At 34.5% G+C, this 60,948-nt stretch overlaps 7 protein-coding genes across 10 annotated transcripts in view; all 7 read left to right on the top strand.

Annotated features, from left to right (window-relative positions):
• The first annotated feature begins 555 nt into the window (after positions 1-555).
• LOC138306992 (uncharacterized) lies at positions 556-5,814 on the top strand. Its single transcript, XM_069247600.1, has 5 exons — positions 556-773; positions 1,089-1,104; positions 3,689-4,362; positions 4,773-4,884; positions 5,341-5,814. Exons 3-5 carry the CDS (start codon positions 3,763-3,765, stop codon positions 5,544-5,546), a joined length of 918 nt encoding a protein of 305 aa, XP_069103701.1. The 5' UTR covers positions 556-773; positions 1,089-1,104; positions 3,689-3,762; the 3' UTR covers positions 5,547-5,814.
• Positions 5,815-15,627: 9,813 nt separating this feature from the next.
• Positions 15,628-20,829, top strand: LOC138307353 (uncharacterized). Its single transcript, XM_069248050.1, has 4 exons — positions 15,628-16,142; positions 16,573-17,801; positions 18,264-18,366; positions 18,807-20,829. The coding sequence occupies exons 2-4, from the start codon at positions 16,599-16,601 to the stop codon at positions 19,202-19,204; spliced, it is 1,704 nt and encodes a 567-aa protein (XP_069104151.1). The 5' UTR covers positions 15,628-16,142; positions 16,573-16,598; the 3' UTR covers positions 19,205-20,829.
• A 914-nt stretch (positions 20,830-21,743) lies between these two features.
• Positions 21,744-26,221, top strand: LOC138307878 (uncharacterized). 3 transcript variants are annotated; one of them, XM_069248795.1, is made up of 2 exons: positions 21,744-23,568; positions 24,933-26,221. In XM_069248795.1, exon 2 carries the CDS (start codon positions 24,957-24,959, stop codon positions 25,962-25,964), a length of 1,008 nt encoding a protein of 335 aa, XP_069104896.1. In that variant the 5' UTR covers positions 21,744-23,568; positions 24,933-24,956; the 3' UTR covers positions 25,965-26,221. The 3 variants fall into 3 exon arrangements, with proteins under 3 accessions (XP_069104896.1, XP_069104897.1, XP_069104895.1); XM_069248796.1 differs by having other exon boundaries at positions 21,754-21,887; XM_069248794.1 differs by lacking the exon at positions 21,744-23,568 and adding an exon at positions 23,580-24,063.
• Positions 26,222-30,062: 3,841 nt separating this feature from the next.
• On the top strand, positions 30,063-31,793 carry LOC138308288 (uncharacterized). Its single transcript, XM_069249281.1, has 4 exons — positions 30,063-30,379; positions 30,758-30,803; positions 31,096-31,167; positions 31,289-31,793. Exons 1-4 carry the CDS (start codon positions 30,068-30,070, stop codon positions 31,720-31,722), a joined length of 864 nt encoding a protein of 287 aa, XP_069105382.1. The 5' UTR covers positions 30,063-30,067; the 3' UTR covers positions 31,723-31,793.
• A 4,654-nt stretch (positions 31,794-36,447) lies between these two features.
• On the top strand, positions 36,448-40,761 carry LOC138308287 (uncharacterized). 2 transcript variants are annotated; one of them, XM_069249280.1, is made up of 4 exons: positions 36,448-36,845; positions 37,090-37,138; positions 39,080-39,145; positions 39,422-40,761. In XM_069249280.1, exons 1-4 carry the CDS (start codon positions 36,795-36,797, stop codon positions 39,856-39,858), a joined length of 603 nt encoding a protein of 200 aa, XP_069105381.1. In that variant the 5' UTR covers positions 36,448-36,794; the 3' UTR covers positions 39,859-40,761. The 2 variants fall into 2 exon arrangements, with proteins under 2 accessions (XP_069105381.1, XP_069105380.1); XM_069249279.1 differs by having other exon boundaries at positions 36,455-36,943.
• Positions 40,762-52,885: 12,124 nt separating this feature from the next.
• On the top strand, positions 52,886-57,777 carry LOC138307039 (uncharacterized). The gene is made up of 5 exons (XM_069247665.1): positions 52,886-53,291; positions 55,575-55,614; positions 55,971-56,060; positions 56,580-57,012; positions 57,702-57,777. Exons 1-5 carry the CDS (start codon positions 52,968-52,970, stop codon positions 57,775-57,777), a joined length of 963 nt encoding a protein of 320 aa, XP_069103766.1. The 5' UTR covers positions 52,886-52,967.
• The window catches only part of LOC138307038 (uncharacterized), a 3,935-nt gene continuing 457 nt past the window's right edge, over positions 57,471-60,948 (top strand). The window contains exons 1-2 of the mRNA XM_069247664.1: positions 57,471-58,158; positions 59,064-59,103. Coding sequence (XP_069103765.1) covers positions 57,829-58,158; positions 59,064-59,103 — 370 coding nt within the window. The 5' untranslated portion in view covers positions 57,471-57,828. The remainder of the gene's footprint in view (positions 58,159-59,063; positions 59,104-60,948) is intronic.

The following is a 60,948-nucleotide window of genomic DNA, read 5'->3' as shown; positions in this document are numbered from 1 at the left end:
TTTTTCAAAGTTTACCTCGATGTGATTTTGTTGATCTCGCGTTACAATCAGCTGTGCCATTAGAATTATTATCTATTATGTATTGTCGCTTCTTACTTTCCTTTTAGTAATCAATAACTGATGATGTTTATGAATTATACTACATTGGTAACCAAACAGCAGTTAGCCCAGATATTTTAATACACATGTATTATGTTATGTCATTTATTATTTTGTATGGCTTGTATGAAGTATTTTATTTTTACATACAGTAACATTTGTGTCATATTATGATGCTTATTTTAATTTTACTCTGTACTGTTATAGCCACTTGTCGTTTGGAGACCTGCATTTCATATTTATCTTTTTATCTAGCAAAGCTTAAGCTTCTGTTTCTTTAATTTATGTAATACTATATACAGCTTAAAACGATAAAGAACTTAAGTTATCGTTCCGTAGAAAACTACAAAAAAGACCTCGAAATTTGCAACTGTCTATGATCACAATTCTTCGAAATCCTCTATTTATAACCTGTAGTCAGTACTGTACTAAGAAAATACTATTTAAATGTCTTGGTCTACGTACGGAATAATACAAATACTTCGGTACTTCTCTACTTTAACTTATGTTCGAATAAAAAGTTTGTTGTGCAAGTGTAACTTCAATGGTGCATCCGGCCCTTTTGTTAATTACAACTGGTGAATTAAATGTGTATGTGCTAAAACGAAAGTGGATTTTCCATGTGTCACGTGATCATATTGTTTGGGCCGCACATAAACAGAGGACATCAGGTGAGTCTAATAAATGTAGTGTAACACATGGCATTTAATGCAATTTATTTTAACATGTTTACCTTAATCAATTATAATAAATACAAACAGTTAAACGTCGATATTTGAATGGAACATTATACAAGTATACTGTATTAGCCAAATACTATTTCTGTGACCCTGTTTAAACTAACAGTGTGAAGATTAGCGCAAAGTTTGTTAATATGGCATTAAATGATAGCGAATCAAATAGATCTTACTTTTAAATAAGTATAATAATATTTGATATATAATAATGTTTAGAAGTTATATTAAATTAAATTGTGTCACACACACGTGTTTACAAAAGTGCCAGGTATCTATACATTGTATATAACATTTAACCAGTGTTTAGATCTTAACTTACCTGTGTACTATACAATCTTCAACAGTCTATTACTTTGTATGTATGGGATAATATAATAACTACACACTCCGCACAGGTACACTAATAATACAAATTAATATTCTTTTCTAGCTAATACTTTATATTACGGTAATGGTGTACTATTTTCTTTCATAATAAAAATAAACTTGTATTGCCAGCTTGATAGTGAATGATATGTTTTTCGTATGTAGCCTATTACTAAACTGCTTACTTTCTTCGCCCATTCGGCTACAGTAAAACATTTTATATTTAATTACCAAATAATGTGGTTGTCTGGCATATGGCGATGTATGAGTAGCTTAGATACATATATAGCTTACCTTCTCTGACATAACGCCTTGTAATGCTAACAGTAGTGTGTTTCTTCAGAGTAACAAATTTAATGCTCCAAGTGTTAGCTAGATTTCCAGGAAAGTCAACTCTCTTGGATATGACATATTTTAGAGATAGCATGATGACTGATAGTTTGACTGGACTTGAGCTATACCAGAAATAAGTGTATACGAATTTTGTGATGTCTGTGTAATATCTACAGAACGCATTATGACCTAGTAATTAGAAATATTCAAGTTGTAGTAAAACATCACAATTAACAACAAAACATATGATACATTGGTACATTAAACTTTACAATATTTCTATAATGCCAATAACACACATCATGTTTTATACTAAATACGACTTTCTGATTGGCAGAAGTTTTTCTTCATATACTATGAAGAAAAAATCCCAGAATGGCGCGATAACGCGATGTTTTCATGACATCACAATAAAGACGTTGACGTTGCGTATTGACAAAGAAAAAATAATCCTTTGGAAAATCAATGGCATCGTACGTTCAAACGTATTTTTTGTTATCAAGTAGACTGAAAAATTAATTATAAGCAAACGCGGATTCACACAGTATGCAAACAAATTTCTTTCACACACGATGAAGGTTAAAAATAGTCAATGCTTAAAAACTGATGTCTGAATCGTAGGCGACTTCATTTCACGTTCCCATGCCTTACGGTGTTTACGGCGAACAACCAACTAAATTCTTTTACATAGACTACAGTGTTTAAGTTTGTTAAAGTTTTGTAATGTATTATTAAAACAACTGAATATAAGTTAGCTACTGTGTTCTATAATCAAAGTCTAGGTTCTCATACTAGATAGAAAAAAAGTTTGGGTTCTTCAGTTCCAATTCCATCAAAAATCAGGAGCAGTTCGCACTAAAAAATCCTAAAATTTTAACTCTTTTACCTATTCATTATCATAATTGATATCTTGAACCTAAATTTCTATCTGAATTTCCAAATTCATACCATGGTTATCTAGGAATAATTACCTGTCAGAAAATATTTTTACTTTCAAAATTCATATTTAGTCAGCCAATCAGCGGCCGGGTCAAAATTGTATCCTGGACTCAATCAAGGGCCATTTCGAAGGTCTTTTTTCGTTAAGTTGAATGTTCCCTTTAGAAGCTGAGTTGTAATCGTTTCCGCGGTCATAACTGCTCGCGAATTTAAATCGAACTTGAAATGTGGTCACACAAGTTGGTTAACAGTACCGCGTCAGTATTGAACATCATTTGAAGACACGATTAGATCAATCATGGGATTAGGATGGCCATATTGGGCCGCGGTGGATGAGTGATATCTCGACATAATATACCACAAGCCTTCCACCTCGGGGTCGCGAATTCGAATCCCATATGGGACAATTGCCAGGAACTGATCGCTGGTCGATGTTTTTTTTCACCGTGTTCTCCGTGTAATACGAGTTAGGGGCTATCAAATAGATATACTTCGTAAACTTGGCCGTAAGATTTGACGTAAACTAGTGTACATAACCCTGCATGTTGAAAATGGTCAAGATATGAATGGCTTGTGGTGTGTTCAAGATTAGTATACGTACACAATGTATTGGTATTTAACTACAACTTGCTATAAAGAACAGCTCTAAAACACAGACTCAAAATAATATACGAATTTATCAGTTTTAACCACAATGCTGTATTAAAACATAACATACGTCTCTATGTTTGTGATGTATGCGTTGTGAATAAACATTGAGGAAGTGATTCGACACAAGTTACCATGAAATGACATAATGGAGATATTCCTATTTTAGGACATGTATTTGTTGTAATTACTGACCTGGTTTTCGGCTCTATGTATTTATTACATATATATGTATAAATCACATAAATTACGTTACAGTTATAATTGATATTAGATAAGGGTATTTCTCTTTTTAAGAATTGTTTTAATTTTAAAAATTATTACTGTTATAGTGAGTTATTTAGGTGCTTCAGTGTGCCGGATGTGTATATTATTTGTGTATATTTTTATGATTATTTTGAGTTTGTTATCTTATGTGATCGCCTTTATGTTCTTCTTGAATTGATTGCCCACCTTGTCATTTGAATAATATGTGAAATTATCATCAATATCTAAACTTCTTAATTGATTCAGCGTGCAAGAATTTATCATTGTAGTAAACTAGCGTTATTGTTTTGTTTTTGCAGTGCCAAGAACTCAATCGAACTTCGGTTGTTATTCTTATTCTAAATGATAGAAACAATGGATACCACGCAGCATAATGTACGACATAGTTGATGAAGAACACACTGATTTTCCAGACGCACAGTTGCCTCGATCCCATGGTACACAACGTCAGCACCATAGGGACAATACATATCTCCAACCCATTTACACCGAACCACATACGAATATACAACCACCACAAGTTTGTACGAATTTTTCATTAAGTCAACGAGAGACAAACACAACAAATGGTTTATTGGACTCCGGCTTCAATGGATACCTCACACCTACACATAAAAACCGACGACGACGTTGCAATGTAAAGACAAATACTCTTCTTTATAAATTCCTGATATCATTATTGCTAAATGTTGCATTTATAGCTGTTTTTACTACGTCGTTATACGATTTCTTAAATTGTTGCACTGGAAACTCGCCGCCGAATCATCAACCTCATACACAGCTTCCACAAGTTGTGTCTCAAGGATACGATATATGTTTCTTCAACCAGGGTGGGCGATGTACTGGTGAGATTCCCACACAGGGAATGCGGGCCTGGTATGCAAATGGCTACTCAGACATCACACATCAGGACGACCACCCAACATTGTGCTGTTATAAAAAATCAAAGGCTATTAAGCAGCTTACATATCTTGTAAGTATGGCATACAATATGATAATATGAATACATTAATGGTATGAAATATATACGTGTGACAAGTTTTTTCTGTCTGAACTAATAATAATGAATACTTTATAAATGTATAATTTATACATTTTATAGTGTTATTAGTAATCGAAAGTGATTTCTGCTGTTATTTTTCCATCTAAACATACGTAAGGCATAAAGACATCTATTTTGCAGTTCATATTTTTTGTGTTGTAACTCACGAATATAAGGCATCTAAAGTCATTTGAATGATTTTCGTAGCTTAATCCACCAAACTGTATGGTATTCATTAGATTAATGAAGACACAATAATAAGTCAAAATGTTCGCCCAGTTATTTCACATATAACTTTAAATATTTGAATTGAATCAATTGATGGTGATATTGTCTTCCAGATGTTGTTAGTAAAAGCCCACAATCAAGTACGGAGAGTATGTCTGAATTGTTCTACACAACATATCGCCCGATCAAGTGACTTATCTACTGCGTGCAGTATTAAAGCTTCAGGTAATTTATATACTGTGGTACAAAGTCAATCAGCATCACATTTGTATACCTTCGCTTAAATGTTTAGATGTGTTCCTACATACATGTATATAGGTGTTTTTTTCAACCATTATCCCGGAAAGTGTGACACCATGTGCCAGAACAAAATACTGCGGAACTAACAAATGCTTACATATTTCATTTTAATCGTTCTTGTTTTAATTACTTGGTAAATTTCCCACAACACGATTTTCTTTCTTTAGGCTATAAGGGGAAATGTAATTTTCGTTATCCTTGTGTGCCAAATATACTTAAATTTTATTTAGATGAAAATAACAATATCTTATCTAATTTCTAGAATATATATTTACCATAGGAGAGAACTAGCATAAGTTGTCGCTAAATGAAACTTGTGAATGGATTCTTTTTAAGGTATCGAAGATTTGTATATATTACTGTATTGTTTATGTCTCACAGAGGAGAAGTTGAAACTGATCGCTGATGATTATTCTAACAACGTCTGTCATCAAGGGGGCATACGAGTGAAGAGGACACGAGTACATTTCATGTATCTGTATTTGGCGATAAATTGCAGTCTCCATGGAAATAATGTCATCAAAGCCGGGGTTAAAGTTCAGGATCAACTCATTGCAGAGACTGATATGAAATGTGACACAAAGTAGGTGTAATGACAATTTCTTTGTTTTCGTTTCGAAACCTAGAAGAGGAGACAGTACTTGTTCCATACGTATCACATACAAAGTGTGTTCAATCCGATACAAAGAGTAATAGATTCGAAATATTAGCTGTATAGTTGAACCGAGGAACGAAGAATATAATGCTACATTTAATTCAGACACAAAGTACATAAGTAAGACACTATCAGAACAGTCATACTCGATACTCCAGAGTTTACTATTACTATTTAGCCCTGGACTATCTAAAAGTAAAGCTGGATCGGCAATAGAAACAGGACCGGGTGATTTAGTTCTTCGATGTACATCAAAATATTTATATAGCGGCACATCGTATGTGGTTGACTGTGTGGCTTTGATGTTGGACGTCATTTTCTTTTTTTTTTCTTCTGAACTGCTTTCAGTTTCCCTATGATATAGTCCAGGAGTGGACATAACGTCAGTAATAGTAACCCCTGGAGTATCGAGGGTGCAGAACTGTATGCCTTTTTTTAAACCTTCCAATATGGATTGCCGCATATATACAAATGTTTTATGTATGTAACTACGAATCTGGAAAATTTGGTACTACGAGCCACAACAGCAACTTTTACATTAGGTAATTCTAAAGTTCTAAATGCCATTGCATTCATGGTTGTAACGGTACGGGTATTGATATTATTAGATTGACTATGACATGGCTGACATGGCAATAGCGCTCGTGCTCCAGTGTATATAATGTTAATCTAATTATCGGAACCCCGTGAGAAGAGGCAGACTAACTCATTCTTATTCATGCATCTTTTAACATTTATCTGCTTGAAATTGAATGTGCATGCAATACTATGAATGATATATTTTGTTCAATAGTGTTCCTGAATATGATAATGATAATAATAATTTTTATAGACATTTCACCGTTGAAAAGAGGACATGATATGTATACTGTACATGTAGGTCAAACACTTATTCAGTGGCGATTGAGCTCGAAAAGCCTTCCATTGAAGAGCAAATGTAAATATATAATGAATAAAGAACATACCATCAATGGAATTATGAACTACATAAATACAAAATAATAAATGTAAATGTTAATATAAATCCGCCTCCATATATATATATATATCACATATTGTATGGTATTATTTCGTGTGGACTGATAAAAATGGCAGACGTAGACGTTATTAAATTCAGTGCCATATTTTTCTTTACACTTACATTGTACATGTACTGTATTACTAACAAGTAATTTTATATAATGTAAATCATTTTATTCGTGTAAATAAGAACTCGAATGCTTAATCAGATGTTTCGTGAATGTCAGTTATTGCCTCTGATCACGGATAGGCTGACAATAAGGAAGACTTGTATGTATGGATTTAAAACATCCGTTCTGCATACATGTTATTTAATTTCTTTTGCAAAAATGCTCAACAAATATCGATGTTTTACATATCCTACTACTTGTTATACTGTATAACATATCGGTTCAAGTATTGTATTGATATTACCCGATGTACATCTCATTTTACACAGAATAAGGTACTGTAAACGTCCTTGTTTAAGTGGTAGTTTTATTTTAGCGTTCTCGTCCATTACTTCTAATCGCGAAGTCATGTACGTTATGTACACCACTAAATTAAAATGGCTGTTTTCTAATATACATCCGGGCTAATAAAGCATGATTGACGAATTTTCGAATTTGCGCTAAAATTTGACTATGATGACCTAAGTACGTTTACGATGCGTTGAATGATATTTTCTCAAAATTTGTATGTTTTCATATGTTTACCCAAGGAACATGCGAACCTATCTGAAAATGATATTTATCATATTAGAAAAAATATTTCGATTATATCTCCTTTGAAACCTTTATTTAATAAAATGATTTCGTTTAAATTCTTAATTGTTAATCATTTTTTCGTTACTTCGTTTTAAAATGAACGAAGGATCATTATGGTTTATATTTAACAAAAAAATCCTTAACTATTCACTAATTTATTCATTCATTACCAATAAAGACATAAAATTTCACCAAAGCTGACGAGGACATAAACAATAGAATAAGCACCAACAATATCACATTTAACAGATTGTTTTATATAAATTACACATCTCCTAAGAATATAACTAATTTGATTAATTCACATGCACTCAATGATAATATGATTGCAGTATGTACCTGATAACCTTTTGAGTTAGATGTATCTCGTAGACTTGTTACCACATGCCATGTTTCACTCTAGCCGTGACATTTTCTGTTGTGTTGACACCCCAGAGTGATTTACATGTGGAAACACTAACCATCATAGTAGCTCTGTCACAGACGGAATCGTGTCTATTACATTTTCATAGATTTTTTTACATATTCCAGAATACAATTTTTAAACGGATTTATTAAATCATTAATATCAGTAATGTTGTCCAAATAAATTATTAAATACGTGTGTTGTGAGATACATCGTAAATAGCCCAATACATTGTATTTTAATGAGACATGTATTTATTTGCAATCATTTAATTTAAATAAAATACACCGATTGCACAATTACAAGTCATTTTTACTGTATATACATAGTTTTCTTTCTGTACAATGTAATATGAAGATTTGTATTACGAGAACTGCTTATGCAAATATAATGTCATTGAGGATTTTGCTTTGTTATATTTCAAGTGGTCTGTTATTTCCATATTATCTAGACTGTTATATGTAAGAGGTTCTTTCTCCGTCCTAAAGTGACACTTCCGTCAATACTCTTTACGTAGTAAGTGTACTGACACACTTTTCGGTTTTTCTCTATTGCATAACGTTTTCTAGCCTTCTAATATTTCAAATAAGTACACTATTCAACATTCACCAATCAGAATCGGTTTTACATGATATTTTTGGTGTCTAATGCAGGCTATGGTGCTAATGGTACATGCGCACTTATCCTTGCGAGATGTTGGAATTTGAATTTTCAAGACCAGATTTAGAAAACCTCATATGAAATGAACGCATACACATAGTGTTTTTATTACATAACCTCAGTATCTCGCATTCTGATAGATCTCCGTACGGCTTGTTATTGTAATTATTATGATATCACAGTCAGGGAATATCAAATAAAGCCGTCTAGTTAGTAACGTTATTTATGTGAAATACATCTGCGCTTTCTCTAAGTGTGAATGTACACGTACGTGGTAATTTCCCGTGGTTGTAACTGAAGCAGGGTCGTTCCGCGAGAGAGAAAAAATCTTTCAAATCATGGTCTCAGTGACATATTTAATCAAGCTTGCATTGCCGTTTGTGCGTGCGTGTAAAGGATGTACACCTCTGAGAAGTCAAAATTTTCTTGTATTAAACTTTTTTTCTCATATAGATTTTTGGAAATAGGAGTTCATACCATACAAGAAAATGGAAGAAAAAACATATGTCGGTGTGCTTATTTTTGAGCTATCGTCACTCAAAGATACCAAGTTGACAAAATCTTAGATTTTTAGGGATTTCTGCCGTTTTGACCATATACACAAGAGTTTAAAGCCATTATTTCCTAATGAGATGTTTGATATGTATGGAAATTTGAAGAATTTATTTTCCTGTAGTCTTCTATAAAAATATAAATTGATTAATAAGACTCATATTTTTTCTCAGAATAACTACATATACTACCCCTACCCCTTAATTTTGAGCTACAAAATAACCATTTTCAGCCATTTTTGCCAAAGGACCTCTTTCACGAACAATGGAAATTTGCCCTCGAACCAATTTTGTTAATACTAAATGTTACATGTAGCAACATTAAAGCAAACCCTTGAAATACGCTTAAAAAATTCAAAAGGTCCCAGGGGCCTGTGCTGTGGCCAAATTAATGTTGTCCAGTATAGGTGTATGACAGGGTTCCCTTTTTGATCCAAAAAGTTATCAAAATAATGTTTTATGTCATAAAACTGTATTATTTTCTGAAGAGTATAAATAATTACATATTATGATCACAAATATGTAGGCAAAATGGGACAAATAAAATTTTGGCTAAATTTCAAAGATCGAAAATATCGAAATTTTGGGTGTTATTTTCGGCCATGTCAATTATTAACAATGGTGATTCACCAACTTCCAGTTTGAGTGCACCAAAAATATTTTCTAAAAAGTTGGCTCATTACCTGAAGTAAATATTGTGAAATTTTCAGAAAAATTGTGGACCGGTAAATTTGTCGTTTAAAGGTCTTAATGAGGCAAGGTCTATTTTTAGCAGTATTACACCGTGGTTGCACCACGGTCCTTTTCAATCATAAAATTGAGAAAACAAAGAAACTAATTTCTTAATCTTATTTAATACTCATTAGTTACATTAAATTTAAATTAAAATATGATTTTATAACCTATATATTGTAGAATAATCAAAATATTGAATCACAATAACAAAGTATTTCGGAATATTTAGGGCATTATCATTCACTTTTCAAGCTAGATGATGATTGCAACTGCATTCTCAGAAATATTATTTTTATTTACAGCTGAAAGGCATATAAAGTAAAATAATAACAAAATCTAGAAAAAAATGGGTGGGAGTAGATTATTATGTAACAGAATTAAGTTTTTACCAATTTTCACACATCCCGTATATTAGTGCATATATGTATAATGTTGTTGTTTTTCAAAATATTGTGCTTTCAAAGTGTTGGCAATGGCATCAAATCACACCATTACAAGTTTTTGTTTAAAAAAACATAGACAAATTGATATATGATTTTTTTTCGTTCAAAAATGTATTAATTTTACTATATAAGTATTTCTTAGCAGTTTAATATTTAGATTGTTCAGAACATTTTGTGATCAATCAACTGAAGTTTGATTTCGAGTTTTTTTTTAATTTTCTTTAGAATTTTCATGAATTCCATAAAAGTTAACTAAGAATTTTTTTTTCAGTTAAAAAAATAACAGCATCTTTTATGGTTAATGAAACAGTCAAAAGTTTTTGAGGTCCACAGTTTTATTTTTCATAATTAGCTTTGTGTATCGTAAACACATCATACTATCAATCAAAATGGCATAAGGTTTATCATTTCAGGTAAAAAAAATGATTTTATAAGAAATTTGGTTATCACAACATGAATTATACATGTCAGGGGGATCCAAATAAATAAATTTATACGTGACACAAAGCTAAGTAACATAAAGTATATGCAATACACTGCATTTAAATGATTTCCAGTTTGATCAGACACTCTCAATTCCTGTTTGACTGTTTCTCCATTATCTCTGTACGATTAATACCATATCCGCCAATTAAGATTTTTAGAGATGTTTTTGTCCATACGGATTACTTTACAATTACTTATAAAACTCATATAATTCTAAACTCAAAGTCAGTTTATATAGTATTGAATTTACCACGGGGATATACACCATGTTCATGTACTGTGATCGAAGCCTTTCTTTTGTGTCTATTACTCAGTAAAGCTGTTTAATTTTCTAATTATATAATAATACTAACATGGAATTCAAATATGATTATTGACAATAAAGATAAATCAAGTTTTGATGATCTACTTACAGGTAATGTCTATTTTCATTATTAAAACTGCTACATTCAGTTAGTTATTTTGCAAGATTAAAGAAGTATTTGCCATTAATGTATCTAAATCTGAAATGATACATCAATGAGTTTCCCGAAAAAAATAAACTTAAAATCTAAAACGATATGTTAAAGTGATGAGATTTACATTTTTAGCATGAATCAACATAAATGTTAATCAGAAGTGTTAGCCCTGCAAATAATTGAACTACAGTAGGTTTGTAACATGACCCGTGTAACCTGGTAACTCTTCCCTCTCAAACCACACAGTTACAGAATCCCATTTTAATCACTCTCTTCACTGTAAATATGCTCTATAATTAGAAAATAAATCATTAGAACAGGACGTATTAGTGAAGCTACTTCAAATGCAAAACAGCTTATTGTGGTCATAAAACACCCAAATGTTTTGTAATTTTGATTATGTAAAACTTAATTTTTCTACAAAGTATCACTAAATAAATCAATTTGAAATCATATCAAGCGTTACAGATGAGTATTGGATTATACATTAATGTTGACACCGTTAGATTCGTGATAAATGATCCAAAATAAGCATATTCTTAACATTATGTAACGTTACTAAAAATAGACCATGCTATATTATAACCTTTAAACGACAAATTTACCGGTCCACAATTTTTCTGAATTTTTCATAATATTTACTTCAGGTAATGAGCCAACTTTTTAGAAAATATTTTTGGTGCACTCAAACTGGAAGTGGGTGAATCACCATTGTTAATAATTGACATGGCCGAAAATAACACCCAAAATTTCGATATTTTCTGTCTTTAAAATGTAGCCAAAATTTTATTTGTCCCATTTTGCCTACATATTTGTGATCATTATATGTAATTATTTATACTCTTCAGAAAATAATACAGTTTTATGACATAAAACATTATTTTTATACCATTTTGGATCAAAAAGGGAACCCTGTCATACACCTCTACTGGGCAAAATTAATTTGGCCATAGCACAGGCCCCTGGGACCTTTTGAATTTTTTTAACGTATTTCAAGGGTTTGCATTTATATTGCTACATATTACATTTAATTTCAATAAAATTGGTTCGTGGGCAAAATTCCATTGTTCGTGAAAGAGGTCCTTTAACCCTTTATAGAAACAGTTGTGGTATTTAACTTTTGTTAATATTTTGCATATCAATAGGGGATGGGTTGTTCTTTCGAAATTAGGCAGAAAAATGGGGCGTCAGTGTGCTTACTTTTTTGCCTCATTTGAATATGTGTTATTTTTCAGTATTTTAGAGTAAAAAATAAAAGTGCTCAAATTACCATTAAATGTAAAAATAAAGCGTATCACTTCACGCAATAATGCACAATATTTTAATAACCACGAACCTAGTAAAGATTAACAGCAAAAATTAGCTCGATACAGCTAGAAATGGTTGTGTAGTGATGATTTAAGTAAAAACAATTTCAGTAAAAAATGGTTAAACTATGGCTCTACTCAAAGAGGAAAAAGACACAATTTCAAAATGGCCGCCAAATGGGCCATTTCTTAAAATCCCTGTATAAAAAATCAATCGGAATCGGTTTTACATGATATTTTTGGTGTCTAATGCAGGCTATGGTGCTAATGGTACATGCGCACTTATCCTTGCGAGATGTTGGAATTTGAATCTTCAAGGCCAGATTTAGAAAACCTCATATAAAATGAACGCATACATATAGTGGTTTTATTACATAACTTTAGTATCTCGCATTCTGATAGATCTCAGAAGACAAAACAATATATTACTAGTGCGCAGGCAACGCCATTCGCAAATCCGTACGGCTTGTTATTGTAATTATTCTGATATCGCAGTCAATGAATATCAAATACAGTCGTCTAGTAAGTAACGTTATTCATGTGAAATACATCTGCGCTTTCTCTAAGTGTGAATGTACACGTATGGTAATTTCCCGTGGTTGTAACTGAAGCAGGGTCGTTCCGCGAAAGAGAAAAAAATCTTTCAAATCATGGTCTCAGTGACATATTTAATCAAGCTTCCATTGTCGTTTGTGCGTGCGTTTTAAGTCAACAACGATTATGGGAACATATTTGTAGTGGAGAAAACCACATTAGACACATTATATGTAGACAAATTCCTTGATGTGTTCATTTTACATTCTTCTCACATGGCATGCCTTACTTTCATTGCCCATTTGTGTGGATTTATTAGGCTCAAAATTCTAGATATCTAAACCTAATCGAAATATCATTAGCTATTTTTGATGAGATAATTTTTTGCATATAAAGATTCTATCACGTGCGATTTTCGCGGATTTTGCAGTCAACCTAAATTCACCAAAGGTTCTTTTCGCGAATTTATATCTATTTGATTTACTTAAATAAATAGCTTAATCGTGGATATCATTTTTTGTGAAGTTGAGCTATTATGGTGTTAATTGGATTGCCATTTTAACCCATTCAATACTTTGTAAAAATACCCACTATCTGCGCAAACCTTTACCCACACGCATATCTGAGCCAAGATTGTGTTATTAAAATACGTGGATAAATTTGTTTAATAAGGAATTATCATTTCATGATTAAATATGTGTTTTGCTTAGAGTACCCTATGTGAGTTACATCTTTTCCTCGAAACACAAGGCAAATATCACCAAACACATAATGGAAATCACACAACATTCATATTCCGAGGAATAATCCGCAGTATCATATGACGAAAATAAGCTTACATATTGTACATAGACAACAATATCTTAATACATTATCAGGCAGATCATTGTTAAAAAGAATATCCATAACTTACATTACTATTACTACTACCTATCGTCACTTTAAAAACCGGGACCGCATGTACACAATAGGAAATTCGTAAGTCATTAACTCCTTTGTGTCTACCAAGGAAACTCTGTTTCACATTGTATAATCGGCATAAAGACACTGACAACAAACAGTAAAAGTTTTATGTCAGGTATCCGTATCATACTGGACATTGCATGTATCTGATTAGTTCAAAATATAATGACAACGTTTATGAAAATACAACAAACGGATACTGGACGAATTTGCAGTAAAACAGTTTGTTTATATACCTACATTGTATATATAGTATAATCGTTACTAATTTTAATTGCAAAGCACCTCAGGATTTACAAATTTAGTTCATTACGTGCTTTATCAGGAAGTTCTTTAACCACACGATTAACATATATATACCTGTCTACATGATGATATATAATACAGTATCCGGGGTGAATAGTTCCTCGAAAAAAACTTTGTGGTCATGGTCTGTGAGAGCAAACCTGAAACGAACGTGAAGCTTGGACCAATCGTGGAATAGTAGAATGACTCATATGAGCTCAACTAGACAGCTGTACTAAATAATCCCCTTTTTCATTTTCATGTAACATATCTGAAATCTGAGGTAGGTTACTTTTTAACCATTTGGTTTTATTTTGTTGTTGAACAAGCATAAAAATCTTAATCACCATGCCGTGCATTCAATGTTAAATACAGTCCATTACCTGAGTTTTGTTAAAAGAGTCATTACATACTTGAAGAACACTTTTGTACCTTATGTTTGCTATGATAAAGCGTTATATAAATATTGATATACAGGATCTGGGGTAGACTTGAAACACTGAGTCATGCCAGGTAGCTATCACCAGTTGTATGACATGTCTCACTAGCCACACGACTGACACTGTCTATTGATAGAGCGTCTGTCAGTAAATGACTTAACAGTCAGAAAAAAGCAAAACACACAGGCATGATATTTTGGATATACATTTTTTCTGTATATTCTAAAGTAACGAAAATATCAATTAATTATATTGAACTACACCTATGTTTGTAGAATGACTATAAGTAAATAATTCCATACAACATTCAGAGATGTACGTATCATCAATGCCATGTGAATGCCCTTCTGATCGGTTGTATATAAACATTTGCCTGGTTAAAAATATATTTTCTACGCATTCCGTGTCAAACTAGATTATTTATATTTTTTGAAGTTTAGAAAACGTATGCAATCTCAATTGATAATCAAAATTATCAAAAGAATAATAAGGGTAATTTGACAATCGCATTATTCAATTTTACATGCACCTCGCACAACTTCGAGGAAGTTCCATGAGAGTGTAAATACGTATGTAGTGATTCATTCGCTTCACTTAGATATCCGTATGCCTATTATCATAAATAACGCGATCTTCATTTTACCTTGTGTATAATGGAATTATTAATAAAAAAAACCCAAAAAAACGCTATTTCAAATTGGATATAAACAAAATATTCACCGATATAAATGAAATACATCGCCACATAAACGTTACTAAAAATTATGAGAATACGTAATCTGATATTATATCATCTATATTTTATATATAAACATTAATTATCAACAGGTAGAAAACGGTGACAGCTAGGTCATATATCTAACATGTGATTGTATTCAGATACATTTAAAGCGAACTAAGATCTCATGCAGCCATATATTATCCTCATTGATATACACAAGGTATGTATATGGGGTTTACACATGTGATATTATGTGTGTATTTATGCAGGCAAACATACGATGCTTATATATAACAAGTTCAAATTTCACATGTCTACATCGTTATTGTGAGGCTCTGCCTTTAACTGTAAAAGACAGATATAGTAAATGTTACGGTCTAAGGCTTTATGAGTGAAGCACTAAACGCAGTGGATATGAACGTTAGTGTTATGATACAGAACGACCTTGAGCTCGAGGTGGGTAGTCTATTTGTATACACGCTTGTGTTGATAAAGAATTAGGCCACATGCACTGACTGCAGTGGTAAACATTGAACATTATACCAAAACATCGCGCTTGTGGCTTTGTTTGATGGGATGGAATATTGATGACTTGTGGATTTCACGGTGATTTTACACTTTATTCCTAATCTGTACTTACTCGTTGAACAAAGACTGGGGCCAGGATTTCCAGATTTGTTCTGTGACGTCAGATTGTCGGTAGGAATTTAGTTCAGGGGAAGACCGCCACATGAAAGATCGTCGCGAGGCCAATCTGCTACATATATCTGTCTGTGAGTATAAGCAACACTTTTTATTACATCAATTGATTTTTGTTTTAAATTGCCAAATTCGGAGATTTGCAAAAATGATGATATTACGGTGATTTTGATTGTAATAGAATTAACAGACAGCGGGTCTTTACATACATATACATATACATACGTATACAATGCCCGATGCCGAAAACGAAAGTAATATTTTTAAACTACCATTCACGCGATATATGTTAACAATATATAGTAAAGATAAATGTAATGTAATGTTGTATATGTGTACATCTACACATACAACCACATTGCCTTAAACTTACTGTGATTTGATATTCAATTTTCCGAGAATTCAACTTTCATTTTGTCTTCATTAAAACTGAACGTTCTGTTAACATATCTTTTATGAGAAGAAGCGATGCTGTTTATGACTAGGAACTCGTTTCTTTTGTAGAATGTAAAGATGCTAAGGAAAATCCGATGATAGGTGCTACTACAATGACGCATCCACTTCCCAGATATGCTAATGTCGCACCAAAGATACACGGTGAAAGGGAGAGAAAAACATCAGCTTGTGAACAGAAATTTAACCCGTCGACATGTGAAAGGGAGAGAAAAACATCAGCTTGTGAACAGAAATTCAACCCGCCGGCATGTGAAAGAGAGAGAAAAACATCAGCTTGTGAACAGAAATTAAACCTATCGGCGTGCCAAAGTGAGACAGTTCCATCTGTTTGTGATAGTGGCAGCACACCATCGGTTAGTGGATCTTGTAAATGCAACAACTGTCATGATTCTGAATCATGTAGTAGCTGTTCAATTGCAAACGGAGGTTACCTACGAGCAGCCCCCGAGGTTAGACCGCCAGTACCATGCAGACAAAGACGGTTCACGGATGATTTTTCTCCAGAAAAATATTTCAATGAAAGTAATATCATACAACACGATACTAAACGATTAAAAGCGCTTGATATTCCACTTCCGTTGCCATCGGATCTGAACAATGATTCTGTGTTTCTGAACGAGCCATTCCCTAACCGTCACGGCCCTCAGATTGGGCCACCGCCACTACCAATACAACCACATGTTACATCAAGTCATAAAAGGTTTAGAGAGCCTCTCCCCACCCCAGCACCCCCTGCACAACGAGGATTATCCTCAAGTCAGTTTTACAGAAAACCTTCTGATGAGTTACCTGTTCCTAACCGATCACTGTCCACTCAACCTCTCATCCACGATCACTCTATTGAAGTGACAGGGAAACCTAACCTTGAACATAAACTGGACGACCTCTCTCATCTCACTGTAACGTTACCAAAGAAGAAAAGTGATCATAAAAAACTAAACAGACAAAAACATGAACCAAGTAAAAACAATATACTGATTAAAATCGGAACAATTATTTCGTCAGTATTGCTCATAGGGTTAATGTATATGGTCGCAAAAAGTGTCAGGGAAATGTTCTTCGTATCTCGTCATCACATTAGTCGTCCACAACATCTATGGAACTATTCAGAGCCAGCCGATTCGAAGCTCGACACCACTATATGTTTTTCATGTGAAACTATGAAGGAGTTTGAGAGACACCAGAGTCGGTTCGATTTATATGGTTTTAAATCGGGCGATAAAACACGACACTGTTGTGTAGACCAATTAGGTCACTTGAAGTGGTTAGTTAGCATGGTAAGTACAAATGTTTACCTCCGGTTAGTAAAGTAATTAGTTACTTTATTAAAGTCTTTATCATGTTTATAATTAAAATTCTAATAGACGATAGTAACTGAGGTTGTAGATCTGTAATTGTTTTCTCATCTTTTTATTTTTCTTTATTATTATTTTTTCTTTTATTAACGATTGCTTTATATCACCTGTGCTGTTTTTGTGTATGGTGAATATTCATATAGCTTAGATTAAAGGGAGATAATACGTCGGACTAGACATCGTAACAGACAAAACCTATTGTTGGCTAAACAACGTGAATGACACTTGATTTGTAAAGGAATAGTACCCATAGCTAAATATCATTTCGTAATTCGTTACGTTAAAACAAAACTATAATCCAGTTATTGCCTCCCATCTAATGTAACACATGTTTCGCTATCTTTCAAAGACATCTGTTCCAAATATGTTTGATTATTCTTGTAGATGAAAACAAATGAGATTTTGAAACAAAAGGAGGCAAGCAAAAATTCAACTTCAAAGTCAAGTTGCTCAGTAAAAGTTACTATGGTGCAAATCACCAATGATGGTAAGTACAAAGGACTATCATTTCTTATATATTCGAAAGACATTTGATCTTGAAAATAGTACTGATTAATGAATGGGTTATTATTCAAAATGCTTTTTGTAAAACTTTGCTGAAAGCTGTCAAACTCATACACATATTGAATGGTACCATCTAGCCCTTATATTATAGTAAATTCCGATGATTGTGGGTTCCTTCATCTTTTCATGATATTCATTATATGATTACTACATATATCATTGCTTTACATAGTGTCCATTAAGTGAACGTTAATATCTTTCTGGAATACACTTAATTAACAAATGTCTTTTACATTTACATATTGATAATAAGAACGTTTTCTGTTAAGTAGCATACCGGTCCCATTCTTAATGAATATTGTTTGCTTATTTTCTGAGTATCATTATTTTATACATGTATATGTTTTTCCCTTTTTATTTCAGGCAAAACAAGCTTGACATTAAACAACACAAGAATGAAAACGTTTTGTAAAGGTGCTCCAATAAATGTGACAAAGAACTCGTTAATGGTTAAGAAAGAAGGCATGTATATGCTGTATATGACTATGTCGGTAGTCCTTAATCCTGACAAAGTCAACGAGGCTACAGGACATAAGGTACTTAAAGCATACATTTCGTGTAGTAAATCTAAAAAGGGAAAATGCATTGAAGTAGAAACTTTGAATAAAACACAACCATTGGTGGACACACAATACCACGTGTTTAATATTTACACCGTGAAGCAATTCACAAGTGGAGAAAGATTCTACCCTGTGTTGTCAGAGCCAAAATATATCTATCCGTCCGAATTAGGTAATTTTATTGGTGTCGTTGAACTATGACATTAAAGTTAGATTAATAAACTCTGTTATTATCCATTTTTCCATTCAAAAGCTTGGACAAATTCAATATGAGAAAGGTTCAATGGGAACTATGCATTAGTCTTATAAGACATCGGAAAGGAGAAAAAGTACATCTTATGTCGTACTACAAATGTGAGAAAGGTATTTAAAATGTAAGCCGAAAAAGAGAAATACATCATTATTTGATGGCTATACAATGAGAAATATGTTTGTTTTAATACCCATTCATAAATGTACCCATATTGCAGAATATTAGTCAATAATTGAAGTGTTTCTTACAATTAACAAGTGAACTACAACATTGTTGATATTGTGATATATAATACATATGTGCCAATACTGTTTTTCTATTATCGTCAACATTTAATTATGACATGAACTGTATCAAACTGCTTAAATGTAAGTAATTACATTTTGCAATTTCAAATGGTCCCTATGGCTATGCATAGAGTTAAAAATATTTGCGATTCATATGTTACCGTTTGCTAAAGGTTTATAGTCATATTTTAATTCCTTTTGTCAAAAAACAAAAGTGTTATGTACTTTTACCGCATAACAAGAACAGTGACCCCCTCAAGTTATAAAAAATGGCTTATTTACAAAATGTTCGTGTCTTAAATCTGCGTTTGTTTATTGATATAGTGAAAAAAGAGAGTGAATAAATGATGTACTTTATGATTACTTTGTACGTATGTACAGCCACAACTGGTTGCTTCTGTTGCTCAAAAGACCTTCAGATTAGGTGCCATCTACACCTCTACTACAAGAGAAGTGGTTTAGCCAGTGTCACATGTGGCATATTTATGGAATACACTAGTGGTCTTGACAATCAGTGTGATATATAAATATGATACAGATAAAACGCATGTTTTTGTTTATTTTTATACAATGGTTTACTAGTAGAACAATAAGCCAATATTACATGTACATAATTCACACAATAATAGATATTGGTCGAAAATCCTTAATATATTTTTATTGTACGGTATTAAAGAACAAAGTTCTTATATCTCATCTTCATCTCGTTGCTACATCTCATTCATGATAAGTATGAAATACATACATATGTATATATATATATAATATCAAATGCAAATTGCATGCTCTAAATATTAGTTCATTATGTCAATATTTATTTATTTTTATATTTATGTTATATTATGAAAGCAATAACAAAATTGATAATTGACACAATTCTAAATTTTAATAACAATTTATTTTGCTCAATAAAAATATTCTTTCACACACTAAAAATTTCTTACTTTCAACTTCATTCAACTTCATATATCAATGAATTAGTGTATACGTATAATGTGAAGTTCTCACTCAGCAGTGAACCGTCCTAGTCATATGGTTGTGTCCAATCACATTACACACATATATATAGTGCCAACCAGCAGACCGTCTGTTAATAATTAGCCAATCATAATCCACCGTATGTTTTAATTAGTACTGTAAAAAATTCGCTCCACTACATCTACGTTTATACGTGTGCCTGTTAATTGTTTTTTTAGTTAACTCCCTTGTTCATGGCCTACGCCAAACGTTATACATGTAACACATTTGTAAAATACAGTGAATAAAATATCACTTTTCTACTCGTTACGTGTTTGTTTGATTCAATGTTAGTGTGGTATCTGCGTTTTATTTGCATCAATTAAGACCGGTAAAATATGAATCAAGTATTCGATCCTCTTATTACAATCGATAATGTGATATACCAGATAGGTTTAACTAATTAAACTAAAAAGTTCTTTATTTTTAATGTTTAGTAATGCATAAACAAACACAAGGGAAAAAGAACAACTAAAAAATCACACCTCAAAGATCATTTTCTTTTACGACCTTGTAGTTATAGGGTCAAATAAAGGAGCCTTGTTTGAAAAAATCTACCGTACAGCGCACAGGAGACAAGAGACTAGCTCCGTACCTAGCGATATATATATATATATATATATCTATTCTGGGTATACCGTGATCACATGTAGTAGTAAGGGTTAAAGCACAGGTACTCGTTTCTAATATAAGTATAAGTATAATACTGGGTCAAGGTCTATAACTCGGCCGGCCATATAACACTACCCAATTTCAGAAAAAGTATGATTATTAACCAACCGTATAGGATATAATAATAGGAATACTCTCAATCGACAGCCAGATAATTTATCTTTAATTTGGTATATGATACAATATATATCATGCCGTATAAATGTCACTAGGTATCCAGAAACATCGGAAAACAGCCAGATTTACACTGGTCGGACACTGTGGTGTCCTCCGATAAACACGCCAGGGCTCTAATGGGTAGCTCAAAAACCACTGCATGTCAACATTTCAGCTTCATAGGAATTAAAGTTTGGTAAAAAACAAACTTACAGGTATGTTAGTGTTTATCTATATACCATCCATTTCCTCAATACAGCCTTTTGAAATTTCCGATTGAAAAAATGTGTGTCTCTAGCCGTCATGTTGATATGTGTGTAGTACATTTGTTTTCTCGGCGTTGATTGGTCAATTAATTTTCGAAAGCCAATCAACGCCGACAAAACAAATCTACTGCACACATACTTACATGGCGGCTATAGACATAATTTTTCAATCGGAAATTTCAAAGGGCTACGTTTGGCAAATGGATGGTATTTATCCAAGGATTTACTAACCGGTAAGTTTGTTTTCTACCAAACTTTCATTCTTATGACGCTGAAGTGTTGACATGCAGTGGTTTTTGAGCTACCCATTAGAGCCCTGGCGTGTTTATCGGAGGACACCACAGTGTCCGACCAGTGTAAATCTGGCTGTTTTCCGATGTTTCTGGATACCTAGTGACATTTATACGGCATGATATATATTGTATCATATACCAAATTAAAGATAAATTATCTGGCTGTCGATTGAGAGTATTCCTATTATTATATCCTATACGGTTGGTTAATAATCATACTTTTTCTGAAATTGGGTAGTGTTATATGGCCGGCCGAGTTATAGACCTTGACCCAGTATTATACTTATACTTATATTAGAAACGAGTACCTGTGGTTAAAGGGCATATTATAACTCTGCTCACCTCGGTCGGCTGTTGTTGTTCTGAGAAGTTCTAAAACCTGCTTTCACTTTTGTTAGTTACCATGCACTTGATATATGACTGTCGCTGTAGGCGTGATCGTTAAATGAGACCTCCTAATAGCTGAATTTAATCTTGATAAATACTCAGTTTTGTTCGTATCCATTGTTAATTTGTCGTTAAAACATATTACAAAGAATAACAAATATTACTCAATAGCTCATCTGCCTTGCTTATTTAAAAACATCGCCTACAATGGGATACCCGGACAGGAAATATCTCGAGAATCAACAGAGTACATATGAAAGAAAACACATCTTGTGAATATCCAAGTCTTTTCTATACAACATGTATCATATCACCAATAAGTAGGTCAGTTAGTGTTCTAGCACTAGTAAGTGTGTATCAACGACCAATTATGTTTGTGTCTCGGCCACAGGTGTTATGTGACACTTTTTGGAGTATGTCATATCAAAACATTGTGGTACAGTATTCCCGCTTATTTATTAAAAAAATTGGCCGTCTATATTATGGAAACCTATTATACATTCACATTAAGCTCAAGCGGTGTAATAACAAGTTGACCTATTGCTCAGTGCATTTTACTTCAAAAGCTTTATGTATGAAACACTAGCCTCCGTGCTATAGTAATACATTAGTTTGGCTGCGGCTAACCGCAGACACTAAATATAATCAATCTTGTTTCCCGCCTATAGCACTTATAACGCCTAGTGAGCCACAAAACCACAATATTTATCCTTCCTTTGAGCAGGCATCAAATGTGATTATCGGAATAACCACATAGATAGAAGAAAAAAAAAGTTTATTTATGCGGGAATTTTTAAAGAGCTTAATAAAGTAAATAAACAAATAATCACAAAAATGGCAGTGCAGATATATATCCAGATGAAGTATATTACTTATTTGGGATATAATACATGAATATACATTTGTAATATGTCTAAACATGTACCAAAGTGTAACATATGACAGAACCAGCGTCGTAATAGGAACAATTACGTGACGTCAATAATTCACGAATGTGACCAATGTGCTGCTGACCGGTTTTTAGTAAATATATCAATAAGTGTGATCGGGTGGTGTAGTAGTGATGCCGCTCGCTTTTCGCCTAGCTGACCAAGGTTAGATACATATACCCGGCACGGACGTGAAAAGGTTATGAATCACCTGCCCGATCAAGTGGGTTTTCTCCGGACACTCCAGTTTCCTCCCACACTAAGACCCGTCGCGCGATTACATTCAGGCAGTTTGGAAATATGAAGTAAGTGTTGTCCTGTAAGATTAAATGTAGTGGTCGGTCAGTTCTTCGTCGATAACTTGCAGTGGTATCACAAAGTAATATCTCAGGTGTGTGAGTCATACTGTAAAGTTGTTTAGACAAGGTGATTTGACAGGCATATAATATGTGGATATGTATATTTATATATCATTATTTACCTAAATATCCGTATGTTACGCTACATCATAATAGAATAACTTTTTATTAGTATGTATGTAGTAACCCATTGCTATCCTAGAAAGAGAACATGCCACGGAGTTCATCAGTATATGTAATCATATAGTTTCATTATAACTTAAGCGATTTGAAATAAATCGTTTTTTACGGGTATGAATACAGTGCCAGTTATAATCATTTGTATACAAAATGAACTGTGCAAAGGTATGTCTCATATAATCTGGGAATACCATGACGTCAGTAAACCGGCTTCCGGGAGGTGCTAGGACTCTTTGGAGGTTTAAAGCAATGTGAATGCAGGTATGAATACATTTGATTAATTCTGTACAAAAACATCGCTTAAAGGTACGATAGCAGCTTAAGTGAGCCGTTTTGACGCTATGTAGATAGATACACATGTACTTGTTATACAAACATATTTTCATGTTTATATCTCGGGCAGATTGCAGGTATTGTAACGTTAGGTAAAAAGAAAGTAAAACTATGTTGTGATTTACAAGCAAGTGTTTCAAAGTGCTGTATCGTGTTTATTTTTATTGCTATGGCGACAACTTTTATATAATCACATAATTATATGTTGTATGTGTCCGAATTGGCGGAAAACTGACATGTTATTTTGTCAACTGTAATCTATTGAAAACCATGGGGTTTAACGAATGATGTAAACACAAATGATGCCTTATTAACGTTATTAAAAACACAAACATTATGCAATGTAAATTTTTTGTTGTTATGCCAGATGTAGTTTAGATGGAAACATACCTGCAAAAACACTCTACAATTACTAATAACACTGTAAAAATGTTCCATGAAAATGCAGAAAACAGTTTGGCTTCATGGTCTGACCGTATGTACTCATTGTAGTGCACTGTATATGTTATATAATGAATTTGTTAGTTAATCATTTTCTTTGTACTTGTACATTTGTACTTGTAACATAAAAAACTATGCATTGAAAGTATTGTAATTTTCAGAATGTTGTTAACTTTTTGTGGTGAAGAACATATTAAAAACTTTGTAAGTATGCGAAATATGTCACATATAACTTAAACATTTTGAAAGGAGAAGTTAATCAGTGAGTTAATCATTCAATGAAAACATTACGTGAATATTCCTTACACATTAATATTTTTATTGACAGTTTAGTAACTCATTTATTTATTTCACAGAAATCATATATCAGTTTTAAAACGATGATGGCCTATTCTGACGAATGCTATTTGAGTCCGGAGTCATTTGGGGCTGAACGCCAGCATGTATGTAACTGTCCATATTGCCTCGACGAAAGAGGCGAGTCCAGCACTCGCTCCCCTCTAGAACTTCCTCCAGCTGCCTGTCACAGCAGTTCCGACTTCTTTTCACCAGAGGAAAACTTTGTCGATAGAAACATACAACTCACTGCGTCAGAGGTAGAAAGTTGTAAAATGATCGAGCAAGAACCAATTACACCTCGCTCTTGTCGTCCTAATGCATTTCATTCTGAAGATGTCCTAATTGAAAGACATCTTCAAGATATTCAATTGAATCTGGTAAGACATTTTAGTGAAAATGAACAAAATCCGCAACATGTGTCACAACATCATGTACTCCAAGTGTTTGGGACGAATGTCACGATGACAAGAGAACAGACAACACCGATTTGTGACCATAACAACATTTCACGACATAAGAATGTTGCAACACAAACACCGTCATGTCGACTAAATCATATTAATAATTCGAACGTATCGTCTAAATCATTTTATAGACATGTTACAAAGAGTTTCGAGAGACGGTTCGCAAACTTGCGCCCAGCAAGCCGGCATCAGCTGTCGGCAAATGAAGAGGCGTGTGATACATATAGTGAGGCTTCAAATGGGGATTTCTTAACGTGGAGATTGCCTTTTCGAAAATACAACGTCCTTCCACCGTCTCGACATGTTTATGGAGATTGTGTTCGGTGTCAGTCCACTGATGCGCCATCAATAGGTACACAAACAATTCGCTCCTGTCAGTGCTGCCATTGTAGATCATCACGTGGGGGAACATCTAATTCAGGTTCAATGCTTCGGCCTCTGGTGTCTTACCATGACTATGAAGTTAAACGGGGAAGGGCATGTATGACTATGTGGCAAAAGATAGGATTATGTATCCCGATTATAATGATTTTGTGGCTTTTGTTTTTCGTCGCGGAAAATACCTTTAAAAAGTTTTACTCATGATATATCTTTTTTCATTGTAGTAATAGAGTTGGAAAAACATTATTGATTTTTCCCGCATCTTCTTAACTGTTGGCAACAATGATCCTTACCTACGATATCAGGTATATTTTTGAATAAGGACACGTAATTCAGATAAACATAATGGTTATCTAAAACTAGAACTTACAATTCAATTTGTGAAGAAAAGAATGTGATCATTATTTTTATATCGCTGAATATATTTATTTATTTATTTTTATGAAGAATAAAAATGTGCTAACTATTAAGAAAATATGTAAATGTTGTTTTTGTGTCATCATTCAGCATTTCTGTTTGAACTGTTTACATTGACATTCATGTATAAATAACAATATTAATCATATACAATAGCATGAAAATCAAAACGTTTGGTGATCGAGTGGTTTACTAATGGTGAATGCCTTTCACCTAGCCGACCGGGTTCGATTTCCGGTACGAACGCGGAAAGGGCCACCTGCCCGAAACGTGGGCGTTCTCCGGACCATCAAGTTTCCTACCATCGTAAAACCCTTTGCGAGCTTATATCATCGCCAACAAAAAGTTAATGTTTTGTGAAGGTAATTACTTGAATATGTATTTGTCGTTTCTGTTTCCTATCCCGATCCAAAACAAAACATGGCGACAAGATGTCGACATTATTGCAAATATGTTTGTCTTTCGACGCATATGCTGAAAAGCGATCTGTTTTCTCTCAGTGTCTATTACAGTAAAACCATACGGGATACTTGGCTGCAAGACAAATAAACATCACAGCTAATTAATGTCAATTGTGATAATAAAATGATTTATTTGTTCATGCTTCTTCTATTATATTAGAATTGAAGGAATAATGAAAAAATGTCCCTAACTTTATAGTTAAACCTCGATGTTTCGAAGTTCAAAGGACCGACTTTTTTATCGTGATGCAATTCATCGAGTGTCAATTACCTATGGTTCGTAACAATTGCCCCGTAAAGAAACTTCGATTCACATAAACCTTGGATTCATACATTGGTTTGTTAGTAATATTAAGTAGTAAAGAACCTATTCGGAACCAAGCAAAAAGTTCGATACAGCGAGAAATTCAATTCACTGGAGATCGAATCATGGAGGAATGACTGTATATTGAAACATTAAGTATGGCTTCTACTTCAAACCTTTATCAAATATGGTAGAAACACTAAACCTTGAATTACGTAAATTCGTTAAAATGGAGTATTATAATTATTCCGAGTGTTAAAAGCCCTATATCTATAAATGGCATGATAACGTATAGAAGTACAGATATTTTAGACGAAGAAGGAGACAATGATGATGATAATGGTGATGATTATGATGTTGATGTCAATCTTGATTATAACTGAATTTATAATATGTAATAATTAATGTTTATTTGTTTTCATACTAAATCCGACTTTCTGATTGACATATTCTTTTTCGAAAACCTCCGAGACTGGCGCGAAAACACGACGTTATTATGACGTCACAATAGTGACGTCGACGTTGCGTATTGATTCAGAAAAAAAAATCCATTTGAAAATAAATGGAATCGTACGTTTAAACGTATTTCATATTATCAAGTAGTCTGAAAAATCAATTATAAGAATAGATTTAACTATTTTTGACTTCATCGGGTTATGAAATAAATTTTGTTTGCAAATTTTTGTGAGAATCCGCTACTCGGATTCACACAGTTTGCAAACAAAATGTCTTTCATACCCCGATGGAGTTAAAAATGCTTACATCAGTTCTTGAATAAAGATTAAAACAATAAATTGTGACATACCATTTCAGCCTATCACTGCTCTTTAAATGTAGTGTTTGAACTCACAACAATGTACACCAAAATGACCAGTTGACCCCCAATATGAAGGAGATGAAAAGAAGACTTGGTAATAAAATCAACATAATGCTAGGTTTACACTATGTTCTCGGCGATCACGGTAGCCCCGTTTGCCCGAAACGTGGTGCGCCGTGGAATTTTGGCTATTTTTGTCTCTGTATTCAAGTTGAGCTAGGTCTTGTGAAGTTTTGCCACGGTCTTTTACGGATGACGTCATGGACCGTGGATATTCGGGAAAGTGCTGTTCCGGGAGGTTAAAGGTACACTACGGCTTTAGCACGGTCTATCAAGGATACCACTACGTTCTCACTAGGCCTGTTACGATCTGATGAGGTCTGCTACGTTTTACACGTTTTGATCAAGCTCCGATACGTTTTTCACGGTCCGCCAAGGCTTACTAGGGATGAAAGTCTGATACCGGGATTTTTTTGAAGCAAATGAAACAATATTTATTGCCGAAAATGTCATTTCAAACACATTTTAATTAGAAATTAAATTTGGTATGAATATATAAATATTATAGCCAAGTGTTTTTACGCCATTGTTTTCTGTAATGGTTAATCACTTAATCTGTCTTTTGCAATAATAGCTTTTGTATAATTTGATGGTTTTAATGTGTTTGATAATGACTATTTCTGTTTAATAATACAAATCATCCATGAAGTAGCAAATATGTACCAGGCCAGGCAATGATACTTCATCAGATATTGGTTGCAACGTAAAACCGTAATAAGACGTAACACGCCGTATCACGTCGGGCTTTCAATCGCTACAAGCCGTGATGTGCCTTGACAGAACGTATCGAAACGGTTATCATTCACCTTAGCTTGCCGTCAAAACCTTGACAAACCTTGACAAAACGGCACAAAACGTGCAGCCAATCTGCATCAACCGTGATAAAACGTGGAAAAAACGCAACAGAATGTCACAAAACTTGAAATCACCGTTAGATTCCGGGAAACGTGCTTGCTGCCCGTTCCACCACGGACCGTCTGGAAGTTTTGTTACGGCCTCACACGCATTGTTACGTTTTGTTACGTCAATCCCGTTTTATGACGTCCTGTGGCGTTTACCATCTGTACCGTGACTGCCGTGGCAAATTTTTTGACAGTTTAAAAATCTGGCACGGCATCCAAGGTAATCACGACCGCTCCATTTGTCTATCACGTCCTTCTGCGTTGTCTCAAGTTGTCTCGCGGTCACCACGTTTTGTCCACGGTGGCCCGAAACGGGGCTGCCGTGGCCGCCGGGAACATAGTGTAAACCTAGCATAAACATTCCATATCAGTTTAGACACGTATATAGTCGTCAGTCATCTTCAACATAACAGAAACTTCATATAGCAGAACAGCCACTCTCAAATCACACTTTGTTTTATTGTTACAAATGATTAATTGCATTGGTTTAAAACGTTAAATTTGTTTTTAACAATGAAATTACGGTCAAATAGAACAAGCAATATATATATATGTATCTTTCCTGTCAGACGACGGTGAGTCAAACCAAGTACAAGTTCACGTGATTTACCTCCCTTGATAGTCATTATATTAGAACGTCAGGATGTCTAGCAGTAATTTAAATGGAGATACAGTCGATTTTGTGTCATACGTTCTGTTACTGTTTTCCCAGTTTGAAGCCTTTCGAATCATTTGTTTTATTTATTAATTGATGTGTGTAATTTGTTTTACCAGTATCAGGAACAAAATACATTGTTGTAACATATGAAATGAACAGATGTTATATCATAATTTCTAATATTTTTCATTACATTGTAGTATGACTAATTCCAGAAATGACAAAACCATAACATATAGTAATAGTTACACACTTTTAACCCGTTGTATTCACTCAGAACAGAAGCTTATGATACCATTTTAACATAAACATTGCAACCGAAAGATAATGTCTGGAAATATGAGTCCAAATCTCTTCATGTTACAATCTTTATTTGCACAACATCGGACTCAACATTCTTGTGTAATAAACAAACAGACGTTGTATAATTTCGATAATCTTTATATTTTACCCTTATTATCTACAGACAATGCTTAAGTACCCCGACAGGTCATTGTCATGACGTCGACAAAATGACATCATACACACTTGTGTATTATTTTTATAATATTATCATTCCCGGAATTACATAATGACCTCGTTTCCCGGTATTTTTAGCAGCCTTATACTTAAAATGCTTGCACCATACCTCACTGAGCAGAACAATTATACACAGAGAGAAACATTTTCCTGGTTGATATCATGAACCATGTCCAAAGTGGTACAGAGTCGTTTAACTCGCGTCTTTCATGTTAGTGTTTTAACAAAGTTCGTGTTACTAGCTGCATTAGTTGTACTATATATAGTGTGTCAGACAGTCAGCAATCGGTCGCCACCGGACGCAACAGCGGCGCCGGAAATTGGCGCCCAAACAGAAATTGCGGGGCAAATATGTCTGCCGTGTGACTTCCGGGGAAAGGAGACAGTTGCTACGCTGTATGAGTTTGTACTGAAGACTGAAGACAATGATACCCTTTGTTGTTTACAGTCTGACGACCGTCTCCAGGAAGTTATCCTACAGGTGAGTGGATCAGGAGGATATAAAACATTACCCTAACAACTCAAAACATGTATCGAGGATAATTGTATACATTGCTGATACATTTAATAAAGAGATTGTCGACATTTAAAATGTTTCTGAAAATAGTCATCAGATTTAAAATAAATTATGAGTTTCTTATAGTCTACATGTAAATTAAACTATGTTGATATGCTCACCATTAAGCCTTGATACAGTATAACCGCTTATGTCTTACCTAGATCCCAGTCAATTTCGGCATAAAGGTATGGTATTTTACTTCTTGTACAAATTCAACATTTTTTTTAATAATTTAAATTTTATTTTATTTACACTAAACGTTTTGTTTAGTTTACGCTCTATGTGTTTGCACTTGTATAGCTAGAAGATCGCAACAGATACGGACGGCGTCCTAATCAAGACGAGCGTAAGTTTCCATTTTATTCACATGTCTTGATCTTTTGTATTTCTATATCATGAATTTCAAACTAAACTTTCTTATAGCTAAAATTGAAGTACACATCTTACCTTATATTTCCTGCATCACAGCATGCATTTCAACGTCTGGCAAAAATATTTGATATGACCAGCTACTAAGATTGATCTACTATAGTTATTATTTCCTTATTTTTTTTTTTTTTTTTTTACTTTATTTCTAAATATTGCTTTGATATTTGTGGATGGATTTAAAATCATCAAAACGCTGTCTTTAATTCCAGGGCCACTCCACTGGTGGACGGGGAGAAATTTCGCCGCACATCTTTACGCTAATGATATCCACCCTGGTCAAAGTAAGTACATTGTAGATCTCTCTCTAGGTCTCACTTCAGTTTATCCCTGATTATGCTAATAGCATGTTGATACGAAATTAAAAACAAATATATTTTGTAATGATTACTGTTATTTCCATAGATGTATCATGGAGCCTGCGGGACAGCAGTACCTCGTTCCTACGGAACCTGACATTGAGTACTGACGGGAGGAAGCTCTCTGTTCCTGCCATGGCAGGTGCAGGAATGTACTTCGTCTATGCTCTGTATACATTTGACTTCAGGACCGCCGCCACCACCGTTCCAGCCCCAACAGGTGTCCACAACATCTACAAGGATCGTCCCAGTATCATCAACAGTGAGAGGAAGAGGCTCTGGACCGCCAAGTTCGGAGGAGATACCACAGAGAGACGTCAGACAAGCTTCCTCTGTGGAATTATCCACCTGAACATGTATGATACCATAGAAACCGAGGCCATCTCATTCGTACCTGGACAAGATTGTACAACTAAATATATCGACAGATCGCCGTATTCTAACTATTTTGGAATGTTTAAACTATTAGATTTGTCATGACTCTCAAAATTGATGTTATTTTTTGTTTCCTTTGTATTGAAAAATCTGAATTCATTAAAAATAGTATATTCCGAATTTAGTTTTTCTTGTCTAAAACAGCTATATTTTAGAACTGGATATTTTCTTTTTCTTTAAATCATTCAACTAATTTTAGTTAACATTCTAAAATTGCATCAAATAAATGAGCAAAAGCGATAATGAATGCAGGTTTTTACTTTTACAAGACTTCTGCATTTTTCATTAAAGCAACATACATAGAAAATAAGAAATCAATCATATTGGATATTTCATGCACTCACCTACATAGCACCGAGTAATTGCAAATATTGAGACTACAGAAGTCGCCAACGTAATACAATTTATACTTTAAAACACAAATGGAAATAACTGTATATGATTTTCGTTGATATCTTCTTTAAAATTTTCACATCTCTCAAGTTCACAAAATTAAAAATCAACATGCATGAAGATTTTAACGTCCACAATTCATTATTATCAATTCAACATCACAAAGTACGGTGAGGGTGTTCCTCAGTCGACTGTACATTAAAACTGCCTCTTTCAAATTTTGTTTTAAAAGATTTGCTCTTATAATGTAAACTGTTAGTGATAATGATTGTCCTATTTAAAATATCCGTTGCAAATCTGAAAAAAAAGAACAAATGTAAGCAAAAAAAATAAATTATAGAAATGAATACGAATGGAGATTACAATAGGTCAGGTGAAAATTCTAAGTCCTGATCTCACATATCATTCGTGTTTCAGAATTGACAATATAAATTCATGTTCAGATACATAATCTATTTTCAATGTTGTGGAATATTTACATTTTTTACTCATTATGCGTAATTTAATAAATAAATACTTGCATACGGTAGTAATACAAACTATGCAACTTATAATGTATTTCAATATTTCTTCTTTGTCGTTTACACAATTTTACAAAATTCTCATAATATCATAATTAGACTAACTAAGTGACAGAACTTATCATTGATTGGTGGAAATGTTTAGGAATTGATATATTAATGAATTCAAGACAAAAACAGTGAATGATTTATATACTAAACTGACCATATACAATAAGTTTGAACCGAGTTCATAAAAACATGTTTTTGTTGCGGGTAGTATTAAAATGTTTTGATATCTTGTATGTATAATTATTTCTGGCATGAAGCAATGCATTGGTGCGTTATTGTTACGCATTGCACATTTAATGTATCGCTTATTCTAACATTAGTCAAATGGATCTAGCATTGTTATAAATAAAACCACGTAATGATTACATTACATGTCATTGTTGTCTACATCGTATACATAGACATAACGTGTTAGCATGATGTGTTACTTTTCGCCGTAAAGATATTTTTAGAACATGATTCGTGGAAATGCATTATCTAAATGAGATAAAAAGTCCCAATGTTTAGTAGTTCATTTATTATCTCTAGACTCCGTAGGAACATATTGTTTACCTTGATTAGTGTGAATCCATTTCACAAGCGTATAGATCTGTTAGCGCACATCCTTGATATAACAGATTTTTGAAGTGTCGTTTTAACAGTGTTTTCAATATGATGCTGGTTTCACTTTTACCAGTGATAAGTCTGTATAAAGTTTGTATATTTAAATTTTGGTTACAACGAAAAACATGCTCTATTTTAAAAATTTGATTTATATCCAAGACAAGCTTTACCTTTTTGGAGGGTAGGGGGTGGGATGATTGTTTTGGGGTAGCCTAATGATTTGTGAAATATTGATATATCATGTGCATTGGGATCGCACCAAATCAGTATCAGTGAGATACTCCATCCTACTATAAAAATGACATTCATACAGCAGTGAACAACAGACAATAACATGTATGTCTTATAGTTACATGTCAACAGGTGTTCCATAACAAAAATGTTAATATATGTTTTGATATATTATATTATTGATCTGACGCTATACGTAGATTTCGCGAGAGAAAGTAAGTTAACTTTCTGGGTGCAACTAAAAAGAATTATACAATGACGTCGTGTTTTTATCCGGTTTCTATGAGATAGTTCAAACATTTATATCTAAATTATATATTCATTACTAATGGATCTGTAGGAATGAGTTAGTTCTCAAAATTTGAAATTATGGCATAAAAGGAATGTAATCGGGTGATCGGGCGGTGTAGTGATTAAGCCACTCGTCTTTCACCTAGCCGGCCGGGGTTCGATCCCCGGCACGGACGTGAAAAGGTTAGGGGTAACCTGCCCGATCACGTGGGTTTTCTCTTCTCCGTGCACTCCGATTTCCTCCCACACTAAGATCCCTCGCGCGCTTACATCCGGGCCATCGAGAGCGATTTGCATAAATTGTATGACTTGTTTCGTAATTGATGTAAAATAAAAAAAGTTTAATAAGGCATGTATCTGTAATGTTATTCCATGGATCCTCTATCGCACAATCAATGTACTCATACGCGTCGAAGGGACGTTCCTGCGGAATTGAACGTCGTTCACTGTAGGTAATGACATAGCGAACACACAACTGCGATGTAAACATAGATACTTATCGACACACACTTATAAGTAGTGTAGTTGTAGAGATCTTAAAGTTGACAAAGGTACTTGTCGGAGCACATATAATTCACAAGGTAAAACATTGGCATTGTGCGTAATGCAATGATTAGAGTATCTTCAGAAATAATTTATGTTAAAATATTTTATCTAGCAAAGTGTTTTGTCACCAAATGATCCGTAGTACAGTACATTGAAGTGAGCTCATTCAAACGAGGTACGATCTTATTATATCTATCAACCACCATATAGATCCTACTTTACAACGCCATATTAAATGTCTTGCAACATAACCCTCCCATTAATACTTGTAAAATAACCAAACATGTAAATACTATATAATTACGTATACCATGTCAACATTGAAGAAATGGAGGATTTACTCAGCCATTACATAAAGACCAGTACCATTGTCCTCTCTCTACCGTTTTGTTTAAATCGGAAACGGGTTCTACAATGTATCATATATACATTTATAATAAATAATTGTAATATGTCCTAGTGATGCAACAAAGTATGACAAAAAATATTAAAACAAATCTGCCTTCCCTAGCGCTTTCGCAGCTATCGATACTCTTCAGTGGATGTTTATTATGTTATTATTTTCATAGATATTAAGATATAGATATATTATCTGCTATCGGCTGTGTACTTGACTTTTTTATTGGCGGGAATTTTAAATTTGTTACGTAAGGACGCCAAATTGCTGGCACATATTGTTCAATGTCGAGTCAGGAAGTATAAAATAGTGGGAGACGATATCCTGCACATCATAAACTGCTAATATGGCCGTTCCAGTTCCTCGGGATGAATGCAATCAATCAAATGGCATACTCGCATCTTTTAGACGACAAACGTTTATTGCTTCTTTGATATTACTCTGGTGTCCCTTGTGTATGGCATTGGCTACTCTAATATTAGTAAATAACTCTCTTTCATATTGTTCATGGGAAATAACAGAAATAACAGATCTTAGAAAGGTAAGTTTCACATTATTTTCACCTCAAATATTGACCATATAGTTTTGAGACGGCACGGCAAATAGTGTGTAAAGAAGATGTCAATGCAATCAGGTCTAAAGAAGTTGATATTTCCCCGAGATGTATGCCTGTGTTCGTTCGTACATCTATCTAAAACAGACGAACAACATTACTGTATACATTTATTGCCCTGACGGTAGGGAGACATGATGCTTTGATTACTCAATAAACTAAGCGTCATGTCTCCCTACCGCCAGGGCAATAAATTGTTTATTATACATAACAAATAAAGTTTTTTTTCGCGCTAGAATACAAGTCTAACGTAATGGCTAACGTTAGACTTAAAGTTGTTTGTCCGATACAGATATTGTTAAATCAGAAGTTGGACCTACCGTATCTTTCAGCCCAAATCAACTCCCTTTAGCATGTTACATCATATAAACATTACATGGAGTGTAATTGTGTTATCTGTATCCTTTATCATAAAAATATTAATACATTTCCTCGGACGGAAGCGTCGTCTGCCATCCATTTTGTTTGTTTTCGGAATACCTCGGAGAGTTCCGTTACACGAACGATAACTCTTGCTAAACGTACGAGGGCTCCGCATGGGGGAAACATGATTTTTGAACATGACGTTCAGCGGGATACACGATGTTTTGTCGCCCTCACACGTGACGTCTCTCGACCAATCAGCGACTGTGACTCATCGGTGAGGTATAATAATAGCGTTTGTATATCTATATAGGGGCCGCAGTGGTCGAATGGTTAAGATGTCCCGACATATTACCACAAGCCCACCACTTTTGGATCGCGAGTTCGAATCCCATTTAGACTCAACGACGTTTCATCTTTGGTGGGAAAGTGTTACAAAATATATTTGAAGTATCAATATTAATAATCTATGTATAAAATAATGCCACTGAATATAACCATATAATTCATGAAGGGTTTTGAAAATACGATGATGGTAGATGCGTTTACTGCAGTAGATCAACTATTCATGTATATCACCAAAGAGACAGCAAGTTACTACAGATATCAGTGAAGCTCAAGTTTCTAAGTTTTAGTGAGTTAAACTTTCTCTTTGGTCGTATATTTGCCAGTATTAATATGATTAAACAATGTTCGCCTACAGTGCGGTGTTATTTTCATTTGAAATTCTCAGAATGGTCTATAAATAGATGATTGTGTCAGCTCACAATCCGGGTGTACCTGTACAGGTATATCGGGTAGTACGACTTACCAACTGCCTGCTGGTCTATACTAAAATGTTATCTTCAGTGATATAGGAGTATTAGTTTACTACAGGATTTAAGCACAGCTTGTTATGTTGTAATACGACTGTTTCCCATCAACATGGATAGAAAAGAGCATAGAAAAACTCAAAAATGCTTAAAACGTGCCTTCCATATCACTGTACTTGTCAATATTGTGCTACTACTTGCGTTAGTAGCCCTCTTTATTGTTCGTCAGACACACCGCAACCAAGACACCACGGACAACATTGTCCCGACAATAGAGACAGCGCCTTTGTCAGATTATGGTGGACCGATTTGTCTTCCGTGTGATGAACGGGAAACCATTGATGCACGTACGTTTTACGAGTTCCATCTAACGATAGACGAGGACAACCGTCTGTGTTGTCTACATCCGGACAACGACACCGCTATCCACGACACAGTCCTAGAAGTATGAAGATTTTATAGAATGGCAGGAAATGTCACCTTCGTGTGTGTTATATGTATCTGTTCTATTTTATTATTATTTCATTCTAATGGTTTTCTGTGTATATTCACTGCACGAGTAATTACAGCCATGCCATTTTAATTTTGTAGCTACTGAACTTGCAGCGTCGGCAGCTCTTGAATACAGATGGAGGACACGGTAAGTTCATATTTTTACCTGTTCAAAACGAAAATATAAGTCCTAGTCGCTCAGGTATGTTAAAATGATGACGGAAGTTAAGATATTCCTAACAATTGTGAATAGAATAGAGCTTTTTATCATGTATGTTAATAATCATTTACTAGTAATAAAATAATATAAAATTTACAAAATAAACGGACTAGCTAAAAGATATAACCTGGTTAGCGTATCATGATTATACAGGAAAGGGATACGATTTTAGTAGAATATTTCCTTATTTAGAATAAATGAGAGAGTAATAAAGAAACTTTTAAGTCGTTATCAAATTTATTTCTACATAGAAGGGAGGGGTGTGTGGGCCCTCTGGCGGCCATGGCCGATTCTATAAGCATTATTGTTTTTGTTTATCGATACAGTGTACCAGCGGGTTAGGACATCATGATACATTTACAGGGGCGTAGGAAGCGGGGGGGGGGGGGGGGGGGCAGGGGGGGGGCAACTGCCCCCCCCCCCGTTCCCCAGGACGGGGGGGGGGGGCAAACATGTCTTTTTGCCCCCCCATTTTCGCCGACTGAAATTTTCTAAAAATGTTTATTTGAAAAAAAAATTGCCTTCCTGCACATTTTTCGTACTTCATTCTAAAAAAATTTCCGCTGCGCGGCGTATTTCCAAAACGTTCAAGCACATCATGTCAAACCTTAAATAGGCCTAGTCAAAATTCAATACACAGGATTTTATGTACTTCCTAAACAAATTCTCTTAAAAGATCAATTTGTTTATGTCTTAGCGAGACAATATTAATTCATTTTGTATGTTACACAACCATGTGCCGATGGTGTGAAGCCGGTGTATTCAGATCGAGTAGGGTTGCATAATGTTTTGACGACACAATTATCATTTCTAAAATGCAAGCAGCTTTAAATAGGAAAATTACCACCTTAAGAACGCTTTATAATCATTAAAATACATCGTAAAACTCATCTCAGCCATTCTAAACCGTAATTTTTTTTTCCGGGGTAGACACCCGGACCCCCCAAACACCAAAATCTCGCGCTTTCGGGCGCTCGCATATTCATCAAAACTCATTTAAGCTATTCTTAATCGTAATATTTTTCCTAGAGGAGGCCCCGGACCCCCCAAACACCAAAATCCCGCGCTTTCGGGCGCTCGCAAAATCATCAAAATACATTGTAAAACTCATCTCAGCCATTCTAAATTACTATATTTTTTCCGGGGGTCACCCTCAGACACCTAAAACACTAAAATCTCGCGCCTTCGGCGCTCACACGCTAATCTGGCCAATTTGCGTATCCGTTAATATCCTTTTATAGCGACCCCACTGTCTATAAATGTGTACAAGGATTAAATTTACTGATATATGAAAAATGTACATAAAACATATATGGTTGGGAGTTGAATTAATCTCCTCCTGTAGGTGCGGCGGGGGGGGGGGGGGGTTAAAAAATGGGGGGTTACAAAATATTGAGGACCTTTGCCCCCCCCCATTACGTTTCATCTTCCTACGCCACTGGTTTATGATATATGATTAAGGAGTTACATTATATGGGGGTTAGTATACAGGATGGTCTTTGTTTTGTTTTGTTTTGTCCAGTTTTGCTGGAGCCAAATAATACTTTTTAATATTTGTTCATGAACTATAATGTATTTTTATGTTTGAATTATATTATATATTGGAAAGTATAACTTAGCGTCAAAAAGGTCACAGTTTGTAAAATGTCAATCATCTGGTGCCATAATATACCAGAAATAAATATTAGATATCATATCAGATTGCATTGATCAATATATTTGTATGTTATAAATTATTTTGTCCTTATAATACAAAAAGACGTTAAAATAAGCACACGCAAATATGCTTTGACGTTTTTGCGTCTTGAATTCAGAAGACAGATTTAACTGAATTGATAAAGCTGTTTCTCATTTTCTTGTTGGAACCAGAGGCTTTGCATTGGTGGCGAGAGCGAAATCATGCTGCCCATCTATACGCCAAATTCACTAGTAAAGGTATTAAAATTAATCATAATTAATACTAGATTAATACACACAGATATGTTATGTATCATTTTTGAAAATATCAATGTTAGCTTCATGTAGCTAATATGAATTAAGGATTCTGTCTAATATAACGGTATATTCATATATTAATATGGCTTTGCCCCAAAAAAAAAAACATGCTATCAGCAATGAAATAAAGTTTTTGGGGAAAAAATCTTATTAGTTTGATAAATTGAAGTAAATATGACCTTATATGTATATAATCCATGTTCTATTTAACTTAAGGGATTTCCTGGACGGAGAAGGCCCATTCAACTGCATTCTTACGAAATCTTACATTGTCCGACGATGGACGTCATCTGCAAATGGACTCCGCCTCCACCGGAGCCGGGATGTACTTGATATATTCCTTCTATACATTTGACTTCCGCGCCGCGGCCGGTGACAAACCAACAGGGTCACACAATCTATACAAATACAGATCATCTATCCTGGGTGGCAACGGAGAGCTTTTGTGGACAGCCAAGGTTGGTGGGAAGCACCAACAAACACACCAGACGAGCTTCCTCTGTGGTGTTACATACATGAACCCGAAGGACAAAATAGAAGTCGAGGCTGTCACAGATGTAGGCGGGAAACAATCACCGTATCATGTTGATCACAAGCCGTTTTCTCATTTCTTCGGCATGTTCAAAATTATTGAATATAACACTACCCACTGACAATAACACCATGTGTGTATGTTTTTTATTATTATCACTTTTTTTATTATTTCTTATCGACTTTGCATACCATATAAAAAGCTGAGTGCCGAATGTTGTTGACTTTTCCCAGAGGGATTTACTATCATAATCGTTTGCATCTTATTCACATTTCCCTAAAACAGCAGCACATTTTAATCTTCATAAATATACAATATCTGTATTATTCTAGTTAACAACGCTATTTAAATTTGTATTTTCAAACGGTTCTGGACCGGTCCTAATGTACACGTAACAAGTGTCAGCGCTACGCAACTACATGTACACAATGTATAGCTACATGTGCGCATGTCTGACTACTTTGTTTCGTTCTGCATACATTGTACATTTGTTTACTTTTTATTTAATTATATCGAATATGTCTTGCAATCTGTATGCAAATGTGATGAAAAATATAATGTTTTACAAGGATGGCATATTGGTCACACAAGCAAACAAGCCACATATATTAGCTGTTTTACTGTGACCCCCACAAATTTGTAACGGACAATTACGATAGGTCATGCACGTAAGGTTTCAGCGTATATGAGTATGTATTTATTTTGCTTTTGGTCTTAGTGCATGAGCAATTAGTATTTCATTCCATATAGGGCATAGTGCCATGCTTTTTTTTCGAGACGCAATTAATTATTTTTAATATCTTTATCTTCAAGTAAAATAAAAAGCTCAAACTTCTCAATAGTGGTAATTGTGTAAAGTAAAAGTTATTTTTGTACCTGAATAAAAATAATAAATCGTCTAATCCCATTTTTTGATAACGAAAAATACGATTCGTCAGCAGTGGAGCATCTTTAATCAAACCTGTTGTAAATAAAAACAACTCCTTTATAACATTGTGAAATAAAGCCTGATTCATTTCCTCAATTTAAACATTTAATCGTTTGTTCTTTCCAAGCGATGACCGATTGTAATTTTTGACCAATTACGCAGCACTAGTACTGACCTATCATCATGACATTTTCTACCTAGTATAAAATATAGTATGGGATTCGTGTCATACAAGCAGTTGTGACACTTTGATTTTGATATTAAAGAATAATAATTGTTGATGATTGTGATGATGGATACCATGCATTATATTGGAATTAAGGACACAATTGCTTTAAAATATTAGTTCCTAAAATTTAATTTTGAAAAAGCAAGTTGTAGATAGATAGTTTTGTTTTTCAATCGATTAAAATGAAAAATCAGGTCAGAAACGTAGATAATATCATATTCATTATTACAATATTTCAATTTTAAGCAAACCTGAAGATACACTGGCACAGATTTTAAATTTAAAAAAGATAAATATCTCTTTTCATTATTAGCGTCCTAATTCATTGATGGTATTGTCATTATACCCCCAAACATTACTCACTTCCATCTCCAAGTTTAAATACAACAAAGACACAATTAATTTGAGAAAATAACATTTGTGTCATCAGAACGACGGTAATTACAAAACAAACAGTTTAATGGAAATGTTTAATATACTAAGTATATGTATCTAATTTAAAAAGTGATGTTTAGAGTTATATCAACATAAATCAATAAGTTAAAGTGAACAGTCGGGCAAAGAAAACCAGTCTAAAGGCGTTCATTAGCCTTTCAAAAGTCTTCACATATAAAAACGACGGTCATGATCAAGTTCTGCTTACGTTGCCTAGTTTTGGCCATTGTAATTATGGAAAAGCCCCTTGTGAACTTTGTACAGTTCTAAAATAACTCTTTGAAAGCGAGGCTACGTGGAAATGTCAACACTGACAGAGCCAGCCGGAAGGACATTTTAGGATTCAAATTATATAAATCAACTTCTTCGCGTGCAGACCGATTTTGACAGGAAATTTTATTTTTCTGTCTCGTAAGAAATAATACTGCATATATTAACACTATTTTTACCGACTTTAGTCTTCACTTTTTAAGGCTTTCATGAAACAATATACAATCTCCGTTAAAAGCCATTTTCATGTATTTCTAAAACAGTATACTTTCAGTAGAAATAAGTTCATAACGTTGGTCATAACGTTGGCTCCGGATCCACTTCCGTATCTGATGATGGTCAAAATTAAGCGATAGAGAATTTTGCCGTTATTAATTTATTTACAATTAATTTATGAATTGTATAGCATTATACGGTGGCTGGGAGCGGACATGAAATAAATAAAATTACTGATTGCGAACGAAATATAATTGCGTTCTAACGAAATATGATTGCGTTCGAACGAAATATTATTGCGTTCGAACGAAATATTATTACGTGGGAACGAAATAATATTACGAGTAGTAGTACAAAAGTACCGGTTTTGGCGCAGGGTCACTCAGTGCACCTCCTATATAATCCTTACCACCACCTGGCACCTCCCTATGGCACCCCCCTTCAAGAGGGGGGTACCGATCGATGACGTCATGGGAAGAGGGGGGTTCTAATCGATATGGGTTTTCCCATCTATTTATATCGTCATGGGGTAATCCATCTATTGATAACGGCAACGATTGCATCACGTTTAGAAATAGTCAAACAAGTTTCAACCTGTTGTGTAAACAACGCCGAGAATGGCTACTAAACCAGGTCACACACTACCTTGTAAATTTCGATTATGATCACTCATTAACTATGCTATTCGTGTTTCGTCAAACCTTCAGGAATATTATATTTCCATGATACATATATATATTGAATAAGTTGTTTATTGTTTACTATAGTAACACAGAGTTGACACACATAAATAACACAGCAAAAACGATTGAAGATGAATATCCCTAAATTATAAATATAAAATAGAGAAACACGGCAACAATGGCTTTATTTACAAACCGTTAGAGAATAACAATCCGTTAATCATATAAATCAACACGATTACATATCTATATATATAACTACACACTACGGGTTTACATGTACAACGATTAGCTCTAGCGAATACGATTACATCACGTTTCGAAATAGTGACACTGTTGACCAGTTCCATATGAATATATAGATGTGATTTGATAACGTGTAAAATTATAAAAAAACTATAGGAAGTTGTTTTAAAAGTTACCACGAACTAAAAGTTCTTTGTGTTCACATACAACAATGTTCAGTGGTTTAGTTATATACACGTAAACATTAAGTTTATGTGCCGGTAAATCGGTACATTTCCTCGTATATAGTTATACGTTATTACTCGAAATGTAGTCATTGTGTAAAACGTATTTAGGTATAATCTTAACATAGTCGAGGATAAATGTTTTTAATAACAAACCTTAAACGTATTAAATTCCGCTCACACTATTATCACTATAACTGCAAATGGCCGCTTACAGGAAGCGTTACCTATTTATGTGTATATACACACACATGTGTATACATAGAAAATTTAATAGCCTAGTTAATATCCGGCCCCTGTAGCGTAGCGGTCTAGACGGTTTTAAGCATTCACAGCCTAGCTAGCTAACTCAGGTGTTGGGTCGATTCACAGAGCCGGTGTCGTCGAAAATATGAAATTTGTATTTCAACATAAAATTTGTATTTCCTACAGAGCAATGTAAAACACGTCCGTCCACTACGATGACACTAAAAAAATGAAAAATAAAATTGCACAAAAATATATTAACCAATCAAATTACGTGAAAATAATGGAGTGATTGAGAGGGTATAAATACAGGCGTAAATGAAGTACTAAGTCATTCTGCAGAAGACCCCGGAACGAGAAGCAGCAGAACCCTTGGAATATATACAGCTGAAGAAAAGGTAAGTTTCGGCACAAGTACTAACAAAGTCTGAGGTGTTTGTCACGCATGGATTAGGTGTACTGGATTAGGGCGATGTCACAAGTCCACAACGGAAAGAGGGCGCTATAATGTGACATGTCCCCGCGATATCCAGGAAGCTCTTTCCGACTAAAAAATTCATGTGGACCCTTCGGGTGATGCCAGTTACTGGTGACAGGAGCTTGTGTTCTTCGCACGAACGCCATAGGACTCCGGTCCTTTAATCAGACACAATTATACTCATAGTAGGAATTAATCAAACATAAAATTATAATTCGATATTAAGTAATTAGAACAACTGAGGTGTTTGTCACGCATGAATTAGGTGTACTGGATTAGGGCGATGTCACAAGTCCACAACGGAAAGAGGGCGCTATAATGTGACATGTCCCCGCGATATCCAGGAAGCTCTTTCCGACCAATAATTCATGTGGACCCATTGGGTGATGCCAGTTACTGGTGACAGTAGTCTGTGTTCTTCGCACGAACGCCATAGGACTCCGGTCCTTTAATCAGTCGTTTAAACACGTCTGTAAGCTTAAAAAAAATCTACTAATACTATTAGTATCTGAAAAATATTAACCAATCAAATTGAGGGGATGACGTCATTGATTTGTAGGATATAAATGGACGGGCTTGTAATTTTCAAACATCATTCATTCAGGATACATCGTAGGGAGCTTATCGGCATATTTTGTTATTGTAGAAACTATGGAGAAAAGGAAAGCTATGGATCACGTTAATATTCAGGCTAAGAAGGGGAAATGGTCTTGCGCTTACTGTAACAAATCTTTTGAACACAAAAAAACTCTTACCAGACATATGGCCGAACATGGAGATAAGAAATGGAAATGTAACGTGTGCGATAAAGACTTTGGGCGAAAAGATAGACTCACAAGACATAAGAAGATACACGGTGAACCTCTGCATACCTGTTGTTGAAAATCATTTTGGAGAAATGACAAATACCGCAAACATTTAGATAGCCATGTTCCAAACCAAATAGGCGGGCAGGACAACAATGAGAACAACACACCTTTAGTCCCCGAGGCTGCTGTAAAGCAAGCTGATGATAGCCAACAGAAATGATGCATGCTCCGAAGAAGCGCTCGGGGGAACCTTCAAAGTAGTAGCCATTCCTGCCGAGAGTCAAGCTAAATTAGACACAACTACTTTTATACAACAACAATACGACCCCATTAAGAAGATAATAGAGCAAGCTGTTGTCGGTGGAGGTGTCAAGTGGTACTTATCTATACAAGTCCAGCTGTCAAAACCGAAAGGAGAAACAGTAGAACGGGTGACACCACATTTCCGTGGAAAGTGTCAAATAACTTTAAAGCCATTGGATATAGATGAAGGTATGAAGGAATCTATCCGAAAGATGCAAAGTTCCTTCATCGAATACCAACGTCAGGGAAGTAATTGGACATTGGACAAGGTGATTCAAATTCAGATACACTTTGCCCGCTATAAACCTCTTAAAGGCTCTAGCTACATCCCTCTACCGATCAAGCTGAGATCAAAGCATGCCATCATCAACGTTCAAAACAAAGACAAGAAATGTTTCATGTGGTCAGTGCTTGCTGCATTACACTCGGCCAAGAGAGATTCCCAGCGAGTCAGTAAATACAGTATCCACCAGGATGAACTCGATTTCACAGGCATTACTTTTCCCGTCAAAGTAGCCGACATCACCAAGTTTGAAACACTGAACAAAATCAGCATCAGCGTATTAGGATACGAAAAAGGTTCGCTTTTCCCGATCCACGTGACAAAGCAAAGGTTTGAGAGACACGTCGATTTATTGTTGATATCAGATGGACGAAAGTCACATTTTTGTTGGATTAAAGATCTGAATCGTCTGTTAAACAATCAAAAGAGTGACAGTCACCGTCACTTTTTCTGTATCTATTGTTTGCAAGGATTTACAAAACAAAGAATTTTAGAAGATCACATATCCTACTGCCGAGAGCATGGTACTCAAAAAATTAAACTACCAACAGAAGAGGACAAGTGGCTGTTCTATAAGGATGTGAGAAAGCAGCTTAAGGTACCTTACATTATATATGCGGATTTCGAGTCATTCCAGGTGCCTATAAAGAGATGTGATGTTGACCCAGACAAATCCCACACGGAGAAAACCACACATCATGTACCATCCAGCTTCGCCTATAAAGTCGTAGGGCTCATACAAGAAACATCAAAGGAACCCGTGGTCTACAGAGGACAAGATGTCACGGAAAGGTTTGTTGAATGCATGCTAAAAGAACAGGAAGAAATAGAGCAAAGGTTCAAACACGTCGAGCCAATGGATATGACGGGGACTGACTGGCAAGCCTTCGATGAAGCAACTAACTGTCACATTTGCGGAAAAGTGTTAGGTGAGGACAGAGTAAGGGACCATTGTCACGTGACCGGTAAATTTAGGGGAGCTGCTCACAACAAGTGCAACATCAACTTTAAGTTCACGGGACGCATTCCGGTTGTATTTCACAATTTACGCGGTTACGATTCCCATCTAATCATGCAGGCCATTGGAAAGGTGTGTGATAAAGAGATCAAATGTATACCCAACAATATGGAGAAATACATTTCGTTCTCCATGGGCTGTATGGACTTCATAGACAGTTTTCAGTTTATGGGGACATCACTGGAAAAACTCATCGTGAATTTATCCGCAGACGGTAAAGAAAAGTTTGAACACATGACACAGCATTTTGGTGAAGAGGATATAGAACTTCTCCTACAAAAACAGGTGTATCCCTATGACTATTTCGATGGTCCGCATAGGTTTCAGGAAGCCAGTCTTCCTCCAAAAGAAGCATTCCGGAGCAGTCTGACTGGAGAAGACATATCTGATCAAAAGTATGAACACGCTCTCCGAGTATGGGAAACATTTAGAATAAACAATCTTGGAGAATACTCGGATCTCTACGTGCTAACTGATGTGCTCGGGCTCGCCGATGTGTTTGAGAACTTTAGGAATCTATGTCTGGAGTCATACGGGCTCGATGCAGCTCACTTTTACACCGCCCCTGGGTTAGCGTGGCAAGCAGCATTGAAAATGACGGGAGTTCAATTAGAGCTACTCACAGACATCGATCAACATCTGTTTATCGAAAAAGGCTTGCGAGGGGGTATATCCATGATCAGTCATCGGTTTGCAGAGGCAAACAACCCATACGTACCAGGTTATGATCCATTGAAACCAAAAGAATACATCACCTACTTAGATGCAAACAATTTGTATGGATGGGCCATGTCTCAATCCCTACCCACTCATGACTTTTCCTGGCTGAGTGATACCGACAAAGACAAGCTTGATGTCACGACAGTTCCGGATGACGCAAGTGAGGGATACATATTAGAAGTAAATCTCGAGTATTCAACAGATCTCCATGATATACACAATGAATACCCCTTGGCTCCTGAACGAATAACTGTAGGAAAGGATGATTTGTCATACTACAGTAAAACATTATGGCGGGATCTAGGAGACTGTGGAAATCAGCATGACTGCTTAGATCATTATCATTCATCCGAAAAACTCATACCAAATCTCAAAAACAAGGAGAAGTATGTCATACATTATCGAAATCTGAAGCAATATCTTTCTCTTGGCATGAAGCTTACAAATGTTCACAGAAATATTAGCGTTCAAACAGTCGCCTTGGCTGAAGCCTTATATTGATTACAACACCCAAAAAAGGAAGCAATCGCGAAACAGCTTCGAGAAAGATTTCTATAAGCTGATGAATAATAGCGTTTTTGGGAAGACCATGGAAAATTTAAGGAAGAGAATGGATGTTAAACTCGTCAACAGCGAGAAGAAGGCCATGAAATTAACATGTAAACCAACTTTCCACGAGTTTAGGATCTTTTCGGAGGATTTGGTTGGTGTCCACATGCTAAAATCAAAACTATATCTGAACCGACCTATATACGTGGGATTCAGTATTCTCGATGTCTCCAAAACATTGATGTATGACTTTCATTATAATTATATGAAACGAAAATATGGATGCAATGCACGTCTCCTCTTTACCGATACCGACAGTTTGGCCTACGTCATCAGGACAGAGGACATTTATCAAGATATGTCGGAAGACAAACATTTGTTTGACACCTCAGAATATTGCACATCCCATCCTCTCTACAGCATAGAAAATAAAAAGGTATTAGGGAAAATGAAGGACGAAACCTTTGGGAACCCGATTCATGCTTTTGTTGGATTAAAAGCGAAAGTGTATGCCTACACTTACAATTGTAAAAAAGAAAAAGATGGGAAAATGTTAGAAACAAACGTAGAATCGAAAAAAGCAAAAGGCATAAAAAAATATGTCATCGAAAACCATACCCGTTTCGAGCACTACAAAGAAAGCCTTCTGCAAAAGAAAATCATAATGTCAAAAATGAATCAGATCAGAAGTTATAAACATCAACTTTTTAATGTATCTCTAACCAAAAGAGGCCTTTCGCCATTCGACGACAAACGATATTTGCTTGCCGATGGCATCACTAGTTATGCATACGGGCATTGGAGAATATCAGGAGAGTAAACTACCCAAGAAAGGTCTAATGTCAAGACATAGTGTGATGGGAAATGGTGTACATATACACAGATTATTCGAGTACCATCATTCGGGTGGTAGATGACTCTCGACTATTTGTAAATATACATTGTCCATTATAGATTGTTGTACAGATGGGCACAAGATGGGTCCCTGACTTGTGTTCCGTCTCATTAACAGGGACTATAAATATTAAATGTTATTATAATTGGTCGAGTTATTTTTACCCACAATGCAATTGACACGGTATATATATAGGGACAAACTGTAAAACTCTCATTTAGTAATCTGGACGCCGACGAGAACACATCGATATGAAGCACCAGTGTGAAATTTGCTTTAGTGAATATATCTGGCCACATGATTTAAAACGTCACATAAAACATAAACATATGGAAGGAGAGAACAATACCCAGCAGCGCAGCAGCAGCAGCAGCAGCAGCAGCAGCAGCAGCAACAGCAGCAACAGCAACAACAACAGCAGCAGCAGCAACAACAACAACACAGCAGCAGCAGCAGCAGCAGCAGCAGCAGCAGCAGCATCAAGAGTTTGTATTTAAACATCCATTTACCGCAACTGTTTCGGGACCGACCTCATGTGGGAAGACTTATTTTGTCAAAACACTGCTTCAATCTTGTATGACAAAACTATCACCACCTCCTCAGCGTATTTTATGGCTTTACAGCCACTTTATGATGTCATCAAAGCAACGGTTTCACCAGCGGTAGAATTCATCCAAGGGATTCCGTTGGATTTAGACCAGGATTCTTTCATTAGTCCAAACGTGAGAAACTTGGTGATCTTGGATGATCTCATGTCGACAGCAAGCAAAGATCCTCGTATCAACGAATTATTTACGGAGGGGAGTCATCACAGAAATTTGTCCGTTTTGGCTATCAATCAAAACCTTTACTACAATAAAGACCCAACACAGAGGAGGAATTGTCACTACTTAGTGCTATTCAACAATCCTATCGACAAACAGCAGGTCATGACTCTTGCAAGACAGATGTACCCTGGGAATCATGAATATTTGATGAGACATTTCAGTGAGGCTACTGATAAGCCATATGGTTACCTACTCGTCGATCTAAAACCATCAACACCCGAATCATCACGCATGCGCAATGACATATTTTCCGAGCGGTCTATAAAAGGACCAACAAAGCACATCAACGATCATTTTGAGACTGACACTCCGACCGTGCAGACGTATACCCAGCAGCAGCAGCAGCAGCAGCAGCAGATATTACCAGATCAAGAAAATATGTCGGCCTGCGACGATTGTGGTATCATGTTTCAAGACGTTCACGATTTACAGAGACACGTAAAGAAATGGTGTCCGGAAAATGATTCCCGAAAAAGGAAGCTACCATCAAATGAAGAGAATGAACCAGTGGTCAAGAAATGGTTGTCTTTAGAGAGTTTAGAATCACAAGACGAAGAAACTGAAAGTGAAGAACACGTGGTTTTTAATGCCATTATGACAAAAGCAAACTCTGTAAACGAAGAAGAATGGAATAAAAAGTATGACAAATACGTAAATGAAGGCATGTCTGATGACGAAGCCAAAGCGAAAACAGAGGAAAAGATGAAAGTCAAAGATATGGATCAATTTATCAAAGATTATGGATCGATTATTATGTCCATTCTTAAGCTACAAAATGGTAAGATCCACGAAAAGGTCATGAACGATGTCACGGAGCTCATAGACGATGGTTATGACGATCGCAAGGCAATCAAGATGGCTCTTAAAAAGAACCGTCATGTCTTAGATGAGATGTGGGATGGTGAAGATAGTGATGGTGATGGTGATGAGGAGGAAGAAGATAGCGATGATGATGAAGAATCTGAAGAGGATGAAAACTGATATAAATAGACTTTTTTCTTAATGACGTCATTATAAAGTTTAGCACTCGACGAAGAAGGATGTCGTCTTGGGAAGACTATTTAAAAGACATTTACTTCAATCCCGCCAATGCAGGGAGTTTCTCTGGACCAGACAAGCTGTATCGATACGTGAAGAAAGCTGGGAAATACGTCATAAGTAAATATAAGATAAGAAAATGGTTACAACGTCAAGAACCCTACAGCCTGCAGAGAGCACTCCGACATCCATTCAAACGAAACAAAATTTTCGTAACTGGCATCGACGACCAGTGGTCTGCTGACCTCATGGACATGGTCAAATTTAAGAGTGAAAACGATGGTTACTCTTATATACTTGTCGTGATTGATGTGTTCTCAAAATACTTGTGGTTGAGGCCACTGAAAAACAAGAAGGGGACGTCTGTGTCAAAGGCACTGCAAGACATTCTCAGCGAAGGGAGACAACCCAGTCGTATCCGTAGTGACAAGGGCCAAGAATTTAGATCCAAGGACGTTAACTCTCTACTAAATCGATATGGTATCACGCATCTATACGCACAAAACGAAACCAAAGCTGCTGTAGCCGAGCGTGTCATCAAGACTATTAAAACAAGGTTGTATAGATATTTCACACACGATAGAAACTACGAGTACGTAAAGAAACTACAGTCGTTTGCTGATAGCTACAATCAGACATATCACCGGACGATCGGTATGGCTCCGGCAAATGTAACCGAAACAAAGGAAACTTCTATCTGGTGGAGGATGTATTGGCCGAAAAAACAACCTGTGTCGACAAAAACGAAGAAGACTCGTAAACCGTTCAAATTCAAGGTTGGAGATAAAGTGAGATTGACTCATTTGAAGAATCCTTTCACAAGGGAATATGATCAAAGATGGACCGGAGAGATATTCACCATTTCTCAAAAGGTACTTCGAGGAGGTCTACCTCTATATAGAGTCAAAGACTATGATGGGGACGAGATCAAAGGGACTTTCTACCAGTCTGAACTACAGAAAGTGGGAGTCAGGGACGACGACATGTGGAAAGTGGAAACCATTTTGAAGACAAAAGGAAAAGGTCAAAACAAACAATACTACGTGAAATGGCTTCACTGGCCTAAGAAATTCAATTCCTGGATATACGCGTCTGATTTAACCGATTTGTAGGAGAGTGAACTACCCTAGAAAGGTCCAATGTCAGGACCCCGTGTTATGGGAAAGAGCGTACATATACACAGATCGCTCTAGTACTATATCGTGGGAGGTAGATGACTCTCAGTAGCGTAAATATAATATTGTCCATGATAGAGTAGGTAAATTTTGTAAGGATGAACGTAGGATGGCTCTCCGACCCATGTTCATTCAATCGCGACGGGGAAAATAAAACATGTTTGTAAATATATCACCTCCTTGTTATTCGTTATGTAATAATTAAAAATGATGCAATCGTTGCCGTTATCAATAGATGGATTACCCCATGACGATATAAATAGATGGGAAAACCCATATCGATTAGAACCCCCCTCTTCCCATGACGTCATCGATCGGTACCCCCCTCTTGAAGGGGGGTGCCATAGGGAGGTGCCAGGTGGTGGTAAGGATTATATAGGAGGTGCACTGAGTGACCCTGCGCCAAAACCGGTACTTTTGTACTACTACGAACTAAATATCATTGCATGGGAACGAACTATTATTGCATTCGAACGAAATAGTTAGTTCGTGGGAACGAAATAATTATTGCATTCGAACGAAATATCAACGGTTCACCTTTGGCTATATCAATATTCTTTGTAATTGGTCTTTAAAGTGTTTTTTTGTAAACCTTCTTAATAGCATAAATTTTATATGGTATATTTTGCTTTGAAACCATTAATTTAAAGTTTATTGTATATAATATTTGTATTTGTATTCTATTTCAGTGTTTGCCTTCATGAATTTGTATTAAACTTGTAGAAAAAGTCATGGGAATTCATTGTCTTACTTTTTAAAATCAGTTGACTAAGTATTGATACAAAATAATGTTCATTGTAACACAATTTGCACACATTTAAATGGAAATATATAAACATAATAACCCGATATAAAGTCATATATACAGTAATATAAAAAGCACATAGACTGCTTTTATTTACGGAAGCGTCTATATTATGACCAATATATAATTTCATTTATCAAGTCCGTGCAACTTAATATCATGTACGTATAACTTAGTATTTTATTAGTATCTATTGTTACAGTATTGTTATTGTTACAACATAGTATCTTGTACATGTATGAACAACTTAAAAAAACTTGTACGTACAAGATACTAAGTTGTACGTACATGATACTACTTTGTACGTGCAAATGTACAAGATAATAATTTGTACGTACAAGATACGAGGTCGCACGTTCATGATACAACGATGTACGTGCAAACGTATAATAAATATTTTCGTTCCCACGCAATAATTTTATTTATTTCATTTCCGCTCCCAGTCACCGTAGCATTACGTATTTCCAAATTGTTGCAAAACATGTTACCTCGTTATTTGTACAACGATTTCCTTGTAATACTTATGTTTATGTTGAAATACAGATATGTTGATACTAGTTTGGTTATTTCCGTTAACAAATACCTAAAAATATCATTGATAACATAAATGGAAAAAGATGATTTGTTCTAAATTGTATTAATGATTTCTAGAATGCTACGTCATTTCTTAAAATATGTTTTTCGCCGAAAAAATGAAAAACACCGGAACACATAACTTTTTTGCTTTGATTACTTAATATGACATCATTATTCGACCTAATTTTAGAATAACTTGGGAATACCCAATACGATTAGCAGAAGCGAAACATTTGTGTTTCTAGATTTTAAAGTCTGAATATCGACAACAATAAACATGGATGGTGGTACTAAAGTCAGTTATTCCCGCTATACAATTTACCATCAAATCAGGAAGATTTTGAAGTTCAGTGCTATAGGAAACATCCTACTGATATTAACAACACTGTGTTTATATTTCGCCTCGAAATCTGGGTTACCTACTAACGGTGACGTCAGCTCACAGCCTGGTATCGGGGATACCGTAGTGTGTACACCGTGTAGTGTTAACGGCCGGGAGGCTGTGACCACTCTATATGATACCTTCACCACTACCTACCGTGGTGGTGGTGCATTGTGTTGTCTGAACAATGCCACGGACTTACAGGACAATGTGTTAGAGGTAGGTACAGGTAAAATCACCAATAATTTTAGCAAATGGCTTAAGCTGATTTATCTCACACGTAATCTATACAGTTGTAATATAAATTCTCCATATTTATGTGTATTTATTTCTAAATATGCATCTGAAATCATAGTATTTTTTTTAAAGTTTAAGTATAAGTCCTCCATATTTATATGTATTTATTTCTAAATATGCATCTTAAATCATACTATTTTTTACTGTTTTAATATAAACTCTTTATATTTGTATGTATTTATTTCTAAATATGCATCTGGAATCATATTTGAGATAAGTGTTACTTAAAGATGCTCCACCGCCGACAGAGCATGAATGGTATTCATTATTTGAACAAAAATTGGTGTTCAATTGTGTGTATGTATGTCTAATTAACACAAAATAATATATATATATATATATATATATATATTCATTTTGCCTTTGGTGCATGCGCAATCAGTACTTCATTCCATATAGGATATAGTGCGTCGGAATTTTTTCGGGTTGCAATAGATTCTTTTTCATATTTTTAACTAGGCATAGAATTAGAAGCTCAAACTTTTCAATGGTGGTAATTGTGTAAAATAAGTTATTTTTGTAACTGAAGAAAAATACTAAATCGTCTGCTCCTGTTTTTGATAGTGAAAAAATACTATTTGTCGGCAGTGGAGCATATTTAATGCATTTTAGATAGAAAAAGGTGTGATGCACAGTATAGTTATTTTAAGATACACGTCTAGCATAAACTCCATAAAATTATGTTCATTGTTTTAAAGATGCTCCACCGCTGACAAATAGTATTTTTTCACTATTAAAAACAGGAGGAGCCGATTTAGTATTTTTCTTCAGTTACAAAAGTTACTTACTTTACACCATTACCACCGTTAAAAAAGTTTGAGCTTCTAATTTTGATCCAAGTTAAAAAAAATGAAAAATAATTAATTGCATCCCGAAAAAATTCCGTGACACTACATCCTATATGGAATGAAGTACTGACTGCGCATGCACCAAACACGAAATAAATTATTATATTTTATTTTTTTGTTTTAATTATGCATATATATACAATTAAACACCAATTATTGTTCAAAGGAAGAATATCATTTATGCTCTGTCGATGGTGGAGCATCTTTAATATATTAAATTCTTATGGAATATAGACATTACAATATCAAAAACTTTTTATTCTTATTCCTTGATACCGTACGCATTTATAACATGTTATTTATTGATATTGATTTTTATACTCGTAGAAAAGTATTAAATATATTTTAAATTTTGTGTGATCGTTCTAATATTGGTTATTTGCAAAAAACTAATACATGTACATGTATTTAAGAAAGTCCCAAAAAAAGGTTAATCATTAAAATAAAATAATCAATGTCACACATTTATCTCACAGATACTAAATACATTGCCACAGTATAGCATGTGAAGCATATAAGCATTGATCTCACTAGTTTTTTATTGCATTGGCGTATAATTAAATTGTTGTTGTTTCAATACTAAATCTGACCTTCTCATTCATAATTATAGCACACTGAATAACAAAACTATACGGTTCTTAAACGTGACATAATTGTAACGTCACAATATATAGCGTAACGTTACGTATTGATTTGGAGAAAAAAATCACTGAAACATTAATCGTGCATTAAAACGTGTTTTATCCGATCAAATAATGTAATAACTTATTATAAATAACGATGTCTAGCTGTTTTAATTCTATTGTGAATTAAAAAAAAATAGTGACAACAATTTTGATTAAAAATGCAAACTGTGAATCCACATCACAAAAATTCACAAAAATGGTGACATTAGTGATATTTTTTTAATTATTTTTTCAGACATCTTGATAAATAAAAGGCGTTTCATGTACATATCAATTAATTTCTTAAGGGGTTATTTATTTCTTAAGCAATAGGCAATGTCAGTATCTCTATTGTGACGTAACAATACCGTCGATTATTCGCACCATTTTTGTTTCCACAGAAGAATGAAAAAAATCGATCAAACAGAAAGTCATATTTAGTAGTATGGAAACAAAAATATAATTGTCAATAATGTCAGCCATTCAATATGTATCTGTGTGTTTTCGGTCAGACCATAGAAACCGACGATTAGGTTGCCGTGAAGACGAGTGATCTACATGTTTAATATTCCTTGTTTACGGTACATCCTGTTTAATGACATATTGCATTATTATAGCTCAATTATGCTAACATTCTATATTTGATATAACTTTGATTTTGAAGTAAATTATGCTTTTTCTTACTATTGAAGTTGACTGCCATCGGAGACAATCAATGTTTCTATGAAGAAAGTAAGTAACTTACAAAATAAAAAGCTTAATTTATGATTCGTTATGTTTGGCATTTATCTTATCAATTAGTTAAGAGTACATTTGATGTTATCAAGATGAAATGTTCAATAACTATAATCAAAACTTACGATGCTTAATTTCCATCTATCCATCATAATCGACATTTGATTTAGCAGTGTGTAAGCCTACTTATCAAACATTTGATCTCAAAGAAGTAATTGAAGAAATGATGCGGTGCATTGTATTACAACTAAAACGAAAACAAATAGAATTCAGAAAATTACCTAGTATATAGTCAAATAGAACATGCTTTATCCTTTGTTTTTTCAACCTATTGTGTTTCCCTCTTTTCACAGCAGCTTCAGATAACAAACTTAAATGGTGGAGCGAACGCAATTATGCTGCCCATCTTTATGCTGAGTGTTTCACCCATAACAACCATATGCGTATGTATTGTCTCCAAGCGGCGCTAAATCAGTATATCATTAGTCACTTATCACGTTTTTGTATATCGAAAACATATCCCACACGAAAAGTATCCTGAAATTTATCCTGAGTATTACATTCATTCTATTACATATGTTTCATGTTTTTTTTTCTGTACGATTTATCATTGCAATGGCAATATGTAAATTTGAAATATTGAAATCGATATTTCTTACCATTAGGTTTATTCAGAAAGTATAAACTGATTATGTTGGAAATGAGGAACCCTTCCTCACAAAAGTGATAATAATGATTAATTCGGAAGACAAATTACCTTCAATGATCGAATCGTCATCTGCCCCATACAGTAGACGTTAATGTAGATATCATAGGATAAAACAATAATTTTTGAGCACCCCAAAATTATTGGTATATAATTGACAAAATTAAAAACGGTATGGCTCGGAGAGCTAGCATTATTTCACGGCTAAACTGTTGTTTTTACACTGTTTAATCCTATTGTTTATGATAATTTTCAGCTGTACTGAATTGGACTACACGGCGACACAGGACATCATTTATACGTAATCTGACCCTATCTCCTGGCGACAATCGGAAACTCACTGTCCCTGACTCCGAGGGAGCCGGCACCTATTTTGTCTACTCCTTGGTCACATTCGACTTCTATAAGGAAGCTGTAATCAAAAGAAAACAAACGATAATACACACCGTCATGAAATATGGGAGTATGGTAGGGAACTGTCTGGACGATAGAGGGAATAAGTTATTGTCAGCGAGTCTCGGAGATGTTCAAATGTCCACACGGCAGACTTCTTACCTCGGCGGCATTGTATATTTAAAAGCGTCTGACACTCTGTGTGTCCAGGCATATTCTTTTGATAGATTAGGAAAAGTTACCCATATCGATGACACTTTACCTCATAACAATTTCTTTGGCATGTTTAAATTAAAGTAAACTAGTATATGGCACGTATGTCACTGATATTTAACATTTATTTTAATTCACACATATGCATAACTTGTACTTGAAAATATTATTATATATAACTATATTATTGTATTTATTAGACTGATATTTTGTATATTTTGTAAAATGTGACCCAAAGCTGTGTATTGAAACAAAGTAAAGAATAGTACATGTATGACTTTCAAAATCGGTGTAATTTATGTTTAGGTTCAGATCAACAATCATTCTATAGTAATATCATAATAATTTAATTTGAGATATTAATTTAAATCAAATTCTTTTTGCAATAGGGTATCAAATTTTTAACAGTAAACAAAACAAGAAACATATGAATCATAATGTAATTCATAACATCATATTTATTTCGCTTCACTCTGAAAAGGTGCATGTACGTACGTGTATATATTTTAAGAATTTTAAAAATTACATATGAATTAAAGATAATAATTTTACTGCATATCTTCTCATGTGTATTTTACTCCATTTTGAATAAGTGTACATTTTACACAATTCACGCCACGAAGGACATTTAAACACATACATACTCGTAGTTTTTTAAACACATACATGTACATACTCGTAGATATGTATGTGACCTAGATATCCTTTGTGTCACTGGGAATACCTTCCACGAATTGAACAATTCTGGTTTTCCCTCGTGTTCTATTTTTAGGTTTGTGATGAACCGGGCAATACCAGCCAATGCTAGTCAATACAATAACTTTGCGACATTCGTAAGAAATGTGTAATACGTCTAATTTTATTGTACACTAAGGTTTGACAATAGGGGATATACAGTAATGGAGGATGTGACCAAGAGTAAGTGCTACATCCGCCTGAAATGGGCACTGAAGTTATCGATGGGATTGAATGTTGTATCTCTGTTAGCACTGCTGTGTTTGTACGCAATACGACTTGCCATTGTCTCTGATTCACCAGAAACTAGTTATTTACATATAGGAGTGAACCAGGATAAAATACCAGACGACAAGATCTGCCTGCCATGTCCGTATTTTGGCGATTCTATTCAGGACAATGACAACGTTTTATATGACTCTTTGTTTTACACAAATGGAAGCAGACTGTGTTGTGTAGATGACTACCATGGGATTCAGGAAACATTTATAAGGGTGAGTTGGTAACACAAATATAGGCATGCTTTGTAACTAGAAAAACAGTTCATACGTATCCCGGGTACATAATCATTATGCATTGAATCGAGAACGTTCTTTTTTCATTGGCATTCTATCTTTAGATTCCCACGGTGTATCATACCGTGATGCAATTCTTACATATACTATATGTATATGTATAACGTACATCCGTGCATTCTACGCATGAATAGAAGTTCTTCTCTTAGAATATTTTATATGTAAATAAGGAGTGTCAATTTGGGCACTCTGGCGACCATGACTGATAAGCATGTTTTTGTTTACAGATACCCGGGCTTAGGATATTATGATATGACATATGATTCAGGTGGTCGGAGTCCCATGAAAGTTTGGGGTGTTAAATAGGAGGATCATTTTTTTCTGTCCAGTTTTGCTGGAACCAAATGATATTTTGAATGATTTTTCATGAATTAATTATAATGCATTGATATGTTGAAAAATGAAATAAATTGAAAAATATAACTTAGTGTCAAAAATAAGGTCACAGTGACCTAATTTTGTGAAATGTGAATTGTACAAGAATAAAGGTCATCTGGTGCCAAATAATATTAGGGGATTGACACTCCTCCTGTAATGGCCACTCAAACCAACAGGGCAATCTGACTTCCTGTTATAAAATGTAAGAATAAAAAATGTCAAGTATGAAGGGTTAATGTTCAGCTTTGGTTCTTTTAAATTTAGTCAAAATCTGAGAGTTAATACTATAAACATGTATGACAAAAACCCTTGAAATCAACAATATATCGGAAAACCTGGTATTTTGATAACATTTTGTGTCATATTTGACTAAATTGTTATAACTTTTCCTTATTACGCGTACGTATGTGAGTGAAATTATTTCAGTTTTTATTTGTTTGTTACAGATGTTGGATGAAACATTTAACAACTCATCTTCACATGAAGGTATGTTTTAGTTTTTTTAAACATATAATATAGCCAACACAAACGACAAAAAGATCAGACAAAAAGTAATTACAACGTGTAAAACACTTTCTTATACACAATAACACAAACACAAGAAACAATGACCCTTGACAGTATGTATAGCCATTAAATAAAACAATATATTTTTATTCAGTTTAAAATCTTCCTTGAAGCAGAATGAATTTTGTTGTCTTTCTTTTTGAATTTATGTGCATATACACTTTAAACAGAGGGGGAAACTACAGTTTAAAGTAATTTCTTTTTATTCATCAAACTATTTTCCATACAGGTTAAACTAGTCGTTGTCTTTTTATACAGAGAAGAGATCCGATGATGCAGTGGTGGAGGAACCGAGATTTCTCAGCCATCATTTATACAGTAACTCTATCAATGTAATAAGTAAGTTTATCCGTGTATCCATTTACATATTTAATATATTAATACATTGATATATATGGTTAGTATTATCTTATAATACAACGGATTACCGTGTGTAGCTCTTAGATAAACCCTGTAATATATAAAATACTATCAATGTATTATGTAAATCCTTCAAACGCTTGTTTATAGATTGCATTCCAAACAAAACTATATTTACTTGGTTTCGCTTGAAATGAGATGCTACTTTTGTTGAGCAATAAATGATTCCTTCACTAAAAAAAAACTGAATACGAGTGGAAACAGATAATTACCTCAATAAACAGTTCCAGATATCCTGTTTTTAAAATCCAGCGGTTCAAATAACTAAACCAGACATAGGAATATAGATTTTTTTCAGAATACTTACCTTCGTCATTATCAACGGAAAATACCATAGCGCATGCGCAATGCGGGGGTTATGGTATCGTAAGTGTGACGTCGTTCCGATAAAGGTACCGGAATGACGTTACACTTTCCGGAGGGTTAAAGTTCGGGGTCAAGTTAGAATAAACAACGTTTCAACAGTTGTGGAACAAATTCATAAGAATCATTTTGACGGAATACAGCACAAGTTTATACGTCAGTAGTTATTTATTAGTATGTACAGTAAGTTGTTGATAGATTGTTTTTATTATATTGTCATTGTAATTTCCCAGATATGAATACTAAAGAACGTATTGTAACGAATATGATTTCTCATTATTTTAGTTTTAATATTCTGACTACATAGTAAGTATTGGATTGCGTGATGTATCTATCCTATATATCTACGCAAACAAATGGTATGAATTTGTATTGTAATATGAAATTAATATTGAATCTACTATTCAAAATAGTAGGTACAAAAATGTATGAATTGCCAATGGTCAATAGCTTATATACATTATCTACAATAATCTCAAAATTGGTTGAGAATTTTTACCCCAAAATTACATCCCCTCCAGATAATATTTTTTTCTTGCACAAAAGTTTAAAACCAAGAATATATGTACATCTGCTTGTAATTTAGGACTAAATGATTTTTTTATCAAAAAAGTTATTTTTCAGTTTGTTGTTTTTATTAAAAAAATTATCATTTTTTTTTTTTTTTTTTTTTTTTTTTTTTTTTGTTTTTTTTTTTAATCAGGTTAATTGTCAATGATATCTTAATAATGAAGAATAATTTTAAAGACAGTTAAAGATGGAATTTGGGACTGTCTTAAGTGACTCCCTGTCTTATGTGACCTTTTTGTAACGGTCCCTTGGAAGATTCGACTATATATTATATGGAAATAGTGTGGCACATATATATATATATATAATTAGCTGTGTTGTTTTACCTACAAGATACTGACATACACAATGACGTAGTGAACTAACTGGGCTACGACGTGTGTACAATTTCGGAGATGTAAATTTTAATGT

Source organism: Argopecten irradians, chromosome 14 (assembly GCF_041381155.1).
Source record: "Argopecten irradians isolate NY chromosome 14, Ai_NY, whole genome shotgun sequence".
NCBI lineage: Eukaryota > Metazoa > Mollusca > Bivalvia > Pectinida > Pectinidae > Argopecten > Argopecten irradians.
Note: the sequence above shows the minus strand (reverse complement) of the source record. Positions and strands in the feature narration are given on the sequence as shown.

What these genes read in the sequence shown, in the direction of transcription:
- LOC138306992 (XM_069247600.1), top strand. Translation starts at nt 3,763, where the DNA reads ATGTACGACATAGTTGATGAAGAACACACTGATTTTCCAGACGCACAG. An exon ending in TTAAGCAGCTTACATATCTT is followed by an intron (nt 4,363 to 4,772) that starts GTAAGTATGGCA and finishes ATTGTCTTCCAG; the next exon opens with ATGTTGTTAGTAAAAGCCCA. An exon ending in GTGCAGTATTAAAGCTTCAG is followed by an intron (nt 4,885 to 5,340) that starts GTAATTTATATA and finishes TATGTCTCACAG; the next exon opens with AGGAGAAGTTGAAACTGATC.
- LOC138307353 (XM_069248050.1), top strand. Translation starts at nt 16,599, where the DNA reads ATGATAGGTGCTACTACAATGACGCATCCACTTCCCAGATATGCTAAT. An exon ending in TGAAGTGGTTAGTTAGCATG is followed by an intron (nt 17,802 to 18,263) that starts GTAAGTACAAAT and finishes TTATTCTTGTAG; the next exon opens with ATGAAAACAAATGAGATTTT. An exon ending in GGTGCAAATCACCAATGATG is followed by an intron (nt 18,367 to 18,806) that starts GTAAGTACAAAG and finishes TTTTTATTTCAG; the next exon opens with GCAAAACAAGCTTGACATTA.
- LOC138308287 (XM_069249279.1), top strand. Translation starts at nt 36,611, where the DNA reads ATGGATAGAAAAGAGCATAGAAAAACTCAAAAATGCTTAAAACGTGCC. An exon ending in TCCACGACACAGTCCTAGAA is followed by an intron (nt 36,944 to 37,089) that starts GTATGAAGATTT and finishes TTAATTTTGTAG; the next exon opens with CTACTGAACTTGCAGCGTCG. An exon ending in CGCCAAATTCACTAGTAAAG is followed by an intron (nt 39,146 to 39,421) that starts GTATTAAAATTA and finishes ATTTAACTTAAG; the next exon opens with GGATTTCCTGGACGGAGAAG.
- LOC138308288 (XM_069249281.1), top strand. Translation starts at nt 30,068, where the DNA reads ATGTCCAAAGTGGTACAGAGTCGTTTAACTCGCGTCTTTCATGTTAGT. An exon ending in TCCAGGAAGTTATCCTACAG is followed by an intron (nt 30,380 to 30,757) that starts GTGAGTGGATCA and finishes GCACTTGTATAG; the next exon opens with CTAGAAGATCGCAACAGATA. An exon ending in TGATATCCACCCTGGTCAAA is followed by an intron (nt 31,168 to 31,288) that starts GTAAGTACATTG and finishes TTATTTCCATAG; the next exon opens with ATGTATCATGGAGCCTGCGG.
- LOC138307039 (XM_069247665.1), top strand. Translation starts at nt 52,968, where the DNA reads ATGGATGGTGGTACTAAAGTCAGTTATTCCCGCTATACAATTTACCAT. An exon ending in CACCCATAACAACCATATGC is followed by an intron (nt 56,061 to 56,579) that starts GTATGTATTGTC and finishes GATAATTTTCAG; the next exon opens with CTGTACTGAATTGGACTACA. An exon ending in TTTGGCATGTTTAAATTAAA is followed by an intron (nt 57,013 to 57,701) that starts GTAAACTAGTAT and finishes TTCTATTTTTAG; the next exon opens with GTTTGTGATGAACCGGGCAA.